Source organism: Dama dama, chromosome 11, assembly GCF_033118175.1.
Source record: "Dama dama isolate Ldn47 chromosome 11, ASM3311817v1, whole genome shotgun sequence".
NCBI classification, from domain to species: Eukaryota; Metazoa; Chordata; class Mammalia; order Artiodactyla; family Cervidae; genus Dama; species Dama dama.
The window spans coordinates 95,650,281-95,722,369 of NC_083691.1; the positions used below are offsets into that span (position 1 = coordinate 95,650,281).

General features: G+C 44.3%; 1 protein-coding gene across 1 annotated transcript; it reads right to left on the reverse strand.

Annotated features, from left to right (window-relative positions):
- Positions 1 to 22,661: 22,661 nt before the first annotated feature.
- On the reverse strand, positions 22,662 to 49,298 carry IL1RL2 (interleukin 1 receptor like 2). Its single transcript, XM_061155863.1, has 11 exons — positions 49,196 to 49,298; positions 48,903 to 48,971; positions 47,632 to 47,863; positions 43,878 to 44,073; positions 41,283 to 41,442; positions 38,696 to 38,770; positions 36,915 to 37,044; positions 35,858 to 35,994; positions 31,385 to 31,528; positions 27,164 to 27,325; positions 22,662 to 24,647 (listed from the first exon to the last, which is right to left on the reverse strand). Exons 1-11 carry the CDS (start codon positions 49,209 to 49,211, stop codon positions 24,193 to 24,195), a joined length of 1,776 nt encoding a protein of 591 aa, XP_061011846.1. The 5' UTR covers positions 49,212 to 49,298; the 3' UTR covers positions 22,662 to 24,192.
- Positions 49,299 to 72,089: the final 22,791 nt, after the last annotated feature.

A 72,089-nucleotide genomic window follows, 5' to 3' on the forward strand; every position in this document is an offset into this window, starting at 1 on the left:
GGAAGGAAGTGACAGTTATAGGTGAGAGGGCCTTTCACATTTGCCCTCTGGGGACAGGTGTGCTAGCTTTCTAGGGCTGGTGGTTTAGTCGCTAAATCATGTCTAACTCTTGCAATCCCATGGACTGTAGCCCGCTCGGCTTCTCTGTGCATGGGATTTCCCAGGCAAGAACACTGGAGTGGGTTGCCATTCCCTTCTCCAGGGGATCTTCCCGGCCCAGGAGTCGAACCCGGGTCTCCTGCAGAGAAGGCAGATTCTTCCCAACTGAGCTAGAGGGAAGACCCCTAGTGGTTCAGTGGGTAAAGAATCCACCTGCCGATCACGACACCTGGGTTTGATCCCTGGGTCCAGAAGGTCCCCTGGAGAAGAAAAAGGCAACCCTCTCCAGTATTCTTGCCTGGGAAATCCCAAGGACAGAGAAGCCTGGAGGGCTACAGTCCACAGCGTCACAAAAAGTCGGACACAACTTAGTGACTAAACATGCACGCACACAATTCACAACAGGTACGCTGACTGCACTTTGAACTGTGTCAAAGTTATGCTTGGCTGGACTCAGTCCTGTAGACTTAGCCATTTGTGAGTGAGATGATTTGAGAGTGTGCAAATTGAGCATTAAAGTAACAAATAGGAAATCTATCATCTTGCTTCTAATGCCAATGGGATTACAACAATGGGTGCCAAGATGTTATTTACCACTACATTATGTTATAAATGGTGAAGAATAAATTTTTTAACTATGATGAAATAAAATTAAAAATAATTATCTATGTTACATGTGAACAAACTGAACCACTAGGAAAAAAAGAAAGTCATCAAAATTGAACTAAAAATTGGAATCGAGATTTAAAAAATCCAAACATGTGGTACTCATTTCATGATTTATATAAGGAAACTTATACTTTAAAACATAAACTTATATTTATATATACAAATTTATACACCTTAAACTGATGATTGAAGTAAGTCAAATCATTATGCGGAACATCTTAAACTTATGTCAATTAAATCTCAGTAAAAGTGGAAAGAAACAATTTAAAAATCAAAGCTTGAATATTAGCCACAAGAATGTCACATATCAAACTTGGGGTATGGTGAAAGCTGTACTGAGCGGGCAATTCTTTGTTAATTAAGCGTTTATCTTGAGAAGTTAGAAAAGTCAGTAATCACAGATAAAATTGAAAAGAAAGGTACAGATACTTATGGATAAAAAGAAAAAGAAATTAATTGACTAGGAGAAAACGTTTGCATTGATAAATCCAAGCATTGAAAGGACTGATGCTGAAACTGAAGCTCCAATACTTGGGCTACCTGAGGCTAAGAGCCCACTCATTGGAAATGACTCTAATGCTGGTAAAGATTGAGGTCAGGAGAAGGGGGCGACAGAGGATAAGATGGTTGGATGGCATCACTGATTCAACGGACATGAGCTTGAGCAAACTCTAGGAGATGGTGAAGGACAAGGAAGCCTGGTGTGCTGCAGCCCATGGGGTGGCAAAGAGTCAGACAACAGCAAGACAATGGAAGGAGATGATGAGTTAGACGTCTCTGCTTGGTCAAAAGGTGGGAGGGAAAAGTGAAAGTGAAAGGAAACAAATTAGATGAAAAAAGAACCATAATGTATATATTTAGGACCTAAGGGCTTTTAGAAGGATTAATTTATTTATATCTCTCCACGGCAATAAATTTATGTCCACAATTTCTAGATAATTATAAATTAGCAAAATTGATTTAGAAAACTTTTGTAACCAAATTAATCAATAAATGTGATAGAAATAACAAATACAGTGTAAAATCACTATCAAAGTGATACTGTACTCAGACAGTTTCATGGGCAAAGTCTTCAGATCTATAGAAAAGAAAGAGTTCCATATCTATGTTAACACCTCCAGAGCCAACAAAAGATGGAAAGCGTCAAAATTCCTTCTATAAAGCCAGCAAAATATCTACAGGCAGAGTTTTAAAAAGTAAAGATCAATTTCATTTGTAAATATAAATGAAAATTCCAAATAAAATTTGATAAATGAAATGTATCAGCAAATAAGATTACAGTCATCATTCAGGAATGCAAAAATGGTTAATACAAGGTTACATATTAATACATTTAATCAAAAAGTCAAAGAAGAAAAAGCATATAATCACCTTAACATATGCTAAAGACATGATAAAATTCAAGCACATTCTGATACTTTTAGTAAAGTAGGACTAAAAGATGATTGTATTTAAAGCAATTTGAATCTAAAATAATTAAAAATCTTAACAGTCACCAGCATAGCTAAAGTTAAAACATAGAAACATATCTACTCTCACTTCTATGAATAAAATTCTAGACATTCTAACAATTAAAGAAAAAGAAATAGGTACCATAAATAATGGAAAGAAAAAACAAATCTATTATTATTCTCAGATTATTTTTTAATTTCATAAGCATCTATGTAGGAAAAGCATAGTTAAATCTGCTCCCAAATGTTAAAACTAATAGGAATCAGCCAGTTACAAAACAAAAATACAAAAATCAACAGTACCCCATTAGTCAAGAATTAACTGCTAGAAAATATGGGGTTAAAAAAAGATCCTAGTAACAATTCCAATAATAACAAAAACAAAATAATTTCTGGAGATGAACTCTTTAAGAAACTTTGGCAAAGATCTACATAGAAAAAAAAAATTATTAAAGCACAATGTTAAACATGAAACAAATATTGAGTTGAGAGATATTCCATGTTTTTAAAGAGGCATAATGTAAATTATGGAGAGGGAAATGGCAACCCACTCCAGTACTCTTGCCTGGAAAATCGCATGGACGGAGAAGCCTGGTAGGCTACAGTCCATGGGGTTACAAAGAGTCGGACACGACTGAGCGACTTCGCTTTAATGTAAATTAATGCATAAATCCAAGGCAGTTCTAATCAAAATACCTTTAGAAATTTGTTGAAACTTGAGAAACTAATGAAGAAACAAGGAAAGTTAGGAAAGTGTTGGGGAAAAAGTATAATAATAAGTATAATAGTAAGGGGTATGTCACATTTCCAGATGTTAAGACACGTAAATGCATGCTCAGTCGTGTCTGACTCTTAGTGACCCCGTGGACTGTAGCCCACCAGATTCCTCTGTCCCTGGGATTTTCCAGGCAAGAACACTGGAGTGCGTTGCCATTTCCTCCTTCAGGGAATCTTCCCAACCCAGGGATGGAACTGGAGTCTCTGTGGCTCTTGCATTGGTAGGCGGAGGGAGCCCCATTAAGACATAGAGTATAAAAATATAGACAGTGTTTATGCCCAGATTTATGAATGTTTTTTCCTATGCTTTTTTTTTTGTGTGTGTGGCATTTTCAAAATTTTACTCAAGTATTTATAAACAAGAGAAATCTTTGAAAATGTAAGCTATGTACAAAATCCCAAACCCCTCACTCTGCCCTGCTTGAGGCTCCCACTCACTCCCTTCCATTCACCCTCTGCTCACTCACCTCTCAGCCTCTCCCTCATTCCAGCTTTATGCTCTGGCTTCAGTTTGATAAAGGGTCACATTTCCCAGAAAGTTCTCCCCAACCTCCTGTCCCCCATCCTCACTGCTCTTCTCATGTCACATTAAAATCATGTATAAATAAGAGAACTGATAAAAGAAACTCTTAGATTGAAGCTTGTATTTCCCTAGATGAAGGAGGTATACTTTATCTTATGCAGAAAACTCTTCCACTTATTTCTTAATCAGATTATTTTCAAGATTAGTTGTCTCATTCATGTTTTAATCTTGAAAGGGAAGAAAAATAATGTCCCTTCTACCCCTCTGGGTTCTGTAACTGAGCGCCCCCCACCACCCCGACAAAAAAAAAAAAAGATTCACAACAGAAAAACAAACTAAAGTTGAATAACATGTACACCTACTGTCTGTATGGGTGGTACCCAGGAAATCTTAGTAAACTCCCTGAAATGACCGAAGTTGCCATGGTAAATACCATCTCCAGCTCAAGACACAAGAAAGCTGTTGGGGGTGGGGGGACAGTTATGGGAAGTCATCAGTAAGTGGACAATGAAAAAGGGTAAGGCTGTTAGGCAGATATGACTAGATGCCTTCACCATGGACCAGTTTCTTATGATTTACAGTCATCTTCTTTCTGGTACTGAGGGTAGATTTACAAATGGAGACTTCCTTTATGAATGTAAATTTCTCTTAGAAAAGGCTAATTTCTACTCTGTTCAGAGCCTCTCCTGTATCTGCCATGGCTTAAAAATAATCAGCTCAAAATATATTCTCCTTAAGCCAAACAGGCAGGTTTTGAGATGGTGTATTTTTTTCCTCTCCAACCCTGGGACTTAAAACTAGCTTATCGTTCTCAATCGAAGTATCTTTTTTAAACACAAAGTGGTAATGTTACAAGGGAATGTGTATAGCTCTGTTTTTAAGGCAGATTTGTTGTCTGTTTGGAAATAGGCAGGGAGAAACTTAAACTAGAGAGGTGTTTAAAGTCTTTATACATAACCCTTTGCTGAGATCTTGAAGGCAGAAATGGTTCCCATCGCAGCCTTCACTAAATGTTCATGTTTTATTGTTCAAAACTCTCTGGCCTCTGCCCATTCTGTTTATGTTTTACCCTTTCACATCAATGACCCAAATCTCTTTCTGATCTTTGGTGGTTTCCTTTTGAACTTCCTCCCATCAGTGGGGATCTTACAACCTCCCATCAGTGGGGATCTTACAATTCTTCTTTCTTCTCTACGATATTTGCTTGTTGATTTTTTGTTTGTTTTCCTCTTAAAAAAAAAAAAAAGGAAGCCATCATATTAGTAAGTCCAGCCTGGGAGCAAAACATAAATTAACTCTTTCGTTCAGGAACAACTAGGAGCAAACAGACTTGTCTTATCACCTGGGAATTCACACAAGGTATTGGGGACGAAGTGGTAAGTGAATCAGAGCTTCCTGGCCAGAGGAAACAACTGCATATTTTTCTGCAGAATTTGTTTTGTATTTCTGCAATTTATCCCGTACATGGTAGGTAGCAACATCAGAGAAAGAGAGACAGAGAAAAAAGAAGATGAAGAAGACGAATGATGAGTAGGAGGAGAAAGAAAGAAAAGGAGAAGGAAAGAAAGGAAGGAAAGGGGAGGTAGAGAGGGAGAAGGAAAGAAAGGAAGGAAGAAAAGAAACTGCATCGTGCCCTGCTAATTCTAGCTCATGGTTTCAGCTAAAATAAAAGGCACGATTATTAGAGCCACCCCAGACAGCAGCTCCCTTAAGCTCCCCGCCTTCAAACAACAAGAATAAAAGCCAGCACACCAAGCCATTACCATCATCAGCGCCTGATTCCTTCTGGCACGTCACCCCGTTGCATGATGCCCTATCTAAATCCCGTGACTTAGGTAGTCTTTACATCAGGCATTGGGGAAAATAAGAGAGAGGGAGAGAAAGAGACTTCTCCTCTGTATTTGGTTGGGTCAGGCATGAAAAGGAAAATCCTTCAGCATCCCTGTCGGCCCAGTTGGCACCAAGATGGAAAAGGCTCACCGTTGGGACATTCCTCTCCGGTACCTGTGAGCTGGACGGGCCTGTGATGACAGCCATCCCTCTCACAGTAAAGCCTCCCTGTGCTCAGCCCTCGTTTCCATGGCTGATTGGCCTGTTGCCATGCGGAAGCTGCGTCACTTGGTACATGCTTGTCCTCATGTCTTGTAGCATCATTTGGACCACCCAAATATAGCAGTGACAGTCCTACTTCTCTCCTGGGTGTGCTGTCTCTTACTAGCCTGCCAGCTGCCCAGGAGAGACCCAGTAGTAAAAGACCCATCTGCTCCAAGCTGCTGTGTTAGCAGCTAGGGCCAGTCTCACTCATGTACCCTGACCTGTGGCGGGAAGGCATACGGAAGGAGGGCCAGGGAAGCATGCCGCTGGAGGCTCAGCTTCATTTCATTTTACCAGCTATCGAAAGCATCTGTGAGGTTTTGTGTTGTTGTTGTTTAGCTGCTCAATCATGTCCCTATGGAGTATAGCCCGCCCAGCTCCTCTGTCCATGGGATTTCCCAGGCAAAAATACTGGAGTGGGTTGTCATTTCCTTCTCCAGGGGATTTTCCCAACTTGTGGATCAAACCTACATCTCCTGCATTGGCAAGTGGATTCTTCATCACTGAACCATCTGAAAAGCCTATTTATTTGGCCAAGTTATACCAAATAGATACATTAAAAATTGCTTCTGAGCCACTGAGTCATTTTATAATGGCTCAAATCCCTTTCATCAAAGGAGATTCAAACCTATTTCTCCTTTTTTAAAGAAAGATATTATTCTGTAGGAAAACTTGCATTGCTTATGGTTGATATCAATAAAAACATCTGAAGAATAAGTTGAAAATATTGAGGAGGCTTATATTTGTCAGAATTTTTTCAGTTGCAAGAGACGCACATCCACCTTAAGCAGAAGGGAGGAAGATCTAATTCCTGAACTTGAGCATTCTAGGGAATTCAGGTGCGGCAGGATCCAGCATCTCCAACAAGGTCATGAGTCAGGCTTTCTCTTTCCATCGCTCTTTTCTCCTTCTCTGATTCTGCCTATCTTTGTAGCTCTTCACTTTGGGCATGATTCTTTCTTAATTCTGACAGTTTCTATGTTTATGGGAAGAAAAATTGCTACTGGCAACCCACTTCCAAGACAGAAAGAAAGACGAAGAGAGACAGAGAGGAAAGCAGACAATTTTTCCCACTTATTCCAGCTGAAAAGAACCATGGAGGATTCTGGTTCATCCATCCTGGGTCTCAAGACTGTCTTCAAACTGTGAAGACAATGGTTTATTAGGATTGCCTGAGCCTGGGTCATAGACCACAGGGTCCATATACATACAAGTGGGAGTTTCTCAGTGGGATCAAAGGAAGGGTGAGACAATGTATAGGTCAGACCCAAAGTGTGGTCTACCACAAACCCAAGTCCTGTGTAGGAACAAGAAGTAAAATAGGAGGAAAATCATCATTCAGTGACGTCATGGCATATTGAATTTTTAAGTCAACTAACACTGCCTTCAAATATTGTATGTATTTAGAAAAATGTTTAAAATCTGAAGCTCAGTTTTAGCATCTGCAAAATGTACCTGACAAGGATAGTGTGAGCTAAGTGACTGGAAGATAGTAGATGCTCAACGAAACTTAACCCCCACAGTCACTGAGTTACCGGGTGTAATGCCCTGTGACACGTTTATGTGTTTTTGCAAACACCCACGTTCATTTAACTTTTCCCTTCCTCTTATGTGCAAAGAACATATACTGTCCCCAAAGTGGGGCCACGATGCCCTCTCCCCAGAGCAGCCCACACTGAATGTCAGTCCCTCATTCCTTTCCAGGAGCAAATCTCCCGTTTTACAGCTCTGCTCCTTCTAGCTACCTGTCACATTGTGACGCAATTGACCTACTTTCCCCTGCAAGTCCATGAATAAAGCCACTGGGGACATCTCCTCTTAAGGAACCATTCTTCTTTATACTGCATGAGTGTGTACATGTTAAGTCACTTCAGTGGTGTCCGACTCTCTGTGACCCTATGGACCATAGCCCACCAGGCTCCTCTGTCCATGAGATTATCCAGGCAAGAATCCTGGAGTGGGTTGCCACGCCCTTCTCCAGGGGATCTTCCTGACCCAGGGATCAAACCTGCGCCTCTTATGTCTCCTGCATTGTCAGACAGATTCTTAAACCACTGTGCCACCAGAGAAGCCCAGATTCATTCTTTTTAAACTGGGAATAAGAGTTGATCTGGGGAACATACTACAGCTTTGGTGTTCTCCTATATGTGTGTATATTTAGTTTGCTCCCAAATTTCCATTCTTACAAACAATGCAACAACAAGTATTCTTTTAATGTGGGGAGGGTTAATTATAAATCTACACTGGCTCTACTTCAGTGACTTAGCCCTTTTTTGTTTTTATAAGCACACATGATGGCCTGCCTTGGGGAGATAACCTGAGCCGCCCACCTGTGGAGGACTGTAAGGAAGTGAAACTAACACATCACCCTATCTGAGGCTTGCCTTTCTAGGGGACATGTGCAAGGACTGAATCGTCTTTTTACTTTGTTTCCTCCCCTCCTCAACCCCCCCACCCCCACCATTTCTGATCCATAAAAGAACCTGGCAACCAGGCCCTGACAAGTTGGCTATTTTGAGGTGCCATCTTCTCGGTCAGCTGGCTCCCCAGTTGAAGGCTCTTCCTCACCTCAACCCCTTGTCTCTCAGATTCATTGGCCTGTCCTACGTGGAGCAGAGCACCCTTGGACGTGGTGACATTCTTACACGTGGGTCTTTGTTCACACATGTGATTATGTCTTTAGGTTATACCTTAGACAGCTATGCTGGTTTTTACCAAACTCTCTGCACAGTGATCTTAACCAACATGTGGCGTCATCAGAAGAGGAGGAGCGCTCCGTTTGCCCCAGCATCTTGCCAGTGTTGTCAGACGGTTGGCACTTTGCTGATCTGCTGGCCATAGAGCAGCGTCTTGCCACTTCATGCGCTTCTCTCACTGCTGTTGAGACTGGGCTTCCCTGCGTGCCTGGGCCACTTGGTCTCCTGTCCTGTTTTGGTTTTCCCCGTTTACATCACCTTTCTATTTGTTGTTGTGGTGGTTGTTGTTTTCTCTCTTTAATATTTAGGAGTTCTTTTCATAGTTCAGATATTTATCTTCTGTTATTGTGTGCAAGTAGAACCCGCCTGCCAATGCAGGAGACACAAGAGATGCAGGTTCGATCCCTGGGTCGGGACGATCCCCTGGGGGAGGAAATGGCAACCCACTCCAGTATTCTTGCCTGGGAAATCCCCTGGACAGAGGCGCCGGGAGGGCTACAGTCCATGGGGTCGCAAAGAGTGCACACAACCAAGCCCGTGAGCACGGGTCTTCTTCGATAGTTAAATTTCTAAAATGTTTCATTTAGAAATCTTCCTTCTGATCAGTAATTTTTAACATACTTTGTAATATAATTTTATAGTGTAATGTAATTTTAATTTTAAGGACTTTGGGGAAATTTTCTATGAAAGTCAACTTTTCCTTTGGATGACGTTAACAAAGATCAGTAACATTTTCCATCAGGGGTCCTCTGTCCTTTTAATTATGGATGCTAAAGCTAGTCTTCCCAGAGCACTGCAGGGTGAATCATTTGTCCCACTGTTACAGATGGGGAAACCAGTGCTCAGTTCTGATAAATGATGTGTCCAAGGTCACAAAGCTAAGTGACCACCCAGAAGACAGATCTGAGACTGTGCTTCTGTAACTTGAAAGTTAGATGCTTGTCATTCACAAGGTCTTCACTCTGTCTTTTTAAGAGCTCTCTCCCATTTAAGCCTGTTCCAACCTGTGTCATGACGACCGCCGATCTGACTTTGCCTCTCACGCTCCTTCCCTCCACCCTTTCTGTCTCCTTTCTTCCGCCAACACTGATTCACAGAGCTGAATGAACAGAGGGATTGGGCTACCTCCGCTCCATGCCTCTGGGCAGTGATTCTGAAAAAGCGAGGGATCAAAGGACCTAGGTGCGGCCTAGTCACCTGAAACCTTTTATCTTCCTCGTCTGAAAATCTGTGCCAAAGGGAATCCAAGCAGGATCTTTTCTCTGTCTCCAATTTTCAGCTGAGCCTGAGACAGAGGAGAGAATGTCTTAGTTCCCCCTAACCTAAGTGCAGACAGTGACAGCTACAGGACCATGGGGAGGCAGGGTGCTGCAGCCGAAGTGGCCTCATTGCTGGCCCAAATCTTGGCCTTCTCTGCCCACTGAAGCCAAATGAAAAACACGGAGACAGAGTTTGGAGGAAATAGAAAGATGGCTTTCTCAGCCAGCGGAGATGGGAACACAGCAGGCTCGAGCGACAAGAACTGGGCCCCTCCCATGAGGAGTTCACGGGTGTGTGTGAGGGCTTGCCGTCTGGTGCTGGTGATGAGGAACAAAGGTGAAAGGATCTTGATTTTTCCTTGCATTGTTTCAAACACAGTCATAGGCTGGAGTCAGTAAGCCAGTAATTGAGTCTGGCAGTTCGGTGGCTCTGGGGCCTACTTTCTGACAAGGGGAAGGGTGTTGTAAAGATAAATACCAGATACAGGATGTATTAGGCATGGAGTCCAAGGATAATAGGTGTGAAGTGCAGCTCCTACAGAGTTGGGGGGCAGAAAAGCAAACATGGAGAGTTAGGCAATCCCACTTCTGGGCATACACACTGAGGAAACCAGATCTGAAAGAGACACGTGCACCCCAATGTTCATTGCAGCACTGTTTATAATAGCCAGGACATGGAAGCAACCTAGATGCCCATCAGCAGACGAGTGGATAAGGAAGCGATGGTACATATACACTATGGAATATTACTCAGCCATTAAAAAGAATTCATTTGAATCAGTTCTAATGAGATGGATGAAACTGGAGCCCATCATACAGAGTGAAGTAAGCCAGAAAGATAAAGACCAATACCGTATACTAACACATATATATGGAATTTAAAAAGATGGTAATGATAACCCTATATGCAAAACAGAAAAAGAGACACAGATGTACAGAACAGACTTTTGGACTCTGTGGGAGAAGGTGAGGGTGGGATGTTCAGAGAGAACAGCATTGAAACAAATATACTATCAAGAGTGAAACAGATCGCCAGCCCAGGTTGGATGCTTGAGACAAGTGCTCAGGGCTGGTGCACTGGGAAGACCCAGAGGGATGGGATGGGGAGGGAGGCGGGAGGGGGGATCAGGATGGGGAACACATGTAAATCCATGGCTGATTCATGTCAATGTATGGCAAAAACCACTACAATATTGTAAAGTAATTAGCCTCCAACTAATAAAAATAAATGAAAAAAAAAAAAAAAAGGAGCAGTTAAAGTAAAAAAAAAAAAACTCGGCATGGTCAGGCCTGTTCAGTGTTCTCTTTATCATCTTGCTCTTGGGAAAGGGAAAGAAAAAAAAAAACTCATTCTTTAAAAAAAAATTATTTTCCTTTTCGCTGCAACAGCCTGACCGCTTCCCTCCCCACTCCCCACCCCGAGGAACAACCACCCCAAGCCTGAAGAGACTCCATGGGCCACCTCTGTTAAGAGTGTTTGGTTCATGGAAAGAGCCTATTCCTTCTCCACTCTCCTGGGGGTGGCGGGGGAAGCCCGAGAGAGTTGTCCCTGAGTAAACAGACACAACTGAGCAACAGGAAGAGGAGATTCTCATTGCTTTGTGTCAAATCAACATTTCAACTCTTCACAGAAACCCTTTGAAATTGAATTTTTAAAAAATGCCAGGGCTCCCCCTGCAGGACACTTGGAGCAACCGCAGATGCCTCGAGGGCCGCCTGCATCAACGCCAGGTTTGGGGTGTGGGGGTATTCCCGCAGCTTGTGTGTCGGCTGTTCTGTGCTTAATCACTTCAGTAGTGTCTGACTCTTCAGTCGTGGGACCCCACGGACTGTAGCCCGCCAGGCTCCTCTGTCCATGGGATTCTCCAGGCAAGAACACTGGAGTGGGTTGCCATGTCCTCCTCCAGCGGATCTTCCCCACCCAGGATTCGAACTGGGGTCTCCAGCATGGCAGACAGATTCTTTATCAGCTGAGCTACCAGGAAAGCCCTTGTCTGTCTGCAGGGGTTTTTAAAGTCACTTCTGGTCCTTGGGGGCAGACAGGCAGCTACCTCCCAAGGGAGGTTCACGGAGAGGCTGTGCCCCAGTGGCCTGCCAACCGTGATTGGGGGCGGGGCAGGGGGCTGGAGGTTGCCCTGGGATGGGGCCAGCAGCCCTGAGGACAAGCCATTCTCTTCCAGATTCTCTGTCATCAGCAAAGCGGGAAACTTCCCCCATCCGGGGCCACCACCTCCCTCCACCCGAGTCAGAGTGTGCATGCTTTCTTTTCACCCTGAATGAGATGGACAGAGCCTACCTCTCCTTCATTCAGTCGTTTGTGGGGATTTTCCCAGCTGACTGATGTTATTCCAAATGAAAAAGATGGAAACCTCAGAAGGGAATGGTTTTCAAACACGGAGGCCTGGAGTACACGTCCTGCTATTTTCCACCCACCCCAGTAAAGGATTTTGCACTGTTGATTTATTCCAACAAGCAGATTTTTTAAAATTAATTTTTATTGGAGTAGAATTGCTTTACGATGTTGTATGAGTTTCTACCATGCAGCAAAATGAATCCGTCGCACATATACATCTATGGCCTCCCATCTGCACTTTCCCATTCAGGCCACCACAGGGCATCAGACAGAACTCCCTGCCTGGTACAGCATGTTCGTACTGGTCACTCTGTACGCGCCAAGTCACTTCAGTCGTGTCCGGCTCTGTGTGACCCTCTGGACTGTGGCTCGCCAGGCTTCTCTGTCCATGGGATTCTCCAGGCAAGAATACTGGAGTGGGTTGCCATGCCCTCTTCCAGGGGATCTTCCAGACCCAGGGATCGAACTCACATCTCCTGAGGCTTCTGCACTGGCAGGCAGATTTTTTTGTTTTTTCTTTTTCTTCACCACTGAGACACCTGGGAAGCCCTGTCTATTGTATACACAGTATCAATAGTGAATATGCATCAGTCCCAATCTCCCAGTTCCTTCTCTTTCCCACTTGGTGTTCATACATTTGCTCTCTACATCTGTGTGTCTATTTCTGCTTTGCAAATAGGATCATCTGCACCATTTGTCTAGATTCCACATCTGTGCGTTAACATACGATTTTTTCTTTCTCTTTCTGCCTTCCTTCATTCTGTATGACAGTCTCTAGGTCCAGCCACATTTCTACGAATGACCCAGTTCCCTGACAAGCTGATGTCAATACCTACTCACAAGACCTATAGCCTCCCCAAGTGTCTCTTCTCAGGAATATCCGTGCCTGTCACCTGTGCTATGCACAATTAACTCAGAACCAGTGACTCTGGAGCAGGACAGGGACATCCTCCAATTGCAAGCCTCCCCTTAATTTTAGGGGCTCACACTCCTCACAGGGGAGCAGCTCTCCACAGCGGCCCATCTGACTCATCTTTGTCCTCTCCTCTTAAAATCAAAGACCTCGGCCTCTTTCAGCTGGGGTGGGGAGGGAAAGGAGAAAACACAACAGAGTTGTGACATCGCTATTGTGTAAATAACTTACTCTACCGGAGTGGGCAGCAGGCAGACGCAATGCCTTGATGCCTCTCCGCTTCATTTGTTTGGAGCCCTGTACCTCTCCTCATCCCTATACTGTGGGTTATCAAGGTTTTAGGATGCAACTGGATGCGGCAGCAAGAGAGCCCAGACCTGAGGAGCGGCCCCGCCACCAAGTCAAGGTACTGCTGGAGACCGCGCCCCCCAGGGCCACCAGCATCATAGCGCACATGGTCTCACCCATGCACGTCCCAGGGAGACAGGCCTGGGAATTACACAGCTGCACCCCAGCCCCCAGAAGTGTGTAACCTGGTCCTTCAGGACTCTAAATATCCCACCCCATCTTGTCCATCATCTCTTTTGAAGCATACAAAAATGCATGAAACAAGAAATTTTCCATTGTGATGACCAAAACAACAATTCAAACATGAGCCTGAAATTCTTTATCTATGAATAAATATTTCACTCGCTGGTATCTTCAACCAGTATGGTATGAGTCACAACCACAAGTTTTCTTAAGGGGAATTTGGAAGGATGTTTCAGACGTCTTAACTTGGAAATTCTATTTCCAGTCACCTATCCAAGGCAAACCATCAAATGAATGCACCACATTTGCAAAAGCAACAAATTGGAAAAAACCTAAAGACCCTTTTTTTCCTAATATTTTTTAAAGATTTTTTTATGGACCATTTTTTTAAAGTCTTTCTTGAATGTGTTACAATATTGCTTTGGTTTTATGTTTTGGAATTTTAGCCATGAGGCATGTAGGATCTTAGCTCTCTGACCAGGGATCGAACCCCCATCCCCTGCACTAGGAGGTGAAATCTTAACCGCAGGACCACCAGGGAAGTCCCAAAAGATCCTAAAATCAAGGATTAGTTTAAAAACTATAATACTTCTATCCAATGGGATGCTAGTGTTAGTTGCTCAGTTGTGTCCAACTGTTTGCAACCCCATGAACTGTATCCCTCCAGGCTCCTCTGTCCATGGTATTCTCAGGCAAGAATACTGGAGTGGGTTGTCATTTCCTTCTCCAGGGGATCTTCCTGACCCAGGGATTGAACCCGGGTCTCCTGAATTGCCGGTAGATTCTTTACTCTTTGAGCAATGAGGGAATTTCCATAGGATGCTGCTGCTACTGCTAAGTCACTTCAGTCATGTCTGACTCTGTGAGACGCCATAGACTGCAGCCCACCAGGCTCCCCCGTCCCTGGGATTCTCCAGGCAAGAGTACTGCAGTGGGGTGCCATTGCCTTCTCCAATAGGATGCTAGGCAGCCATTAAAAATGGTGGGTGGGGAATACACTGGAGTGGGTTGCCATGTCCCTCTCCAATGCATGAAAGTGAAAAGTGAAGGTGAAGTCACCCAGTCATGTCTGACTCTCAGCAACCCCATGGACTGCAGCCTATCAGGCTCCTCCATCCATGGGATTTTCCAGGCAGTAGTACTGGAGTGGGGTGCCATTGCCTTCTCCGATAGGAAGCTAGGCAACCATTAAAAATGGTGGGTGGGGAATATAGTTAATAATCCTGTGTTGTATGTTTGAAAGGTGCCAAGAAAGGAGATCTTGAACATTCTCATTACAGGAAGAAAAATGATAACTATGTATGATGAGGGATGTTAACCAGACTTATTGTGGGGACCATTTCACAGGACATACAAATATCAAATCGTTATGTTGTACACCTGAAACTAGTTTAGTTATATGTCAATTATATCTCAACACAAAACATGTAGTTCTATCTTATTGGATTGTAATTATGTCCACGATATCCTGGAATGCTGATATATTAGACTGTTATTGGGGAACAATTAGGTACAGATTGTGAGATCAGGTCTACGTAGAGATTCATATATACACCAAAACATTAATAAATATTTTTAATAATTTCACATCTTTACAAATCTTTCCAATGGACAAATAATCAGGAAAAGGAAAAGCTCTTTATATATTTTTTTTGTTTATTTTTATTAGTTGGAGGCTAATTACTTTACAATATTGTAGTGGTTTTTGCCATACATTGACATGAATCAGCCATGGATTTACATGTGTTCCCCATCCCGATCCCCCCTCCCGCCTCCCTCTCCAGCCCATCCCTCTGGGTCTTCCCAGTGCACCAGCCCTGAGCACTTGTCTCATGCATCCATATATTCTTAAAAATAAAAGAAAACCACATGCCTTTCCCCTTAGCTAGAAAAACAAATCTTTTTCTATTTTTCATAGACAAATTTGCTCAAGTGTCTGAGAGTTAGTTGTTTTTTTGTTTTTTCTTTTTAATCTCCTTTTAACCTAGTGGAATATTCCAACTTATTTTGGAGAAAAGCTTATATATATATACAAAAATAGAGAAAATAATACCATAGGCCCCATGGGCATCATTCACAGTCATCTTTTTCACCCATTCTCTAGAGGGTTCCTCCTCTCTCTATGCCGAATTATTTTGAGGCTAATCTCTGACGTCCTAGTATTTCATCCATAAATGCTTCATTATATCCCATCCAAAATGCAAGGACTCTTTTGGAAATGTAACAGTGCTATTGTTATCACATCAAGACATTTAACAGCAAAGCTACAGCACCATTAAACACTTAGTGATGCATTTCCCTGGGGCCATTTCTTGCAACTGCTTACTCCTGGGTGACCTCTTATATCCTTAACATCTTCATTTTTAATGTGGAGAAAATATAAGGTCGCTGACAGTACTAAATGAGAGAATATATTAAAGAGGTTAGTATAGGAGTCCAGCACCTTGTACGTGTCCTAAACTGGCAGTGACAGGCGACTTGCCGTTGTTTTCCACTTCCTCTTCTACTAGGCATTTGTAGGAATTTGCCCTTATTTTATGAATTTCCTATTCATATCTTCTGGCCCCTTTTCTAGTGGGCATTAAGAATAGCAACGCTTATCTTTCTTATGCTTGCTCACATTTTTTTTTTCAGTTTATTCTATGCTTTTCTATTTTACTTACAATTATGTGGGAAAATACATCCTTCCTTCCCTTTGTTTGAACACAATATAATATACAGTCTATATTTTTTCAGTGTTTTGTGTTTTTATGTTTTTTATTTGGTTCATATAAACTTTGAGAATCACTCACTAAATGAGCCCCACAATCTATTTTCACTAAAAAAGCAAAAATATTGGGTTGGTCAAAAGTTCACTCATGTTTTTCTGTAAGATGTGATGGAAAACATCAAACAAACGTCTTGGCCAACCCAATATAATCACTCTCTGAGTTCATGAGCTTATTTTATATATGCAAAATCAGGTTTTTCCTAAGATGGAACCACTCTGTAAACTCAGTTATATACAGTAGTCTTGGGTAAACCATATTCACAGTAATACCGATTAGCAGCTGTGTGTAGGGCTTCCAGTCCTTTCCACATATCACACTTAATATTTACCACTCCCTATCAAGAAAGTATCACCGTCACCTGGATTCTAGAGACGGCTCACTGGGCTAATGGAACAGAGAGATTAGCCACCTGGAACCCAGGTTCTCCACTTCCCAAGCCCCTCTAACACCAGACCAAGCTTCCTTCCTCACTTGCAAAGTGGAAATCCTTAGGGTGCCACCTCACAGAGCTGATGATGAACCATTATGTACAAAGCATGTAGCAAAAGGTCTGAAATGTTGTGAGTACTCCTTGAACACTACTTATTGCTGTTATCATTAGTGTGGCAACAAAATTAATAAGTGCAAAATAATAACTATAGTAAAAATGACAGTAGAGTAAAAAATAATATGAATTATTATTATTGTTGTTTAGTCATGGAGTCATGTCCGGCTCTCTTGTGACCCCACGGACAGTAGTCCAATAGGCTTCTCTGTCCAGGGGATTTCCAGGCAAGAATACTGGAGTGGGTTGCCATTCCCTCTCCAGGGGATCTTTCTGACCCAGAGATGGAACCTGCGCCTTATGCATTGGCAGGCGGATTCTTTACCGGCTGAGCTACCAGGGAAGCCCATGAATTATTGTAACAATATAAGAATAATAAAGGCCAGTGTTCACTGAGGTCTCACTAGGCACCAAGAAGTATTTTACTGGCTGGTTGTCCTGCAATATTGGTACCTGTATTTTTTTTTTTTTTTTTTTCTTTTTTACAGAGGTAGAAACTAAAACAAAGAATATGTGACTTGCCTTGAAGGGCTAAGAAGTCACAGATTTAGCAAATGCACTCAATTAGTAGGTGGTGGATTTGCAGTTGGACCCCAGGCAGAATGGCGGCGGGGCAATCTTTTAGGAACCACCACCTCACACCCCTGCCTCGAGGGCATAAAAGCAGAGTCTCCTGGTCCCCGTCGCAACTCGTGGACAGGCGGCTCAGGCTTGGAAGCCCAAGGGTTAGAAACTCAGTGACAGGCTTAGAAAATGGCGCTCTCTCAACCTTTCCCACAGCCTAAGAAGGAGGAGGCTCTTGGCCTTAAGGTGGAGACCCGGACAGGCCGCGCGGGCCGCTGCGAGGGTAAGGATGCTGCGTTCTCAGTCCGGGATGCTCCAGGCTCCCACACAAGGGGCGCGTTCACTCGGATTCGCCAGCAGAGGGCGCAGTGGCGCCGCGGGGAGACCTTTGATGTCTCCAAGTTGGGGCGTTAGCCTCGGTTCCCCCTGTCTCAAGAGAGGAAATGCTTTTCTCTTTCACAAGATCCTTCACCCGCGGGGCTGCTTTCTTTCCTTCTTGATGTCATCCTGTTACACAGGCAGGAAGTTCTGTTGGCTCAAGACTTGGCGGTAGGGAAGACTTCTGCCGCCCTGCGGTCACAGAATAACAAACAAAGCCCTTTGACCCAGAAGTTATGCAACCTAAGAGGAGCCGGAATCACTTGATACAGCCTGTTGATGGGGGCGAAAGAGGAGAGTGAAAAAGCTGCCTTCAAACTCAACATTCAAAAAACGAAGATCATGGCATCCAGTCCCATCACTTTGTGGCAAATAGGGGGGAAAGGTGGAAACAGCGACACATTTTACTTTTTTAGTCCCCAGAATCACTGCGGACAGTGACTGAAAAGTGAATGTTAGTTGCTCGGTCCTGTCTGACTCTTTGTGGCCCCATGAACTGCAGCCTTGCCAGGCTCCTCTGTCCGTAGGATTCCCCAGGCAAGAATACTGGAGTGGGTTGCCATGCCCTGACCCAGGGGTCAAACCCGCACCTCCGGCATTGGCAGGCAAATTCTTTACTGTCTGAGCCAGCAGAAAAGCCCTGCGGATGGTGGCTGCAGCCATGAAATTAAAAGCCACTTGCTCCTTGGAAGAAAAGCTATGATAAACCTTGACAGCATATTAGAAAGCAGAGATGTGACTTTGCCAACAAAGGTCCGTAGAGTCAAAGCTATGGTGCTTCCGGTAGTCATGTATGGACGTGAGAGTTAGATCCTAAAGAAGGCTGAGCACCGAAGAATTGATGCTTTAGAACTGTGATGCTGGAGAAGACTCTTGAGAGTACCTTGGACAGCAAGATCAAACCAGTCCATCCTAAAGGAAATCAACCCTGAATATTCATTGAAAGGACTGATGGGGAAGCTGAAGCTCCAGTACTCTGGCCACCTGATGCAAAGAGGTAACTCACTGGAAAGGACCCTGATGTTGGGAAGGATTGAGGGCAGGTAGAGAAGGGGATAACAGAGGATGAGATGGCTGGATGGTATCACCGACTCAATGGACATGAGTTTGAGGAAACTCTGGGAGATAGTGAAGGACAGGGAAGCCTGGCATGCTGCCATCCATGGATTCACAAAGAGTCAGACACAACTGAGTGACCGAACAACGACAACACAGTATTTCATTCTGGACAGAGAGGGGGCAGCGGTACACAGTCTTCAGGCACAGGCTTTGAGTCCGCTGGGACCACTGGCTCTCACCCCATCCAGCTCTCCTCTGTGGCAGAGCTCAGGTGGGTCTAAGAATCCCACCCCTAGCCCTTCCTGCAGCAGGAAACTGGAGGCAGGCAGAGAAGAGGAGACAGAGCAGAACACAGCATGAGCCGTCCCATGAGACATTTTAGTGCCACCTGTTTCAGCTGATGTGAGTGCACCCCTGTCCCCCACGGCCCCTTTCTGGACCTGCATTCAGAAAAGATGTGCTTTCTCCCCTTCCCAGGGGCTGGGAGGTGGGGGCTGGGCAGCCTCCTGATAAAGACAAGAAAACGGGCTGAGGTCCAGTCCTCTGATGACATCTCCCTGTGGATTCCATTCTCCTGCTCTCTCTTCTCCTTCAGTAAAGTCGCTGAGGTCCTTGCAGATCGGCATCTGCTGCGCTCCTAGGAACAGCCAGATCAGGGCATCAGAGGTGGGGCATGGCAGTTGTTGTTAATAAGAGAGCCTCTGATCAAGACAGCTTAAACTGAAAACCCTCCCAAAGCAGTTGAGAAAGGCAGGAAAAATCAAACAACCACTTGCCATATTAAAGCAGCTTGTTTATATCCTGCCAAAGTAGCAAAAAAACTAATTTTTGTGTTTTGTCAGACTGTTACTGGAAGGCGTGGGGTGGGTCTGACTGCTCGATGCCCAAAAGCCAATAAACAGGCCAGTTGGTGGAAAGGAAAGTTTGCTTTATTTCAGATGCCAGCAACTTGGGGGTAAGGGCAGACATCTGTCCAAAAGCCAACTCCCCCCACAGAACTTTTATAGTCCGGGGTTGGGGGAGGGGGGCGGGCTGCATGCAGAACAGCACAGTCAGCGCGATAGTCATCATCAGATTGGTCACTGGTGGCCTGACCAGTGTCATCTTGATTCTTTTAGGTACAGTTAATCTTCATTTCCAGGGTCCTTTGTTCCCATTTCTTTGAGGCCACTTCTTGGATTTGTGGCAGCTTATGTCCTCTGTACAATCTTTTCATCATGTAGTTAACTTCTCCCATCTGGTGTTTTAGTATCTATAAGACAGCTCACAGGATACAGCTGAGAATACCATCTATAGCCCTTGACAAGAAACTAAAGGTCCTTGACTGTGCTTAACGACTGCATCATGATTATGTGGTCTCCTTTGACTGTTTTCCTTTGTTTCTGCATTTCTCATTTCTCTGATGAAACTTATTCTTTGACTAAAGTTTTCCACAGACAAAGGGGAGGCAGAGGACCTGCTGGGGGAGGGGCCACAGGGTCCTGCTCTGTTTCAGGAGTTTGAGTCAATGGTAGACCAGAACCAACAGATTATTTAAGGAAAAGCAGACACATTCCTGGAAAACCTACCTAAACAGGTTGGCAAATGTGCAGGTTTTGGAATCTACATTTCCCTTTGCAACTCACAGGCAGGAACTGTACTGGCTTTCTCGATTTTGTGGATTTGATTTAAAAAAGAAGAAGAAGAAAAGAGCCTCTGGGGAGAGGTGACTCTTGAGGGCAAGAGCCAGGGCTCAAGGTCTGATTGCCCCTTCCTCTAGGGGGAAGAAGAGGAGGGTGAAGTTTCAGTTTCGCTGCAACAAACATCAGCGTCCCTTAGGAGCTGCCTGGGTTTGGCAGGGGAAGAGGGATAGCTGCACACACTTTCCATCCTCCATCGCTCAAGGGCCCCAGAAGAATTCCGCTTGAGACGTGTGGCCTCCAGGGCTTCGTCCCAACGTCCTGCAACTCTGAGCGCTCCCCAACCCCCATCCTTTATTCCAGATGTTGTGGACTCATCATCTGTAGAGAAGTCTCTAAGAAGGAAACCAAGGAGGAATTTTCCACTTTCTGAACTTGGCACACACACACCCCTGGATACTGGATAAATGAACCACACACGCGAGCGTGGAAGGAAAGTTTATGACTGTGAAGTGGGATGGAGTGCTGGGAAAAGGTCAGCTGCCTGGGGCCAGCAGGAAGCCTCTGAGTCACTGTGGGGGCAGGGGGCCGGGAGGCACTGAGGGACCGGCCCCACCACCCACTCCCTGTTGGTCAGACAGCTCCTCATCCGACCTGGGAGTGTGCCAAGCACTCTCACGCGTGTATCTGCATCTCAGTCTTTTGGGGAAAGACCAGCCCTCTCTGGACCCTTTGTTTGACATGACTCAGCCTTGAGGCTGCCCTTTCTCAGGGACAGATGCATGGTGTTTGAGGGGAGGGACCAAAGGAAGTGGGTTTTGTGGGCAACTCAGTCATTATAGGAATGAAACAGAAGTTAGAGGGGCGTAGCACCTGCATGTCACCTTGACTCTGACCTCTTCACCTCTCACTGTAAGGGAGCAGGACCCCCTGGGGCCTTCCCGTGTCCTCTGCTTGACTTCCCCGCTGAAGCACCTGGATGACAGTATTGAGTGCACATTTCCTGAGGTTTTCTGGTAGATAAAATAAAAACCTCCCTCTTCAACAAATGGAAAATGTTAACTACTTGACAACCATGAGCACACAGCCCCAGGCCTCTTGGAGCCTAAGGACTGATAACGTTTTGTTTTTAAATATTTATTTTTCTGCTCCAGGTTTTAAGTTGCAGTGGCACATGGAATCCAGTTCCCTGACCACGGATTGAACCCTGGGCCCCCAGCCCTGGGACTGATGATGTTAGTCCCTATGACATCACCTGCTGCCTCAGCATCAGCCAACCAGAGTCATGCTCGAGCTTATCACACATCTGTGACCCTCCTTTCTCCTCAGGCTTTTAAAAGGGTTTTGTTGAAACCCTCAGGGAGTTCGGGGCTCCTTAGGGCACGAGGCACCCATTCTCCTTGCCTGGCCCTGAAATAAACCTTTCTCCGGCCCAACCTCCGAAGTTTCCCTTTGTTTGACCCCACTGTGCACCAGGGACCTGAACTTGTGTTAACATCACCCCTGCCTCCAGGCCAGCTTCTGTCCCCCAAGGTTCGCCCAGGCGACATGGGACCCACCCCCAAGGACGGGGCCACAGCCCGTTTCACCTCACCAAGCCCAGCTGCTGAAATGAGCAAACGAACCAGCGGTGGCCTTCAGCTCTCCTACACCCTGCCTTTTCGTCCACTTCCTTGACACTTAAGCCTTCTGCTCTATGCACACTGAGCGAGAGCCCCTGTCAGCTGAGTTGCTTCTCTGGTGGCTCAGTGTTAAAGAATCCATCTGCAATGCAGGGTTCAATCCCCGAGTCAGGGAGAACCCCTAGAGCAGGAAATGGAAACCCGCTCCAGTATCTTACCAGGGAAATCCCATGGACAGAGGTGCTTGGAGGCTACAGTCCATGGAGTTGCAAAGAGTCGACACGACTGAGCGACTATATACAGCCGCACACACGCCTTGTCAGCTGACAAATGAACGTTCTCAGCCCTTACCGGCCAGCCTACGTTTCAGTGACAAAGCCAGTCTAACTCAATTATTTGTCTTTTCACCTTATTGCTTTCCTACTATTTCATTTAAAAATGAGTGGAAATTAAAAATGAAGGTGCTGCAACTGCTAGTAATAAAATCACGAATGATCTGAGAATTCTTGGGTATTCACAATGGCAAATATGTCACTTGAGGCTTACAGTTTGTGATCTTTAGCAGCTTAGAGATGTGTTCAGTTGCTGAGATAAAATAGTAAAGGATGCCCCCAAACCAGTGAAAATGCACATGTTAAGGACCGCCCACAGGCCGACCCCCTCCAGCCTCTATGATGCTTCATTATGGCCACACTCTAGTCTGCTTGGCTGCCGTAAAAAATACTATAGACTGGGAGGCTTAGGAACAACAGACATTCATTTCTCAGTGTTCCAGAGGCTGGGAGTCTGAGACCCGGGGGCCAGCATGGCCGGGTGGGGGTCCCCTTTCCAGATGGCAGATTTCTCACATGGCAGAAGGGGCAAGGGAGCTGTCTGGGGTCTCTTTTATAAGAGCACTGATTCTACCCACTAAGGCTCCTTCCTCAGGACCCAGTCACCTCTCACAGGCCCTACCTCCTAAAAGTATGATGCCAGGAGTTGTTGCTGCTTATCAATCGCTCAGTCGTGTCCGAGTCTTTGCAAGCCCATGGACTGCAACATGCCAGGCTTCCCTGTCCTTCACTATCTCCTAGAGTTTGCTCAAACTCATGTCCATTGAGTCGGTGGTGCCATCCAACCATCTCACCCTCTGTCGTCCCCTTCTCCTCCTGCTGTCAGTCTTTCCCAGCATCAGGGTCTTTTCCAAAGAGTCGGCTCTTCACATCAGGTGGCCAAAGTGTCAGAGCTTCAGCTTCAGCATCAGTCCTCCCAATGAATATTCAGGGTTGGTTTCCTTGAGGACTGACTGCTTTGATCTCTTTGCAGTCCAAGGGACTCTCAAGAGTCTTCTCCAGCACCGCAGTTCAGGTGTTAGCATCCAAATATGTGACTTTGGGGGACAGGAACTCTCTGAGCACAGGAGCCACCTTTGCAGGCTGCTGTTGTCAACCACAGAATAAGGGCTGGACTGTATCTAGGCTCCTCCATGTCAGGGTTTGACTGATAAGACTTTATAGCTGATTTTAATGTCAATGATCCCTTCTGAGTTGTTCAGTCATGAATTGACCTGTGAAGAAGGCACGCTGGCTGGATGACTCTGTCTGCTCAGAATAGAACTGCGTCATCTTGGTGGGGTGACTGTGTCTACCACGGGTGGCTCAGAATTCTGGCTGCCAGAGGCCAGCTGGGAAAAATAAGGGCGTTATGACTTGTTTTGGTTGGACAGGCAAAGCAGGAGGCCCACCAGCAGGGGGGGCTCGTGGGCAACCAGAGTTGGTCCCCACAGGTCTAGGTGACTTCCAAGTTGCTTCCCGTGTCAAGGGGCCCAGACTGCAGCGTCACAAAACTGTTTATTTGCACGAGAGGAGTAAGAGGGGCTGAGAGACACAGTCAATGCTCCCTGAGGACAGGGCCCTTGGCATGCTGGTCAGGCGTGACCTCTGCCAGCCCTTCCCAAGCCCACGGGGCCCTCCCGTGGATCTGACCCCCCCACGCTCTTGTCTCCAGCCCCACGGGGGTCACACCATGTGCCAAATGTCCTGACAGCTGAACCATGACTCCCAAACCCTCCATGGCTCCTCCCCAGCGGCTCAAAGGCTAATACTCCACGTTCACAAGTCTTCATGAGTGTTCCGAGCCAGTCAGTTAATGAGGGCCTCTTGAGAGGTGCTGTCTTCCCCTAAAGAAGTAGCTCTGAGCAAAGGCAGCAGATAAACCCAGGTCTTTCCGTAAGGACACAACAAGAAACAGTAAGCTTTCAAGCAAGCAGCCCAGATGCAATGCTTCCTTGTCTAACTGTGCACAACGCTCGGGAAGATATTCTTTCCATCAGGGGAGATGAACCCCGTGCGGGCCTCCCACTTGCCAGCCGTGAGGTCAAAGGGTGTGTGCTTCAGCAGCTGGACAGGAGGAGAAGGTGGCCACCTCTTGGGAGGCATGCGATATCTCACTTTTTTCCAGAACTCGGTCTTTGCGCACTGGGACTGTTCTGTGAAGTCCCCACTCCACCGGACAGCCCCGTGCTTCTGTTTGATATACTGAATGGACTCCGGCAAGGCCGTGTAGTCGTTGACCTTGCCCAGTTCAATCAGGATGACCTTTATCCCATCCTGGATGAGGGCACTGTAGACTGCAATCTGTTCTTCTGACAGATTCTTTAATAGGTCAAAGCTCAGCTCGTCAGGATCGATAACGATGATCAATCTTCTGCACAGCCTAATATTTTCATCGATGACATTGACCACAGCTGGAAATTAAGAAAGAAGATGTAAAACAGCTCACAATAAAAACAGCCCCACAGGGACTTCCCTGGTGGTCCCGTGATTAAGAATCTGCTTTGCAATGCAGGGGACATGGGTTCAATCCCTGGTCGGGGAACTAAGATCCCAAATGCCTGGAGCAACTAGGCCCATAAGCCACAACTAGGGAATCCATGCGCTTTAACAGAAGATCCCATGTGATCAAATGCAGCAAAATAAATAAATTTTTAAAATAATAATATAATAATAAATGAAAAATAAAACAGCCACTGGTTATGAACTACTCAGAACAAGAATCTTATTATGTCTAACCTTTATTTTTTTTTTTTAAGGTTTCTGTCTTTTTATTTCCCCAAAACAGCATTCCTATGGGAAGTACAGGGCTTACTAGAATTTTCTCCACCTGAATAAATAAATTTTTAGTAAAGAGTTTTCTTTATTGACTAAGATCCATAATATCTAGAGTCCACTGTCTGAATTAACTATTCTGGTGAAAAAGTCTATTATTGTCTGTTTTATAGTAAACAACTGGGATCTTTAAAATTTTCTGGATTAATGCAAAACTTGTTAAGCTCACAGTATATAATTTACTTGCATATGTATAAATATTCAGTATTTGTTATAATTCCCATTTTTATCATGTGTAACTTTGTATATCAAAACTTAGCTAAAGGTCTGGTATTTATTAGGGGATAAATGCTTTTCATTTTTTAAATAACAGACTTTTATAGGATAGGACACATGTACTCAGTTCAAATGTACTAATCTTATTTGTGTTTTCCTCTTGTGCTTCATGGGTATTTAAATGACCAGGACTTACAGGACTAACTTGAAACCAAATAATATATTCTGCTGACTTGGGGAAGGGAGATAAACTTGGTGTCTTTTAGAAACAAAGACCAAGTTTTATATCATCCTCATCCTTAGGATATAAGAACAGGCTGTAACCTCCCCAAGAGCATGTCCTTCTTCTCTTTGGTTTATTTTAATATTTCTAGTGCCTACAACATTGCCTCGCACATGGCAGGGGCTCAATAATTATTTGTTGAAGAAGTGAATGAATGAACTGTTACTGAAACAAGAGCTCTTCTGCATGTTTGTAACAAGCCCTGGATCACACTTTCATTTCTTCATGAAGAAGGATTTCATAACGTGAAAAGATGTGATAAGCTATGGATAGGAGCAGCCTATAAAACCAAGGTACTTAGAAACCTTTTATTTACTTACTTAAGTTTTATTTGTATATTTTTGGCTGTGCTGGGTCTTTGCTGCTGCACGGGTTTTTCTCTAGCTGCAGCAAGTGGGGGCTACTGTCTGGTTGCAGGGCATGGGCTTCTCATTTCGGGGGCTTCTCTTATTGCAGAGCACGGGCACCAGGACACAGGCTCAGTGGCTGTGGCACATGGGCATAGTTGCTCGGTGGCACACGGGATCTTCCCAGACCAGGGATCCAACTGTGTCTCCTACATTGGCAGGCGGGTTCTTTTGCCACTCAGCCAACAGGGCAGCCCTATTAATTTTTTATCAAGTTACTTATTTATTTGGCTCTGCCAGGTCTAAGTTGTGGCACATCGGATATTTGATATTTGTTCTCACATGCAGGACTTTCAGTTGAGACAAACTATTTGATCCTAGAGGAAATCAACCCTGAATATTCATTGAAACGACTGTTGCTGAAGCTGAAGCTCCAATACTCTGGCCACCTGATGCGAAGAGCCATCTCACTAGAAAAGACCCTGATGCTGGGAAAGATAGAAGGCAAAAGGAGAAGGGGACAGCAGAGGATGAGATGGTTAGACAGCATCACCAATTCGATGGACATGAATTTGAGCAAACTCCAAAAGATGGTGGGGACAGAGGAGCCTGGCGTGATGCAGCCCATGGGGTCACAGAGTTGAACACAACCTATTGACTGAATGACAACAACAAGGGGAAGATTGGAGGTGATTGAAGCTCATAAAAACCAGCTTTAAACATGAATTAATTTACATACTCAAACCAACAGAAAACACTCAGTGATTGGTCTCAAGGATTCCACAGCCAATGACCAGTTGTCTGTTTTGGGTCTCTTGGTCAAGGCTAGGTTTCTGTTCGACCGGCTGGTCATACAAATGGGTCAACCATATCCATACCCAGCCAGGAATCACAGTTATCCTGTGATAGGAATGAACCTAAAGAGAGAAAAGAGATTAATCCTAACCTCCTCAGCCTGGGGGCTGTGGGCAGAGGAGGTGAAGGGCTACTTGTGGTTCCATGCAGAAGGCAAGCATACTTCCCACCATTTGTGAAGTGAAGGGAAGAAAGAGATCCCTTTCCATTTTCTTATTATTTTTTTTTTTTTTTGATTGAGTCTCAGCATGAGGGATCTTAGTTCCTGGACCAGGGATCGAACCCATGCCCCCTTGCAGTGGAAGTGAGGGATGCTAACCACTGGATCACCAGGGAATTCTGGTTCCTTTTCATGTTCTTCATTTCTTATTTTTATACCTCACTGAAAACATACCTTGTCCAGGAAACTCATCCCTGCCAAATATAAATAACTTGTATCCACACTGCTTCTCCAGCACCTCAGGAAGAATTTTCAACACCAGTGTGTCCACATCATGACTCTGGCTTTCTCTCTGAGGCTTGGGATATAAAACATAAGCATCATACAGCTTCCCATCTGAAAAGGAAATGGGGCAAGCTTGTGAAATTATTCCTACCAAATTGTGTGTGTGTGAGTCACTTGGTTCTGTCCAACTCTTTGCGATCCCATGGACTATAGCCCACAAGCCTCCTCTGTCCATGGAATTCTCCAGGCAAGAATGCTGGAGTGGGTTGCCATTTCCTCCTCCAGGGGATCTTCCTGACCCAGGGATAAAACCCCTGTCTCCTGCGTTGGCAGGCAGGTTCTTTACCACTGAGCCAGCTGGGACGCCCCCCTAATGCAAGCAGCTCCTCGAAGACATAAAATATTGACAGATAACTAATGAGAGCCTATTGTATGACACAGAGAACTCAACTCATTGCTCTGCGGTGACTTCAACAGGAAGGAAATCCAAAAATCTCCTTGCAGGAGGCCCTTTTGTCCTGTCACTCAGCAAAGCTATATTTCAATTTAACCTTTACATCAGGTGCCTCCAGCCTTAACTCATCTCTGTCTGAAGCACACCTTTCAAATCTTTTGATCACATAATACCTTGCCTAACCTGTTGACTCCTTTCTTAGATTAAAGAAGCTAAAATGAAGAATAAGTAATTCAAGATGACCAGATCTCTTCCCCAGCTTCCCCTTCAGTCAGCTCACAAGCTGACTGTGTGAACAAGAGAGCTTCTAAAGAAAGACTCCAAGGAATCAAGGAGCTTGCCTGCAGTGGGAGATGGTAACCAGCCTGGCCCCCATCTCATAATTAACTAAAATTACTTCTCCTTTTCCCTTTAAAAATGTTCATGGCCAAGCAGAATCTTAGGAGGTAGTTCTGGGACCCTGGTCCACCCTCTCCCAGGTTGCCAGCCTCCTGAATAAAGTAGCCTTTTGTTTTCCAACCAATCCCGGTCTCTCAAGTGGTGGCTTTTGAGAGGTGAGCAGTTGGACCTGAGTTTGGTAACATGCATGTTACTAGGGCTTCTCTGGTGGCTGAGACAGTAAAGAATCTGCCTGCAATGCGGGAGACCCGGGTTCAATCCCTGGATTGGGAAGATCCCCTGGAGAAGGGAATGGCTACCCACTCCAGTATTCTTGCTTGGAGAATTCCATGGATAGAAGAGGCTGGCAGGCTATAGTTCATGGGGTCACAAAGAGTCGGACATGACTGAGCAATTAATACAACACAATAACACGCTACCAATCACAAGTCCAGGGTGTCACCTTTGCTCCTGACCACCAAGCTACAAACTGGAGGTTCCCCTGACCCCTGCCTTGGGTTCAGTTATTTGCTAGAATAACTCACAGACTCAGAGAAACATGTTACCATTAATAACTAGATCACTGACTTATTATAAAAGGATTTTTAAAGGATATGAATCAAAAGGCAGATGAGAAGATGCACGGGGCAAAGGATGGGGAAGGATGCAGAGGCTCAATGCCTTCTCCAGGGCCCTGTTCTCCCCAGGAACTACCTGGTCACCAGCCCAGAAGCTCTCCAAGCCCCATCCTGTAGGGTTTGTATGGAGGCTTTGTTACATAGTCTTGTTTGATGAAATTAAGAAAAGGAAGCTTCACAAAGTTCATCCCTGAGTCTCTATGGGCAACGGGGTCAGATCATATTTTCCAAAAATAGCCCCAGAAATATTTCCAGTCCCACAGGCTCTTTTCAAACTTTGCCACACCCATAAAGAGGAGGATTCTATTTCCCCTCCCTTAGCATTGGGTAAGACTCTGCAGCCGCCTTGATGCATGAACGTGGTAGAACCGACACTAGCAATCCAAGGTCTGAGTCATTTTAAAAAACTATGGGGTGAGAGGGGAGGACTTCCCTGGTGGTCCAGTGGTTGAGAATCCACCTGCCAATGCAGGAGACACGGGTTCAATCCCTGGTCCGGGAATGTTCCACATGCTGCAGGGCATCTCCACCTTTGTGCCTGTGCCCCACAACTGCTGAGCCCGTGCTCCACAACAAGAGAAGCCGCTGCAGTGAGAAGCCTGTGCACTTCAGTGCCCACTCCAGTATCTTGCTGGGAAAATCCCATGGACAGAGGAGCCTGGTGGGCTAGAGTCCACGGGGTTGCAAAGAATTGGACACAACTGAAGCGATGGAGCAGGCATGCGTAAAATATTGATCAGTAACTAACAAGAACCTACTGTATAGTATGGGGACCTCTACTCAGTGCTCTGTGGTGACCTAATGGGAATGAAATCCAAAAAAGCGGGGATCTGTGTATACATACAGCTGATTCACTTTGCTGTGCAGTAGAAATTAACACAACATTGTTGAGCAACTATACGCCAAAAACATATGTTTTTTAAACAGACAATACATAGGACGTACGGACTTTAGCCAAGACCAGCCAGGACTCCTAATAACTGTGAATTAGACACACCTCCCTATGAATCACTTCTGCAGCTTGACTAGCCTGGTTGGACTAAACTTATCAGGAGAAGGACACACTTTCTCTTCTTCACTGGTATTTGCTGCCGCTGACTCCGCATGTTCCCAAATAACCAGAGAACGTCCTCAAAGGGCCCAAAGCTGGGTTCACCTCAAGAGTCTCATCACGCACTGACTGTTGAAAGTCACGCTCAGAGGGGGATCATAGACTGGGCTGGAGGGAATGTAGTCACAAAGGACGCATGCACGCTGCTGACTTAAAGAAGAAGGAGAGAAGCCCTGGCTGACTGTCAGTTCCCGTCTCAAGTCCTCAGCCCACTGGTTCCGATCGTGGTCAGCAGCCTGGTCTGAGCAGAGGGCAGGCTCCCCGAGTCGCTCGTCTGTCCAGCTTCCACCGTGCGGGATGAGACACCACACAATGCCTTTTCCTCTTCCTGCTACGTCTGACTTCACCCGCGGCAGCCTCAGCACACACTCTGCACTCACGGTCCCTGGAATCCCAGTGAGTCAGAGAGACGGAGCTCCGGGGACACCCCAACAGGCCCCTGTCCGTCAACGCATGAAGCATCTCTGTGTCAGAAAAGACAAACGGCTTTGCTGCCCTGAAGCCTCTTCTCAAACGGCTGCAGGAAGATCACGGGCAGAGATGGGCTGACACGGAACAGGATCTACAGGGACCACATCCCAGCTCAGCCCAGCCCACTGCCCACAGCGCTAAACGAGTTTCAGGGCAGACACAGAGAACAGACTTGTGGACAGAGCCGGGGAAGGAGAGTGTGGGATGAACATGGAAACATACACGTTACCATGTATAAAGCAGATGGCCAGTAGGAAACTGCATGTGACACAGGAGGTTCAACCCGTGCTCTGTGACAACCTCGAGGGGTGGGATGGAGTAAGAGGTGGGAGGGAGGTTCGAGAGGGCAGGGATACATGTCTCCCTATGGCTGAGTCATGCTAACTTAGTATGGGAGAAAACAACACAATACTGTAAAGCAATTAACCTCAATGAAAAATAAATTTTTTAAAAAAATCTTAAGAAAAAAGAGCTTCAGGTTGCACTGGTCACACACAGCCGATTTCCACAAGTGAATTTTGCTATCAAAAAAGAATTCGTTGTTTCCCAGGTTGCTCAATGGCTGCTGATTTTGAATTCTGAAATTTCATTTAAACCCCAAGTTAGGACACCTATGCTTTATCAAACCTGTGCACAAGCATGTGTTTTTTTTCTATGCAAAGTAGGCACTTGGTGTGAATATCGCCCTTCTGTGCAACAAGGATTCTTAACAGGTGCCTGGACCCCCGACTCCCCTGAGTTCCCATCAGCATGCAAGTCTGTGGGCCTGACAGTGTGCCTCCGTGGATCTCCGTGCAGAAAGTTGCAGACAGACCTCTCTCAGCCATGTATGCCTTTTTCTATCCAATTAAGAGAGATTAAAGCAGATTTAATGATGATGAAGCTGGAGCTCCAATACTTTGGCCACCTTATGGCCCTGATGCTGGGAAAGATTGAAGGCAAAAGGAGAAGCAGGCGGTAGAGGATGAGACGGTTGGATGGCATCACCAACTCAATGGACATGAGTTTGAGCAAACTCTGGGAGATAGTGAAGGACAGGAAGCCTGGCGTGCTGCAGTCCATGGGGTTGCAAAGAATCAGACTTGACTTGGCGACTGAACAACGGCAAGTACACTCACCTTCTATGGGCCCTGCAGAATGGAAGGAACTTCGATACCAAAGTACAATGTCGATCTTAAACATGTTGTAGATAAACATGGCAGACACCACTGCACCAGTCAAGATGAGAAGCCCTCCTATCAAGTAAGCTCGAAAATCTGGAACTACAAATGACAGCAAAAATAAATAAATAATAATGCTACAAAGAGTCAATTATACACTTTACTTATACGGATCCCATTACATATGCCAAATAGAAATGTATTAAATGTTAATGAGAATAACACAAAGATTTCTTTACAGTTAAATAATAGGTTTTTGTTGTTGCTGTTTAGTCACTCAGTCATGTCTGACTCTCTGCAACCCATGGGCTTGACTGTAACCCACCAGGCTCCTCTGTCCATGGCATTTCCCAGGCAAGAACACTGGAGTGAGTTGCCATTTCCTCCTCCAGGGGATCTTCCCAAGCGAGGGATCAAGCCCACTTCTCCTGCATTGGCAGAAGGATTCTTTACCACTGAGCCTCCTGGGAAGCCCCAAAATCTCTTCACAGTTAAATAATAGGTGTGGGGAGTAGATTAACTTGGTCTTGGCCATGAATCTGAGGAAGAAGTGTGCTCTTGGGAACTTGGAGAGGGAGACTCTGTAGACCCCTAGCTCCAGATGATAGATGCGATACGGCTCTGACTACAGAAGACTGCTCACCTGTCAAAGCACACCTGGCCAGGTAACTCCTTACTCATCACTAGACTCTCCAGAGGCAGAGCCTGAGCACATTTATTGGCAACGTTCTCTGGGTGATTCTGTTGCACGAATTTTTTTAAAAAAGAAAATGATTTTTTTTTTTAATGTGAACTATCTTTAAAGTTGTTATTGAATTTGTTACAGTATTGCTTCTGCTTTATGTGTTGGTTCTTTGGCTGCAAAGCAAGTGAGATTTTAGCTCCCCGACTGGGGTAGAACCCCCACCTCCTGTGTTGGAAGGTGAAGTCTTAATCACTGGACCACTCCGGACATTCCCTGTTGCACATTCTTGATTATTATTATTTTATTATTTTTTTTCTTTCAGTTGCTATTGACAATCTTTACTTATTGTTTTTTAATTTAACTTTTTATTTTATATTGGAGCATAGTTGATGATTGGGCTTCCCAGGTGAAGAACAGGGAAACCAGGCATGCTGCCATTCATGGGGTCAGAAAGAGTCAGACACCGCTTAGCGGCTGAATCACAACAGGTGGCACTAGTGGGAAAGGATCTGCCTGCCAATGCAGGAGACAAGGGGACACGGGTTCGATCCTGGGTGGGAAAAATGCCCTGGAGCAGGAAATGGCAGCCCACTCTAGTAACCTTGCCTGGAAAATTCCATGGACAGAAAAGCCTGGTCATCTACAGTCCGTAAGGCAGCAGAGAGTCAGACAGCACTGAGACGATCTACAGCTGATGAACAATGTTGTATTAGCTTCAGGCACACAGCAAAAGGATTCAGTTACACATACACATGTATCTATTCTTCAAATTCTTTTCCCATTTAGGTTGCTACCTAATACTGAGCACAATCTTGATACTGTTATATTACTGTTAAATCACCTTCCCAGTGACTCAGAATTGAGAGCAGGACCCCCATCATGGGGCTTCCCAGGTGGCATTAGTGGTAAAGAACTCGCCTGCAATGCAGGAGGCATAAGAGATGCGGGTTCGATCCCTGGATCGGGAAGATCCCCTGTAGAAGGAAGTGGCAACCCACTCCAGTATTCTTGCCTGGAGAATCCCACAGACAGAGGAGCCTGGTCGGCTACGGTCCACAGAGTAGCACAGAGTCGGACATGACTGAAGTGACTTAGCATGCATGCACATGCCCCCATCACAGATAAAGAACCACCAGTTGCCACCCTTGGCAACCATCCCCATGGCTGCACAAGACTAGCCGAGGACCAAACTCCAGCCTCATCCCCTGTTGGCCAGCAGCAGCTGGGGTGGCACCTGTCTGCAAGACACCAGCTCAGGAAGGGCGTTTACACTTGTGAGCACCTTGCTGAGCAATTAAGGCAAAAAGCAATGGGCAGATATCCAAGGAGCAGAACCAGTTTCTCTGGAACTCCAAGTCCCTGAAAACATGCTTCTACATATCTGAGAAGAGGAACAGCCCACAGCTTTCGGCCTTACCGTGGCCCAAAGTTGTGCTGCCAAAGAAGGAGGCTCCAGGAGGGAGAGAGTCAGAAAAGAGGAACCAGGAGAGGGGAAGAGAAATTCTCTCCATTCTTAGAATTCACCGCACATCTACCACTTCCTTCATCCTCCCTGGTCCTCTGGTCCCCACTGGAAAGTGTGCGTGTGTAGGGAGTTGGGGAGGGGGCGCGGGGGAGGGGAGCTTATTAAAGAGCCAATCACAAGCTGCCCCAGGCCACACCATGTTGCAAACATTTTGCAAAGAAATCCTTATGCACACTTGTATGTCTTCAAATACACAGCACAATAAAGCATGATAAATAAAAACACCTTCTGTACCCCTGAAATCAATCCACTGATGAAGTCCCAGCCCTGCCAAGTGGAGCTGCTCTGCACGCTGGTGCCCTTGGTCCTGACCTCTTGTCTGAGCCTCTAGCTCCTAACTATTCGATGGATTCTCCCCCTCCTCCCTCCCACCACCCCCGATTTCTTCACCCTTTACCAGCTCTTGGACCAACTGTACCACCTGTCTTTTTGGGAACACTGTGTCTGGGGACCTTCACTGTACATGTCAGGGATATTGGCATTATAAACGATCATGATAAAGAGATCATGCCCACAATATTTATAAGATTCAAAAAGCCCCCAGTAAAGTAGACAGGAGTGATGGCCTGAAATTCTTGGGTTGATCATTCGCTGCATTCAGGAGTGTCGATTCTCTCTGCTCTATAAATGAGCTAAAAGACAATGACATTCAAAAACAGGAAACTAATGAATAAGTTCAAAGGGAGTATTGGCTTTGAAACTGAAATAAGTGGGAAACTCTCTGTTGAGACATCAGGTATCTGAGTGAAAACTCTATTCAAAGTGGGATTTATCATTTGGGTCCACATGGCCACCACCAGCCTCAAGCTGAGATGGTAAGCTGAGAACAAGCAATTAAAAGAAATTTATAGAAGGGCATACCCAATCCAAACAACTCTCTAGAGATCCTACTTCTGATAAACGAAATCAGATTCACACCTATAGGTGTCTTCAAGAAAAATCAGGAAGTCTAATGGAGAAGCTATGATCTTACCCCTGGTTTCAAGTAAACCAAGATGAGGCTTGAATTTAAGTTCCTAAGAATTTAGGGGAAACAAAAAACAGGGTGCACCTGTCCAGAAATACATTGCCTGTGAGATAAGAAATCAGTGTTAACAGGAACAGTGATGAATTCACTAAGTATAGGTCTCTTAACTAACCTAAAACAAAGCAGCCAAAGGACCCTTTCCTTCTCCTGTATGATCAAGCAGGGGTTCACCGCTAGCACCACTCGTTTTGAGCCTCAGAATCCTTCTGAACACAGTGCTTCCATGCAGTCAGGATCTATCAGTCAGCATTGACACAGAAATCTCACTGCTCATCCTCAGGCTAGTTGAGGCAGGTTTCAGTCATAGCCATTTCAGGTCTTGTGCGAGCTTCAAGGTTTCCCACAGTCAGATTCCCCTCTTTCCTCTGGGCTGGACTCTGCGGTACTCTGCCAGCAATTCTACTCCTGATGATGAACCACAGAGAAATGCTTCTACAGGAGCACTGCTGGCAAATCAAAGCCTTCTCTCTTGGGTGAAGCGATCCAAAAACTAAAGAGTTGATATGAATAGAATTATTTTTTTAAAAAGCTGTTTGGTAAACCACAGGCCAGTCTGCTACAGGGTACTTTAAACACTTCCTCTGATTTTTCTCCTGACGATTTCACCCTTCACTATCTACTCTCTGATCCCATTGCCTCCATTAGATAATGAGCACACTCTGCACAGAGCTAACTGCACCATCTGCACACACACGTGGAGGCAAAGTCCAGGCTCCAGCAACTAATGATGTTAGCGATTCACTCCTGCTGATGACACAAGAGAAGAGAAGGGTCCTTCCTGCTCGAATACCTGAATTGAGCCACTATCGATAATATTCCAAAGCTACATGATAACGACATACATTGGCATTTTATATCACATGACTTCTAATAAACAACCCAAAAGCTGAAAATCACAAGCACGTGATTACAGAAGTTGAGCAAATCAGGCGTAATAAAGGGATACCTCTGCTTCCTGGAGTGTCGATGCATAAAATCTCAATGTATGTTCAGAAGGAGCTTTCTAAGGATACTGCAGCCTGACCCCGAGAGCATATTCAGACAGGGTACCAGTTCTTAATTAGATTTCATGTTGAGTTTCCTTACTCAAAACCACCCTGCTGTCTCACAGCAAGCATTTAGTGCTCCTTGCTGCATGCTTCCTTGCCATCATCTGGAACTCTCTGAGCAGTGCACACCCCAGTAGGACCTTACCTGGGAGCCTCAGGATAAAGTAAGCAGCGGACACTCCAGCATGACACACGAAAGGGCGACCATAATCTTCCATTTTCACTTCTAAGAAGGTTATGTTCACTGTGTAAAAAATATGCTCTGGAAAAATAGTGTAGTTTCTATAAAAGAAAAGAGTCCATCATTAATACATACATGAGCTGTCTTTACCCAGCAGATTTTTATGAACTTTTGTCTGGAGAATAAAGTTCTTTCTTGGAGTACACTTGGAACCACTATTTTACCCTGAGAATACCCCGCTGGCTCAATGAAGCAATGGATTATGTAGCTCCAGATGTAATGTGCATTTTCTTTGAGACAGTGACGCAAAAGTGTGCTCCTTCTCGTTAGAGACACCGTCCACAGCCCTAAGGGGTCCTCCCCTGTTCCTCTCCACCCATTCTAACTTATTTACACTGCAACATCCGACACACAATCATCTGTCCTCTGACCTCATTCGCCTTGTTTTCTACCACTCAACTTGAACCATCATCAGTTGGGTTTGTACCACTCCATTAGCTAATGATCACGCACCATCTCCCCCAAGAATCCCCGTGTCACTGTCCACTTCACTGTTTAAGCCTTGAAGGCCCATGGCTCGTGATATAACTAAGTAGGAATGAGATTGATTCCTAGGCCTAGCTGAGAAGAACTGACTGTGATGCTTGAAGCCATACCTGATTATTTTGCCTCCTTTCTCTAAGATGGAAGCAGCACTGGTAGCATGAGCATCTTTTTAAAAAACTATTTTTACTACTGATTGAGTGATTGGCAGCACTGCGGGACATGAGGGATCTTAGTTCCCTGAGCAGGGATGGAACCCGTGCCCCCTTCAGTGGAAGCTTGGAGTCTTAACCACTGGACCACCAGCAAAGTCTCTGAGCATCTTCTCTGACCCAGATGCTTGGCTCTCTGAAACATACCACCAAAAAGAGTGAGGGAGAGGCTGTGAGTCACCTAATAAGCAGTACCAGCACCAATGCCATTTAGATGGAGAAACTCTTGCTAGGTTTTAGAGAAGCCAGGAAAGCAAGACACCCACTCAATTCCTTCCTGGATGCGCTTGGAGTCACCGTAGTAGTCATCCACCAGGGTATTGTTGACCCTCCAGCAGCGTGGGTTTGTGTTGTCCCGCGTGTCTGTTATGTTGCAGTTGACAATGAGCATGGAGCCTGTGCAAACAAGTTCAGAAACACTCAGTGAGATCCCAACCAAGGAGACCTGCTTCAAAAAGGCACCTTGCTTCTGAACCTTGAATAGCTGTCAATTGCCAAAAGTATCCTCCCTGAGGTCAACATCCGTCTACTTTATTCTCTCCCTGGACAGAGATGAGGAGGACATGAGACCGTGCAGGATGTGCATTGCAGAGACAAGAATAAGCGGCCAAACATCACCAAGTTGGGGCCAGTGTTTGTCACAACATCAGGGGCACAGACACTACCTCTGCTCTTAGCAAAGTGAGCAAAGAACATTACAATTTAAAAAGTATTTCACATGTTTTGGTCTTCATATCTAAAACACTCCTACAGAGCAGAAAAGGAGTAGTGCTATTATCCCCGTCTTACAGATGAGAACATCGAGGTCCAGATAGATCAAGTGACTTGCTCAAGGTCACACATCAGAGGAAGGAGCGAGACATGAACTCTGGTTTTCTAATTCCAAATCCAGTCAGATTAAGCACCTTCCATTTCATTTCTAATTTTAAAAGATTTTTATTTTTAAATAATGAATTCCTAGTTCAAGTTTTCTAAATGACTTTTCGGTATCTATGCAGTAAGTGTATCATATTTTTTTCTTCTTAAGCTTGTTTATGCAAAAGATGAATTATCTAACATTAAACAAGCTTGCATTGCTCCATGTAACCCCAGTTTTGCCCTTTACGTACATTGTTAAAGTAAATTTACTAGCAATTTGCTTTACATTTTTCATCTGTGTTTATGAATGATTTGGTCTGAAATTTTCCTTTGTAATAATGTCCTTGTTGGGTTTGGGTGTCAAGGTTTTCCTGACCTTATGAAATGACATAAGGATTATTTCCTCTTTTTCTTCTCTCTTAAACAATTTGTTGAAAATTGGTGTTAATTCTTTATTAAATGTTTTTTAGAATTCACCAGGAAAGCCAAATAAACCCAGATTTCTGTTTGTGGGAAGATTTTAAATTAATTTATATGACTATCTTGCTCTTCCAAGGGCTTATCTTCTCTCTCTTAATTATCTAAGCACAATGACTAAAATTTTCAGACAGGAGAGGAGAACAAAGTTAATTGAGAGTTAATAACAGGTATACTTACCTTGTGTAGGTGTTTATGAAATCCACAAGAGTATTCACATGGTGAGTGATTTGTAAACAAATATCCTAATTGTTATTATTATTATTGAACTTTCCTTGAAAAGTCAAAAGAACTAAAGAACTCTCCTTAAAACGTGTGGGTCCAGAGACTTTTAAGCAGATGGGCTTCCCTGGTGACTCAGATGGTAAAGAATGTGCCTGCCGTGCCAGAGACCTCAGTTTGACTCCTGGGTCGGGAAGATCCCCTGGAGAAGGGAATGGCAGTATTATTGCCTGGAGAATCCCATGGACAGAGGAACCTGGTGGGCTATAGTCCATGGGGTCACAAGGAGTCGGATATGACTGAGAGCACACACGCATCTGATTTCCTGTTTTGCTTTATAGGCTTTCTCATCTCTATCTTTAATGTTTGAGTTTCTCTGAATTTGAGTGACTCAGTTTGCTGGAGCTTCCTCTCCCTTTTTTATTCTGCCCCATTCCTGCCGAACCCTTCGGCCCTTAGCAACTTCAGAGGCTCCGATAAGTTTACTCACCAGGTTTTACTTCAATTGAATTGTTTTTTGGATAAATGATCTTAGGGATTCTTCCTCCATTTCCCACTTTTTCTGCTAAAAAATCATAACCACATGAGATTGTGTTAGAAACATACTCAACTACTTGAATGCAATCATACCATAAAACATGGTACCGAGCAGACCTTCAATGAACATTGGTCAAGAAAAAACAAAACTCATGGTGTGACAAAATATCACTCCATAAATGAATATTTTTCAACCAGGTTGTAATTGAATTGCTAAGGGGAAAATCTGAAGGCTGGGATACCAAGAGAAGTCATGTCACTGTTTTACACATATGACATAAATATAAATGGATGAGATTGTGTGAGAAATTCTCACTGCCTGGTCATCCAACATGCCACTTCCTAAGCAGTGGCAATAAGTGAAGCTCTGACCTGAGTCCTAGACAGAGAGAAATAGTAACCCTAACGGTCTATCACCAATTCCATTCTTCCATTCTCCAAGTCTGCCCTTCTGTATTCTTCACGCCCTTCGTCTCTTGCTGTCCTTCACCTTTTTCATCCCTCTCCCTCACGTTATAACTGTCTTCCTTGTGTTGACTCCCCAACCCTTTGACTTTCTCCATGTCTTTCCTTCTCCGTTTGTCTACCAATATTTAGCAGTTGGGCATCCCAGGTGGCTCAGTGGTAAAGAATTCACCTGCTGAGGCAGGGGATATGGGTTCGGTTCCAGGTCCAGGAAAACCCCACACGCCATGGAGCAACTAAGGTGGTGCGCCACGACTGCTGAGCCTGTGCCCTAGCGGCCGTAACTACCAAAGCCTGCATGTCCTAGAGCCCGCGCTCCACAACAAGAGAAGCCACTGCAATGAGAAGCCTGCACACCACAACTAGAGAGTGGTCCCTCTCCCCATAGCTGGAGAAAAGCCCATGCAGCAGTGAAGCCCCAGTACAGCCAAAATTAAATAAGCGAAAAAATTACCCATCTCATTCGTGAATCGTCTGATTCATCTCTGCCTCTTTTCTGTTCAGACTTCAGGGCTCCATCAGAGCAGCGGTCACGGCTCTTCTCATCATCATGATCTCCCTGCCCAGCACAGGACCTGACCTTGATGACCTTACGGACCCCAGTAAAGGGTCCATACATGACTGTCTGAAGAACCGTCTCCTCCCACTTGCAGACAAGTGCAGATGATCACACCCAGATGATGCTATGGCAGCTTCCCAAGTGGTCTCTAGATCTCAAGACCCTCTTCAACTCCTCCTCAAACCATCTCAGAATTGATCTCGTCCATCACGAGTGCAGCCTTGGGGTTCTGCCCTTGCATGCATTCAAGGGCTCCTCAGTGGCAACTTGGTAAAGCCAGTGTATAATCAGCCCCCTTGACCTTGCCCCTCTTTAACTCCACAACCTCAACTCCCATCACTCCTCAGCTCACAATTCTATATGCCTTAACAAGATTACTCTTAAAGCCAACATGAACTATGATGGTACACATTTCTATGCATTGTCTGAGGCTCTTATTTCTGCCTTTCCTCCCTCTTCTTTACTTCTGTAAATCCTGCTCATCCTTCAAACTTCAGTTGAGAAGATATGTCCTCTTAGAAGCCTTCCAAGACCATTTATATTTGCCACCCTTGCATCTACTTTTGGTTTTTTCCTGTTCCCCCAGACCCTGTCTGTAACTCTCTCTTTGCCACATAACGTTAAGACAATACATTGATATCTCTAGCTCCACTACAACTGGGCTGATAGCTCCTCAGTAGAAGAAAGAATTTTTAAATTTTTCTTATTATCACATTTTAACAAGTTTTGGCACCATAACAGATTACAAGTAAGCGTTTATTGCAAAGATGTGACATATAGATGATTGGACTCAATGATTCCTTAAGGTATTCTTCATTTTGCCTTTGAAATTTCACCTTATAAAGAATTCCCAATGTAAGACTAAAGCATAAGAGTAGTCAGTCATTCAGTTCATCAACTATCTTTCTGAGTTTACCCAAACTCATGTCCATTGAGTTGGTGATGCCATCCAACCATCTGATCCTCTGCTGCCCCCTTCTCCTCTTGCCTTCAATCTTTCCTAGCAAGAGGGTCTTTTCTAATGAGTTGGTTCTTCGCATCAGGTGGCCAAAGTATTGGAGCTTCAGCATCAGTCCTTACAATGAATATTTAGGGTTAATTTCCTTAAGGATTGATTGGTTTGATGTTGTTGTCCAAGAGACTCTCATGAGCCTTCTCTAGCACCACAGCTCGAAAGCATCAAATCTTTGGCACTCTGCCTTCTTTACAGTCCAGCTCTCATCTTTACTGAATATCTGTACTTTTTCAGGCACCCCCATGAGCTTCTCTATAGACACAATCTCATTTAATTTTCACGCATAAACCAGGAGTTTTGAGTCTTCTATTTTTTCAGATGAGAAAATTAAACTGCTCATGCCCTTTTACCCCACTATTCCTAACCTCTGATCCTAATAAAGACATATTTGAGAGCCTGTTAATCCTCAGGAAAAGCAGGATGGGGAAACCCTTCTGCCCAAAACCACTCATCTCGAGCAAACCCAAGAGCAGTCAAGGTGAAGGGTAAGTGCATACTTACTGACAGTCACAGAGATGCTATTGAAAACAGTGTGCTGTTTCTTTGCATGTGTGAGGCTGGCTTGACATTCATAGTTCCCTCTGTCCTCCAACGAGACATTCTTCACTAAAAGCTTTTTTCCCCGAGAAATAAACCGTTCTCCTTCTATCTCTATACAGTCCTAAGGAAAAAAAAAACACTTTTTTTCTATTCAAAGAGTATCTTAGGGTATCAGTTACACTCCTAGTTAGCACCAGTCCATGAACCACAGAGAGACAAGAAATCTATGTGATCTCTAGACCTTAGGTAATTCATAATCTAATTGAAGACATATATATTTATATAGTGAAGCAGCTCAGTCATGTCTGACTCATTGTGACCCCACGGACTATAGCTCACCAGGATCCTCCATCCATGGGATTTTCCAGGCAAGAGTGCTGGAGTGGGTTGCCATTTCCTTCTCCAGGGGATCTTCCCAACCCAAGGATCGAACCTGGGTCTCCTGCCTTGCAGGCAGACAGACATTTTATTGTCTGAGCCACCAGAGAAGCATATATTTATATAAGATACATATATATTATCTCCTGAAGAAGGAAATGGCAACCCACTCCAGTATCCTTGCCTGAAAACTTCCATGGACAGAGGAGCCTGGTGGGTTACAGTCCATGAGGTCGCAAAGAGTCAGCCATGACTGAGCACATCAGTATATATATAAATATATAATATATATCCCCAGAAAATTTGACAAAGAGTATTCTACAGGCTAGAGTGGGTGCTATAAATATGAGTTGAGAGAAGAGAAGCCTGTGTAGACAGGAAGGAAGACTTCATGGGGAAGGATTACACCTGCTCCATAAAGGAGTTTGGTAGGAGGATGTGGTCAAGCAAGAATGTCCTCCACCCACAAGAGCCCAAGTCCCCCAATGCACTGCCATCCAATGGCACCAGGTAAGGCTACAAGCCCAGGTGAATAAGGAATGCCCATTCCATCCATTCTACCTCACAGGCTGTCTTGATGATCCCTACCTCCTAACTCAATTTCTCAAATAGCCTAAAGATCAATGTGGCACTGTACTAAAGTCCTTCTGATTGATTCACCAAGTGAGGACTTGACTGAAAAAATGGGTATCAACAAATGAATGGATAAAGGAGATCTGAGGTATGTATCTGCAACTATCTATCTATATTTCAATATTATTCAGTCATAAAAAAGAATGGAATAATGCCATCTGAAGCAACATGGATGGACTTAGAGATTATCATACTGAATTAAGTAAGTCAGGCAGAGAAAGACAAATATCATATGATATGACTTATATATGGAATCTAAAACATGATACAACTACTTATTTACAAAAACAGACTCAAGATATATGGTTGTCAAAGGAAGGGATGCAGGAATAAATTAGTAGTTTGGGAGTAGCAGATATAAACTACCATATATAAAATAAACAACAAAGACCTACTATACAGCATTGGAAACTATAGCCAACATTTTGTAAGAAACAATAATGGAAAAGAAAAAATATAAAAGGAAGGGGAAAGGACATTCATTGCCACATTCCTGTGAGAGAAGAAAACAGAAACAAACTAAATGAATGTGAAATATATAACAGAGATGATCAACAAAGGCGAAGATTGGTTCTTTGAAAGGATTAACAAAACTGAGAAATCTCTTATGAGACTAATTGAGTGAGAGAGAGAGTGTGTGTGTGAGACAGACACAGATACAGAGAAACACACTGTAGTTGGGATTAAAGGTAAACCTTACTATAGAAGGAGACATTAAAAGCAGATCATTGAAACTGTTTAGCAATTTCATGCCAGATCATCTGTAACATTTAATGAGAAGAACAACTTCCTAGAAAACAAAATCTTACCAAAACCCATTCAAGAATAAGCAAGAAATTTGTATAATTCTATGACTGTTAAATAAATTGAGTCAGTAGATGAAAACATTCCCACAAAGAGAACTTATGACCCAGATGGTTGTACTGGCAAGTGCTAACAGGCAAAGCTGGGGGAAAACTAGTTCAAATATTAAATACTATACTAGCTTGTGCTCCTGCTTGCCAAGGATTATGCCTTATACATTATTATCTACTGATACAGTCAAGAAAGCAGAAGGTTTGAAGGTAAAAACACAAGGTGTAGAAGGGTGAGTATATGATGCCCCATTTCCATAAAAAAGGAAAGACTAGGACATAGGGCGACCTTCTCCAAAAGGACTTATGCCAGCATGCTGAGCCTCTCAGGACGGCTGCTACCAGTATGCTTGTATGGAATTACACAAGGATGATGCAAAGCCTGCAAGGAATTAATGATAGCAGCCAATGGACCCAGGAAATATGGATCAGAACTACTGAGCCCACACACCCCAGAGTCCATGCTCTGCAACAAGAGAAGCCACCGCAGTGAGAAGCCTGAGGACCACACTGAGAATGTATCCCCCTGTAGCCACAACTAGAGAAAAGCCCATGCAGCAGCAAAGACACAGTACAGCCAACAAATAGTTTTTTTTTAAAAAGTAACTTTAACTAAAAAAAGCAAAAAGAAAAAACGAGGTTTTAAAGAACAAGAAGGAAAATATCATTAGGAATTTTTTTTTTTTTTTACCTTATACCACTTTACTGAGTCCAAATAAAAATTGTTTGGGAAGTTGAGATGACATATAAGGATGTCATCTCTTCCGACCTGCAGGATCTGCTTGTACTCGTAAGGCATGTTCAGCTCACTGTTTCCGGAAGCACCACACCAATGTTTTTCAAACACAGTAAGATTGACTTGCATTCTGGGACAGATGTCCGTATCACTGTAAGAAAACAACAGATTGTAACTTCAGGAACTCAAACAGTCACAGAACCAAATGATTCCGTCCATCTCCAAAAATTTCCCAATCCTCTTCCAGGCTCTGTGCCCAACCCTTTACCTCAACAAGACAACATCCATCTCACAAGTCATTCATTACAAAAGGATAAAAAAAGTATTTGGATTGTGGAAACATGGGAGGACATCTTATCCAAATAACCAAAACGAACATCCCCAAGAACAAGCATGTGAACAAGAGGTACTGTCTGTCTGAAAAGAATGCAAACCACTTCCATAGCGTTCCAGCCAAGGAGGCTCAGCCTGAACCGACTGAGGAAGAAATATCTGGCAAACCCAAATTAACAGATACAATACAAAATAATTGCCTATACGCCTTAAGAATGTCAATGTCACACACACACACACACACACACACACACACACAACAGGCTGAAGATCTGTTCTCAATGAAAAGAGACTAAAAATAAACAAGTCCATTCTATTCATCTGAGTCTCTATTGCTGCTAAGTTGCTGCTAAGTCGCTTCAGTCGAGTCCGACTCTGTGCGACCCCATAGATGGCAGCCCACCAGGCTTCCCCGTCCCTGTGATTCTCCAGGCAAGAACACTGGAATGGGTTGCCATTTCCTTCTCCAATCCATGAAAGTGAAAAGTGAAAGTGAAGTCTCTCAGTCATGTCTGACTCTTAGCGACCCTATGGACAGCAGCCTACCAGGCTCCTCCATCCATGGGATTTTCCAGGCAAGAGTACGGGAGTGGGGTGCCATTGCCTTCTCTATGAGTCTCTATTCCTGCCCCACAAATAGTCTCCTGCCCCACAAATAGTTTGATCTGTACCATTTTTCTAGATTCCGTATGCATGCATTAATATACAATATTCATTTTTCTTTTTCTGCCTTCACTTCTGGACATAGGGGAGAAGGAGAGGGTGGGATGAATTGAAAGAGTAACAGTGACATATTCACACTACCATGTGTGAAATAGCTAGCACGAAGCAGCTCTGTAGCACCAGGAGCTCAGCTCGGGGCTCCGTGATGACCAAGAGGGGTGGGATGTGGGGTTGTGGGAGCGAGGCTCAGCGGGGAGGGGACACGTGCATACTTATTGCTGATTCACACTGTTGGCAGCAGAAACCAACACAGAGTGTGCGCGCGCTCAGTTGCTTCAGTCATATCTGACTCCTTGCGACCCCGTGGACTGTAGCCTGCCAGGCTCCTCTGTCCATGGGATTCTACAGGCAAAAATACTGGGGTGGGTTGCCATGCTCTCCTCTTGGGGATTTTCCCTACCCGGGGATCGAACCCGTATCTGCCTGGGTCGTCTCCTGCATTGTGGGTGCATTCTTTACCCACTGAGCCAGCAGGGAAGACCACCAACACAACACTGTAAACCAGTTATCCTCCAATTAAAAAAAAAAAAAAAAAGAGAGCTAAATGCAATGCAATGATCCTGAATTGGATCCTCTACAGGAAAAGGAAGAAAAACATTTATAAAAGTCATCCTTAGAAGATATATAAAAGTAGAATATGAATCAGGGAGTAGATAAAAGTATTGTGTTGGTTAAACTTTCTGAATGTGATAACTATTTGGTGATGATGCAAGAGAATATTCTTGTTGAGAGAAAATAGATATTGAAATGAGAGAAATACATCAGGGTCCCTGATGTCTCAGAAGGTAAAGAATCTGCCTGCAATGCAGGAGACCAGGATTTGATCCCCGGGTCAGGAAGATCCCCTCAAAAAGGGAATGGGAGCCCACTCCAGTATTCTTGCCAGAGGAACCTGACGGGTTCCAGTCCATGGGGTCGCAAAGAGTCAGACACGACTGAGCAAGTAAAACTTTCACTTCTCATATGTATACCTGAATCACTTTGCTCTACACCTGAAACTAACACAACACTGTGAATCAATTATCCTCCAACAAAAATAAAGAAAAATAAAGCCCCAGTTAGAGTAGAAAATGAATAAATCCAGACTGGACAGCCAGACAAATTCATGTGACATAAGATCTCCAACTCCAGTTAATTAATAACCTAAGGAAACGGGAAATCAGACCCCATAAGACATGGGCAGCTGGTCTGCAGAGAGTGAAATTGTGGGGCTGGGCCCACGGGCACTTGGAGGTGTGCCACGGAGTGACAGCGTACCCCGAGTCAGGCACACGGAAATGAGGAGTCTGGCAGGGACCAGAGAGGCATGCGGTCATCTGGAAACACAGACAGGGACCTAGAGACTCTAGGGGCCATGACAGAGGAAGGATGCAGCTGCATTTCTGGGGTACTTCACATGGGACCTGGGGTAATTTTTACTTCAATCCTATCTGACTGGCCTGATTTCCACTTTACAGATAAGAAAGCCAAGGCTCGTGGAGGTCAAATAGTTCATGCAGGTCATACCTGTTGGCAAAGGAGGATAACAAAATGGGACCCTCAGCCAAAATTAGGTCCACAGATGTGTTTTAATTAGGACACACACACAAAGCTTATTGGAAAGTTAACCGCATACACATTCATTCTAATTTCCAGGTTACCTTGACAACTTGGAAGATGTCCTTGAACTGAATGAGTGTGTGTGTTAGTTGCTCAGTTGTGTCTGACTCTTTGCAACCCCAAGGACTATAGCCTGCCAGGCTCCTCTGTCATGGGATTCTCCAGGCAAGAATACTGGAGTGGGTTGCCATTCCCTTCTCCAAGGGATCTTCCCAATGCAGGGATCAGACCCAGGTCTCCTGCATTGCAAGTGGATTCTTTACTGCCTGTGACACCACTGAACTGAATAGATTACTGATTTTGGTGAGGCATATGTTTTCCTGTTCACCGCAGTCCCCGCCAGACTCAATTACCTCCCACCAGACCTGTGTCACTCACTCACATTACTTTCTAGCACAAGCCTTACCTTGAGGTCTGGAACACACCTGATGCTTGGACACTGTTAAATTCCTACAACTGACTCCTTACAAAAAAGGGCTTGAAGGAGGCATATACCTATCTGAATGAGCTGCTGGTCACAAAAACTTTTATTTCAAGAAAGAAGGCAGCAATCATATTGGGATAAATAGGCTTTGTAAGCTGGGCTGACCTTGGGCAGCATTTCAATGAGAAAAGATGCATTTCCTGTTTCAACAGCTGATTTACAAATCTCTTCTGTTTGAAAGCCTGTTCATTGAAACCATCTCCTAACAATCACAAAAACTATATTCTTCTCATTGAGTTTTCTACATTGATTAACAGTTTATTAAGAATTTTTCTAAAAGAATTATACCCATATGTATATACACATATATACACATGGGGTTCCCCGATGGCTCAGTGGTAAGGAATCTGTCTGCCAATGCAGGAGATATGGGTTCAATCCCTGGGTCAGGAAGATCTCCTAGAGAAGGAGATGGCTACCCACTGCAGTATTCTTGCCTAGGAAGAATGGGCTACAGTCCATGGAGTTGCAAAAGAGTTGTACAAAACTTAGCGACTATACACCAACAACAGCATATATACACATACATATATGAGTAAGAGAGAGTTCTATTTTGAATGAGGAACTTACTTTGTAAGACATTGGTAGATCCCAGAGTCCTCCCCTTTCACGGGGAGAAACAAAATCCAGTTTTGGTCCTGGTGAATTCTAGACTGTGTGTTTTTGGATATTGGGATTTTGCTAGGATATTTATACCACATTGCATCTATTTTCCCTGATGTTGGCAGAGAGTAGATGCAATTAAAAGCTGTAGGCTGGTCTACTGATGCCGTCTCTTGCAGAGTCAAGTCCTCACAAGCATCTAGGGAAGGAAAGGGAAAAAATAATCACCCCTGAGAGTGCTGGTGTTGGTTATTATTTGTTTGAACAAACACCTCAATTTTCTCGCTGATTTGAAATTTTATTTAAAAGTTATCTCAGCATGAGAGTTTCCTGAAAACAGTCTGCTGATGTGGAAGTATAACCCAAACTCCTTCCATCTGTCCCTAAGAGGGAATTTACTGAGTCCAATGCTCCCCCCATCCCCAAATCATCTTTCCCATTTGGAATGATTTTCTCGTTCCCTTCTATTCCCTTGAGGCTCAGCTGGTAAAGAATCTGCCTGCAATGTGGGCGATCTGGGTTCAGTCCCTGGGTTGGGAGGATCCCCTGGAGAAGGGAAAGGCTACCCACCCCAGTATTCTGGCCTGGAGAAGTCCATGGACTATATAGTTCATGGGGTTGCAAAGAGTAGGACACGACTGAGCAAATTTCACTTTCTTCACACTTTCTTCTGTTCTAAGACCCTAATTTCTTCATCCTCCTCCTTCAGAGAAAACATTCCTATTCTGAGCCCCATTTGACCTGTTTTTCTTCAGCACTGCTTTCCAGTTAATTCAATCTGTCCCAAATAAAACCTGTAAATATTTTGTCCCACAAAGGATTGTTAAACAACTCCCTCACATTAAAGTTCATTTCTAACACATTGCTTAGTTTTTCTTAAAAGTAATTTGTTTCATTGCTAGTTTCTTTGCTTTTTACCTTGGTCTAAAACGTCCCTTTGACATATAAAACAGAGACATCATCATGTCTTTGTGCGTTTTAACTCGAGTCTTGACTTGCAACTTTGCTCAACTCCTCCCCACTTCAAGTCACTTCAAAGCTCAAAAGTGACATTCGCGCAGGGCATCAGACACTTGGAGCTGAAACCTGCAGTTTCCCCATCCCGCGGGATTCTGCCCGGACCACTGGGGCAAGAGTCACCGCACGCGATGCTCCAGGGCTCGGGCGGGGGCTCTCACAGAGCGGCGGGGAGGCCGGGAGGGAGGACAGCCGCTGAGACCCGAACTAAGCGAACCTACCTGCTCTGATAAAGCGCGGAAGAGCGATGGACCCGACGCAGAGGAGCAAGAACAGCATTCCCCTATCAGCTGCGAGAAATAAAGAGGATGGCGTGGGAAGGGGCGCAGCGGACACGGCGCGCGCTCCTCTGACACAGAGCGTGGGTAGTGAGACCTCTGAATCTCAGAGATTCCAGCCGGGCCACCCACCTTCCCTTCCTCACCAGGAGTCCTCCAACTTTGGCCCCACGTGTACCCGGACGTGTCCCCAAGACTGCTCCCTCCCCTGCCCCGGTCTCGCTCTGAGCGCCCACCTCCAGAATCCGGCATCAGTGGGAGCCTCCACGCCCCGGGAGGCGCCGTGGGGGCCTCGGGGCGGGTCCTTTCTTCCAGGCTGCCCAGTCCTCCCTTGGGGGCTCAGCGACATCCCCTCTGTCACCCAGCCCTCGGCCCCTGGTCCCCATGGTGGCGCCCGGGTCCCCACCCGCGTGTAGCGCGAAGACTCCCCTGCCGGCGCTTGACCTCGGGATCCTTCTGGGCCCGGCAGTCACACGGAAACTCCATACACCCACTCACTCCGGAGAAGCCGGCTCAGGCCTGCTTGGCAAAGGCCGGCAGGAACGAAGGTAGGTAGACGCACGGGCAGTGGACCGGTGCTCCACACCTTCGTCCAGAGACGGAGTTGTCTCCCCCAGGGTCGCCCAGCCGGACAGGGGCCGCCCGGGAGTGCAGATCGCCGCCCCCCGCCCCAGTCGAGCGCATTTTCGCCACCGCCTTCCCTGAGCACCTTTCCAGTGCCTGGCGCCCCGCCCGCGCGCTGCTCACCGCCGACCTCAGCTGGGTGTGTACCTGCCGGACTGGATGGGCGCGCAGGATCGCATAGATCGCAGACCGACAGCCCGGGATTGAGCCCCGTGGTGGCATTTCCATACCAGGCTCGTTCCTCACCACCGTGGGCGGGGCAGCCCTGCCTTCCCAGTGGGAGTTTAAGGAGGAAACTGCCATCGCACTAGGAAGTGGCTTTGAAGGGTTTTGGCCAGATTGTCTGGCAGCGAAGAAGTCCTTCATACCCAGTAGTGTTAGTCGCTCAGCCGTGTCTGACTCTCTGTGACCCCATGGACTGTAGCCCACCAGGTTCCTCTGTCCCTGGGATTCTCCAGGCAAGAACACTGAAGTGGGTAGCCATTCTCTTCTCCAGGGGATCTTCCTGACCCAGGGACCAAACCCAGGTCTCTAGCATTACAGGTGGATTCTTCACCGTCTGAGACATCAGGTAGCAATCCCCATCCCCAGTAATGTCTGCTGAAATCTATTCTAAATTATCCCAGCAAATGAACTATTCCTTCCTTTCCGAGCTCCATTTGAGCAATTGTTACATGCATTGGCCTGTATAGGATGCTCCCAAAGTGGAAGCCAACTCAGATGGCTTTTAAGGAGTATCATTTATTAATATCTGCCTGAGTCATGTTGGTCAACCTCTGTAAAGCAGACATCCCACTGTTGCCTAGTTCAACCTGATCTGATAGGTCCAGGACAGGTGAATGAATCTGAGACACAAGGTGTTGAGACAAGGAATATGACTTTATTTGGAAAGCTGACTGGCTGAGAAAATGGCAGACTAATGTCTTGAAATAATCATCTTGTTCGGGGTCTGGATGCCAGGTTCTTTTATGACTCAGAAATGGGCAGAGGAGGTCAGGAAACAAAGTAAAGAGGACATTGATTTTGCATATACCTCCTAGAATGACCTGCCTCAGGCAGGCGGGTATGTTTATTTCTTCCTTCCTGCCATCAATAGGTGGACAGAATCCTGAACAAAGGCACTTTTACACTCAGAGAGATGGGCAGGGGAAGAGCCAACTCATTGGAAAAGATCTTGATGCTAGGAAAAATTGAGGGCAGGAGGAAAACTGGGCAACAGAGGACAAAATGGTTGGATGGCATCATCGACTCAATGGACATGAGTTTGAGCAAACTCTGGGAGGCAGTGAAGGATGGGGAAACCTGGTGTGCTGCAGTCCATGGGATCACAAAGAGTCGGAAGCGACTTATACATGGAACAACAAAGAGAGGTAGAAATCTCTGAGGCAGTCCATTATGTGTAATTATAATAATAAAAGCAATGGAAAGCAAGTCAAAGAAACAGTTCCAAGGTGGAGTCAGAATTGGCTTTTCCCTGCAACACCTCCGAAATTTTAGATACCCCAAGCAAGTAGACTGCTCCGGTCTGAAATTTCTAACTATGATAATATGAGGATGATATGAGGATGAGCATCATCGACTCAATGGACATGAGTCTGAGCAAACTCCAGGAGATAGTGAAGGAGAGAAGTGCCTGGTGTGCTGCAGTCCATGGGGTTGCAAAGAGTCGGATAGAACTTAGCGACTGAACAACAAATAATGATATCCACAGGCACTTGTTGCCCTGATCATCAGGAGATACTCAGACGCATCCATGAGGGCTCTGAGACTTAGAAAAAATATATAAAATGTAATCTCCTTTCAGAACTGGCCAAGCCAGTTCTGGTGGTCCTTTTGGCATTCCAGTGAAACAGATGCCATAGTAGCAAGGGGAGATGCCAGCAAAGCTTTCTGTGATAAACTGGGAGCCAGCAGTTTACAAATGTCTACATTCTTTAAAAACGATTGAGGATTCCAAAGTGCTTTTGTTTATGTCTGTTAAGTCTGTTGATATTTACTATGTTAGAAATTAAGATGGCGAGTGTTTTAAATATTTATTTTCTTGTTTATTTTATTGCTAAAGATTTCGTGGACCATTTTTTAAAAGTCTATTGAACCTGTTACAATATTGTTTCCGTTTTATTTTTTGTTATTTTGACTGCAAGGCACCTGAGATACCAGCCCCTCCCCACCCCACCCCTGCCGCAACCAGGATCTAACTCGTGCCTCCCTGACTTGGAAGGGGAAGTGTCCCTTTTTATTTTAAATAATAACAATAAACTCTCTATGTATTAATACAAATACCATATATTTTATGGAAAATAACTGTACTTTCCAAAACAGACTTGAGAACAGTGGTATTCTACATAACACTACATACTCATACTTAGAGTTTGGAAATGTCTAACTTAAGAGAGTTGAATTCTCATAGCCAGTCTCTTATGATGTAACATGTCATATAGCCTCTGAGAAAGTCCACTGTCCACAAGTCAGAGAAAAAGTATAAAAAGACAAAGAAACTGTTAATATTACAATGCAAATGACTTTGACTTCTGAGATCTTTTTTAAGGCTCTCGGGGATGCCCTAGGGCTCTCTACTCTGAGATCCCCTAGGTAAGCCAGAAGTGGAGATCTTTATTACTTTTCCCCTGGCATCAGCATTGAGTTTCCTCTGTATTAAGAGCAAAGAGTCAGACACAACTTAGCAACTAAACAACAAACAACAACACGTTATCATTTTAAGCAGCTGACACCAAAATTATATACCCTCCTCTCCCCTCACTCTCCCAAACCTCAGAATTTGAAAAAGATTCATTCTTGATTAAATAAATTTGTTCTTTCATTTGTACAGATCAAGACATATAATTAAGAACATATATTTTGAGATTCCATCTCAGATAGACAAAAACTTTCTGTAGTAGGGAAAACCTTTGAATTCTGTTACAAGTTAATCACTAAAGGGATGTTGCCTGTAAGCTTTAATTCGACATAATGGCCCATCTCTGAGAACCCTGCCTCCCAGATAATGATCATTAAGCCAAAAAGACTGATGATTAGCTCCTAGGAGAGAGCCAGATGAGGTTCACCTGTGACTGGCTGTAGAGAGGAAGAAATTCACAGGTCCCCTCCAGAGGCTGAGGTGAACCAGGAAGTGTTTGACTTATTTCCGCCCTCCCCACCCCACCCCACCCCCGCCCCGCCCCCGCTTAGTATAAAAGAAGCCAGAATTCAAACTCAGGCAAGATGGCTCCCTGAGCGGTGGCAGTCTGTCATATTTTTGGTCTGCTGGCTTTCTCAATAAAGTCCTTATTCCTTGCCCCAGCAACTCACCTCTGGACTTTCTGGTCTATTATGTGGCGAGGAGTATAAAATCAGACTTGGTAACAAGTTTTGATGCAACCTGCCAGGAGCCTTATGGCTCATGCCAGCCGACCCTGGTTGGGGAATATTCGGGAAAGGCACTGACGGTTGTCAGGACCACTTGGCCAAGGAGCTTCCCTGCAGAGTTCTGGCTGCCGCAGCACCAGACAACTAAAGCAAGGAATCAACATTTAGGAGCTGAGGTGCTGCCCCATAGATAAGGTAGTCCCTCTGGTGTGTGCAGTCAGAAACTTTATTTCCTCTTGTTCGGGGCTTTCTTGTTTTTTCTTCTGTGGAATAAGCCAGTTTGTTTTGTGTTTGTTTTGTGAGTGGGGCACCCTGTTAGAGGAAAGAAGTGCTAGGTTTTTTTTTTTAACCCAATTTCTATGTCTATCCAGCCCCAATTCCTGATGTGCTTAGGACTACCCCTCCTTTTTAAAAATTTATTTATTTGGCTCTGCTGGGTCTTTGTTGCATCAAGGGCTTTCTCTAGCGGTGAGCAGGGGCTACCCTCTTGTTGTGGTATGCAGGCTTCTCTTTGCAGCTTCTCCTGTTGCCGAGCACGGGCACTAGGGTACACAGGCTTCAGTAATTATGAAGAAGGAAAGGAGAAGTTTGCCCTGACTGGAGTGACTCCATCTTACGCTCTCGGTGAACTTTGGACTATATATCTGGGAGGCCACGGAGATAAAACAGCAACAACCAGTAAGCCTCCTGGGCACCTGGAAACCAGACCAGGCTGACCCCATCCTGAGACTTCCCAGAGCCAAAAGGAATGCAATGACCAGTATGTAATCAATTACTATCTATCTGTAATCTTAATAATACCCATTGATGTAAGTTAGACTGCATGACCAAGAATGTAAATTTATGTCTGTTACCTAATTGTATCTCTTACTAACATTGACCAGACTGGGCTTTAGAGAATTTGGGGGTTGTGGGCTTGGGCATGTATGCTTTAGGTATAAAAGGTTGTCACAAAAATCAGTTGGGGTCCCTGACTAAATAGGAAACTCTGCCTTGGACCCACCGGTGTAATAAACTGCACTCCACTATCCACACTGTCCTTCTGAGTGAGTTTGCTTCCTGAGGCATTTGACTATAAAAGTTGTGGCTCTCAGGCTCTAGAGAACAGGCTCAGTCATTGTCCTGCATGGGCTTTGTTGTGCCACATCATGTGGAATCTTCCAGGACCGGAGATCGAACCTGTGTCTCCTGCATTGGTAGGTGGATTCTGAACCCACTGAGCAAGCAGGGAAGCCCAGGACTATCCCTCCTCATAGGAATCAATTAGAAAATCCAGTATTAGTTTCTTCGGCACAGGAACTTGGCCTGGTATTGCCATCTAAGATCCAACAGGGCCCCCAGGTTGAGTCAGAAGCCACTCCCAAGGCAGACAATTCCTCTTATATAATCAGCTTGTGCTCCTTATGTACTGAGTTGCTTCAGTCATGTCTGATTTTCTGTGACCCTGTGGACTGTAGCCCATGAGGCTCCTCTGTCCGTGGGATTCTCCAGGTGAGAGTACTTGCATGGGTTGCCATGCCCTCCTCCAGGGGATCTTCTTAACCCAGGGATCGAACCTGCATCTCTTATGTTTCCTTCATTGGCAGGTACGTTCTTTACCACTAGCCCAACAGTCAGCTTTTAGGGGACCTAAATGCAAACAACCAGCCGGGTGGGTTTCTCAGACACCTTTAATTGGAAAGATTGCAACCCTCCTTGTAGAGAGGATCTGTTCCACCAGAAGCCCTCTTAGCAGCACCCATAGCTGAACCACACTGTGACCCTGGTGAGGGAGGGATGCCCTTATCAGAGCATTCCCAAAAGTGCATGATGACGGGGATCTTTGAAAAAGGGAATGAAAGCAAAGCAACTTGAACAAAATTCAAGAAATTCAGCATAATAAATACTCCTTTGAATTCTTGGAAAAGCTTTATTGGGCCTACAGACATACTAATGCAGGTCCCAAGGCCTCTGAAAATATTAGAATGGTAAATTTGGCCTTTTTTGAAGAGACGGGGTGCAAAATGCCTCATATTAGGAGAAAAATTGCCAAAATAAGTACATTTGGAATGAACCTAATGCACTTTCTGAATTGATAGATGCTGCTGTTAAAGTGTCCAGTTTTGGAGAACAAAACAGAAGATAAATATGCAAAACAAAATGCCTTTTTTTTTTTTTTTTTTTTTTTTTGGCAATGGCATTGGATTCCTGGAAGGCAAGTAACCCGAAGGTATCAGCCTGCAGATGGTGCTCATGAAAGCCCCAGCCAAGGAGACACAGCTCCATCCCCTCTGGAGGGCCATGAAAAGACCAGAAGTGTGTATAGGCTTGTGTGCAGTCTTCTCCATGTCTGGTGATCTTTTTTCTCTAGATACTATCTTGTTAACACAGTTTGTTCATGAGATTACTGAATGGGGATCTAGAAGTAATACAGCTATTAATAGCAGTATTAGTAAGGTCATATGTGTGTTCACTTAGTTGCTCAGTCATGTCCGATGAGACCCCATGGATAGTAGCCTGCCAGGCTCCTCTATTGGTGGGATTTTCCAGGAAAGAAAACTGGAATGAGTTGTCTTTTCCTTCTCTGGGGGATCTTCCCAGCCCAGGAATTGAACTTGTACCTCCTGCATTGACAGGCGGGTTCTTTTCCACTGAGCCACTTGGGAAGCCCCAGTAAGGTCATAAGAAACAAGTTATGAAGTTCCACTAGGTACAGCCCAGTATACCCCAGGTCATCTGACTTAGTCAATACCAATTCTTATCTTCAAGAGAAATTATCTATTGGCATTGTCCTTAAGGCCCCCAGCCCAATTTCCTAGTGTTACTAGGCTTAGTATTTAATTGTTCCCAACAAAAGGGAGTTTTTAAGCTTAAATGATGTTAATCACAAGAATCCATCCCATAAAATTTTGGCTAAATTTTTTCTTGTTGCCTTGATTGAGCTTGAGTAACTTTAGAGGAAAATTCATATTTATGGTCAAGGTCAGAACACGTATTACTAATTGGCCAGATGAGGGAAACCCACCTAGTAATGTCAGTAGTCTCTGAAACAGACAATAATTTCTTTCCTCTAGAATAAATGTCCTAAGAGCCAACCAATAAGAGCCATGGAGTGGAGAAATCCACTGAAGTAACCCAAGAATATCGGGTATGGGTGTGTGTATTAGTGGCTCAGTTGTGTCCAACTCTTTGCGATTCCATGGACTGTAGCCCGCCAGTCTCTTCTATCCATGGAATTCTACAGGCAAGAATCCTGGAGTGGGTAGCCATTCCCTTCTCCAGGGGATCTTCCCAACCCAGGGATTGAACCCAGGTCTCTCACATTGCAGGCAGATTCTTTACCATCTGAGCCACCAGGGAAGCCCACTGTGTAGGTAATTGACCATGAACCAAGCAATTGAGTTAACTTAACTCTGCATAAGAGCATGAAATGCAGTTGGTTCCTAAGCAAATGTGTAAGCAATTATCAAAGCGATTGGTATGCAGGTCAGGTCCAGCATCTTGGGTCAGCTCTCCACTTCAGATGTCATCTTCTCCTTAACCTGATCTGGTAGTGTTTTCTCTGAGCAGTGTTTTAAGATGATTTTGAGCTCAATAGTCCTCTATATAGACAAGTGCAGTGTCCTTTCTAAGTGGAAATATTAATCCAAGGGTCAATTCCAGTTGCTTTTGCTGTAGAGGAGATAGTTCAGGCTATCTAATAAAGGTCCTTCCATCTTAATTGGAGATAGGCCTTTTAATTACGCATGATCTTCTGGTTATAGGTCATGGGGCATCTGATCTCGATCCAATGATTACTGAAATAAGCATCAGAAACAAACTCAGAGTATCCTTTTAATAAATTAATTAAACATTGAAACAATATAACATAACAGCAAGGAACTATCTGGGAACTGAGCCTTAGTCCATACACCTCAATTAACAAAACTAGAATTTAATATCTTCTGAAACATTCTTTTTGTCTCTAAAATTACACTCATTTCTACCAAATACAGCCAAATAAAGATTAAGGTTTTGTTTGTTTGTTTGTTTGTTTTTTCCAAAATGAGCTCTGGTTCTTTATCACATAGGCTCTTTTTTTGTTTGTTTTATTTTTCTAAACGTACTCTTTCTTAGTTACTGTATTTTAAACAACAAAGCACTATTTGGGGAAATCACATGAGCCCTCCTTGATTCAGCCAATGCTAGTTTCAGACGTTTAAAGGGGTTATCTACCAGAAATGGGAAAAAAAGGCAAAGAAGTTTGACAGGGATTTAGTAATTATTCTGGGGGTTATGACCTCATCGTTATCATGTAGGCTCCTTTAATCTGGTCCTGCCAGAAATTTCCATAAAGAACCTTGATATTAAACCATTTATTTTTTATTGCAGTATAGTTTATTTACAATGCTGTGTTAGTTTCAGATGTACAGCAAAGTGACTCAGTTACACACTTCTATATCAACTCTTTTTCAGGTTCTTTTCCCTTACAGGTTATTACAGAGTAGTACAGTTCCCTGCGCTATATGTGAGATCCTTGTAATCTATTTTATATATAGTAGTGTGTACTTGTTAAGCCCAAATTCTTAATTTACCCCTCCTCACTTTCCCCTTTGTTAACTGAAAGTTTGTTTTCTATGTCTGTGAGTATATTTCTGCTTTGTACATAGGTTCATTTGCATCATTTCTTTTAGAGTCCACATATAAATGATATCATATGATATTTTTCTTTATCTGGCCTCGCTTCTCTAGGTCCATCCACGTTGCTGCAAATGGCATTGTTTCATTCTTTTCTATGGCTGAGTGGTATTCTGTTGTATCTATGTACCACATCTTTATCCATTTGTCTGTCGATGGACATTTAGGTTGCTCCCATGCCTTGGCTATTGTAAACAGTGGTGCTGTGAACACTGAGGTGCATGTATCTTTTCAAGTTAGAATTTTTGTCTTTCCTGGCTGGATATATGCCCAGGAGTAGGATTGTAGGATCGAATGGTAGCTCTAATTTTTTAAAGGAATTTTCATACTGTTCTCCATAGGGGTGTACCATTTCTCCAGGCCTTTCTCTCTTCTTCCAGAACCCCATTATTGCACCAATAATGCAAACATTGGTGTATTTGATATTATTCCATAGGTCTCTTAAACTGTCCTCATTTTCTTTCATTCTTTTTTTTTTCATTTCATGGCAGTGATTTCCACCACTCTGTCTTCTCACTTAACCATTTTTCTGCCTAGTTTTTCTGCTATTGATTTCTTCTCATGTATTTTCATTTCAGCAATTGTAGCCTTCAGTTCTGCTGGATGGTTCTTTATATCTTCTAACTCTTTTTTTAAAAGCTCCTATAATTTCTCTTGCTGTGTCTCCATCCTATTCCTGAGTTCTTGGATCATCTTTACAATCATTACTCTGAACCTTTTCTCAGGTAAATTGCCTTCTCCACTTATTCTTCTGGGGTTTTATTTTGTTCCATCTTGTAAAACATTGGGTTTCCCTGGTGGCTCAATCAATAAAGAATTCCCCTGTAATGCAGGAGACTTGGGTTTGATGCCTGGGTCAGAAAGATCCCCTCAAGAAGGGAATAATAACCCACTCTGGTATTCTTGCCTGGAGAATCCCATGGACAGAGGAGCCTGGGGGGCTACAGTCCATGGGGTCACAAGAGTTGGACATGACTTAGTGACTAAACCACCACTGAAATGTATTCTTTTGCTGTCTCATTTTGTATAAATTTCTATGTGTATTTTTATGCATGTGGAAGATTAGTTATGTTTCTTGACCTTGGAGAAGTGGCCTCTGTAGGGAATGTCCTATTGTCCCATCAGTAACACCTCCCTCTCATCACCCAGGTGCCGGCTCGTCCCAGGGTAGGCTCTGATCTGTGTTAGAAGACTCACCTCTGCAGGCTGTGGGGTGGTAATTTCCTTGCTTCTGGTATCTGCACCCTAGTGCATGAGACTGTCTAGAGGCTTCTTTGGGTGTCCTGGCGGGAGGGTGCTGGTACTGGCCCACCCGTGGGTAGAGCTGGGTCTTGGCACTCTGGTGGGTAGGGTCCTGTCAAGTGGTGCGTCTAGAGCCTTCAGGCCTGTCTGCTGATGGGTAGAACTGGGTTCCCTCCCTGCTGGTTGCTTGGCCTGAGGCATTGCGTCATTGGCACCTACAGGATGTTGGTGGGATCAGGTCTTGGTGCCAAAACGCAGGTGTCCAGGAGAGCTCGTGCTGATGAGTATTCCCTGATACTTCTGCCCCCAGTATCCTTTCCCCAGAATGAGCCACAGTCACACCCCACCCCCCACATCCTCAGGAGACCCTGCAAACCAGCAGGTAGGCATGGCCCAGCCCTCTAGGAAATCACTACTTCTGCCTTGGGTCGTGGGCACCCTCCATGGGTGTAGTGTCTGTTTTCCCCAGTTCCATGGAGCACCTGCTGTCAAGCCCTGCTGGCCTTCAAATCAAATGCTCTAGGGGCTTCTCGTCCCTATGCCAGACCCCCAGGCTGATGTGGGATGCAGAACTCTCACTTGTGTGGGAGAACCTCTGCAAAATAATTGTTCTCCAGTTTGTGAGTCACTGACCCATGTGGTATGACATTTGATTACCTAGTCAGTGTACCACCTCCTACCATCTCATTGTGGTTTCTTCTTTGTCTTTGGGAGTAGAATATCTTGTTTGCAGCAGAGGATGACAGAGGATGAGATGGTTAGATAGCATCACTGACTCAATGGACATGAACTTGAGCAAACTCCGGAAGATAGTGAAGGACAGGGGAGCTTAGCATGCTGCCATCCATGGTGTCGCAGAGTGTGACTCGACTTAAGTGGTTGAATAACAACAACGTGTTCACTAGGTTCCAATTTATTGATGGTTGAGCAGTTGTGGTTTTGCTGTACTTGTGAGAGGAGGTGAGCTCAAGGTCTTCTACTACATTATCATCTTTCCAGAATTCTCATGTGAACCCACTGGAGAGCTTGTCTAGTGAGGGGAAAACACTGGATCACGGGGTAGACATATCTTCAACTGTATTAGGTGATCCCTAGCTTTCTCCACGTTAGTATCCTTTAGAGCAGGGGTTCCCAACCTCCAGAGTCTAATGCCTGATGATCTGAGGTGGGGCTGATGTGATAATTAGAGAGGTAAAGTGCACAATAAATGTAATGTGCTTGAAACATCCTGAAACCATCTCTCCCACCCCAGTCCATGGAAAATTTGTCTTCCGTGAAACCGGTCTCTGCTGCCAAAAAAAGGTTAGGGACGACTGCTTTACAGGGTAAGAATTTCCTGCTTCATGTTCCTACCAACATTTGGTAATTTTGGTAGGAATATCTGGCACATTTTACATTGTGCCAGTTTTTGCTAGTCCAGTGACATAAAGGCTATCATGTTTTATTTTACATTCTCTAATTACTAGGAAGGTGGGATATCCTTGCCCGTGTTCATCCTGTGTCCTCTGTGTGAAATTCCTTCTTTCTCATTTTTTTTTGTTGTTGTTGCTCCATTTTACCCACCTGGTTGTTTGTCTTCCTCTCATTGATTTGTAGTGAGTGAGTGAGTGAAGTTGCTCAGTCGTGTCTGACTCTTTTGCGATACCATGGACCAATACCATGGACTATAGCCCACCAGGCTCCTCTGTCCATGAGATTCTCCAGGCAAGAATACTGGTGTGGGTTGCCACTTCCTTCTCCAGGGGATCTTCTGACCCAGGGATTGAACACACATCTCCTGCACTGGCAGGCAGATTATTTATCACTGAGCCACCTGAGAAGTCCTCCTTGACTTTTACTCTGAGTAAATGAACCTCAGGCTTCCCTTGTGGCTCAGTTGGTAAAGAATCTGCCCACAATGCGGGAGACCTGGGTTCGATCCCTGGGTTGGGAAGATCCCCTGGAGAAGGGACAGGCTACCCACTCCAATATTCCATCCTGGAGAATTCCATGGACTGTATAGTACATAGGGTCACAAAGAGTTGGATGCAACCGAGAAGCTCCAGCAAGATGATAGGTGCTGGAGCGATGGTGAGGAGATACCCCACATCCAAGGGCAAAGGAGAAGCCCCAGCAAGATGGTAAGAGGGGCGAATTCACATTTAGAATCAAACCCCACTCCTGCCAGAGATCCTCAGAGGGCTCAAACAAAACTTGTGCACACCAGGTCCCAGGATCCCACAGAGACTGAGCCAGAACTGTGTTAGAGTGTCTCCTGGGGAGGTACAGGTCAGCAGTGGCCTGCTGCAGGGACAGGGGCTCTGGGTGCAGCAGACTTGGGTGTGGCATAAGCCCTCTTGGAGGAGGTCGCCATTAACCCTACCATAGAGATGCGGAACTTACACAGGACTGGGAAACAGACTCTTGGAGGGCACAAACAGGACCTGTGCACACCAGGACCTGTGCACACCAGGACCCAGGAGAAAGGAGCAGTGACCCCACAGAGACTGACCCAGACTTGCCCGGGAGTGTCTAGGAGTCTCCGGTGGAGGCGTGGGTCAGCGGTGGCCTGCTGCAGGGTGGGGGGCACTGAGTGCAGCAGTGCATGATGGGACCTTCTGAAGGAGGGCGCTATTAGCTTCATTGCCTCCACCCTGGTTTGGTCCCAGGTCAAATAACATGGAGGGAAGGTCCCGCCCTTCAACAGAAAATTGGATTAAAGTTTTACTGAGCATGGCCCCACCCAGCAGAACAAGACCCAGTTTCCCCCTCAGTCAGTCTCTCCCACAAGGAAGCCTCCATAAGCCTCTGAGCCTTCTCCATCAGAGGGCAGACAGACTGAAAGCCACAGTCACAGAAAACTATCCAATCTGATCACATGGACCACAGACTTGTCTAACTCAGTGAAACTACGAACCATGCCATGTAGCACCACCCAAGATGGATGGGTCATGGTGGAGAGTTCTGACAAAATGTGGTCCACTGGAGAAGGGAATGGCAAACCACTTCAGTATTCTTGCCTTGAGAACTCCATGAACAGTATGAAAAGGCAAAAAGATAAGACACTGAAAGATGAACTCCCCAGGTCGGTAGGTGCCCAATATGCTACTGGAGATCAGTGGAGATATAAGTCCAGAAAGAATAAAGAGACAGAGCCAAAGGAAAAACAACACCAGTTGTAGAGGTGACTGGTGATGGAAGTAAAGTCTGACGTTGTAAAGAGCAATATTGCATAGGAACCTGGAATGTTAGGTCCATGAATCAGGGCAAATTGGAAGTGGTCAAACAGGAGATGGCAACAGTGAACATAGACATTTTAGGAATCAGCAAAATAAAGTGGACTGGAATGGGTGGATTTAACTTGGATAACCATTACATCTACTACTGTGGGCAAGAATCCCATAGAAGAAATGGAGTAGCCATGAGTCAACAAGAGTCTGAAATGCAGTAATTGGATGCAATCTCAAAAATGACAGAATAATTTCTGTTCATTTCCAAGGCAAACCATTCAATAACACAGTAATCCAAATCTATGCCCCAATCAGTAATGCTGAAGCAGCTGGATTTGAACGGTTCTATGAAAACCTATAAGACTTTCCAGAACTAACACCCAAAAAGATGTCCTTTTCATTATAGGGGACTGGAATGCAAAAGTAGGAAGTGAAGAAACACCTGGAGTAAAAGGAAAATTTGGTCTTGGAGTACAGAATGAAGCAGGGCAAAGGCTCATAGAGTTTTGCCAAGAGAACGCACTGGTCATAGCAAACACCCTCTTCTAACACAAGAGAACACTCTACACATGGACGTCACCAGATGGTCAATACCAAAATCAGATTGACTATATTCTTTGCAGCCGAAGATGGAGAAGCTCTATACCGTCAGCAAAAACAACACTGGGAGCTGACTGTGGCTCAGATCATGAGCTCCTTATTGCCAAATTCAGACTTATATTGAAGAAAGTAGGGAAAACCACCAGACCATCAGGCATGACCTCAGTCAAATCCCTTATAATTATACAGTGTAAGTGACAAATAGATTTAGGGGATTAGATCTGATAGAGTGCCTGAACAAGTATGAACAGAGGTTCGTGACATTGTACAGGAGACAGGGATCAAGACCATCCCCAAGAAAAAGAAGTGCAAAAAATCCAAATGGCTGTCTGAGGAGGCCTTACAGACAGCTGTGAAATGAAGACAAGTGAAAAGCAAAGGAGAAAAGGGAAGATATACCCATCTGAATGCAGGGTTCCATAGAATAGTAGGGAGAGATAAGAAAGCCTTCCCCAGCAATCAATGCAAAGAAATAGAGGAAAGCAAGAGAATGGGAAAGACTAAAGATCTCTACAAGAAAATTAGAGATACCAAGGGAACATTTCATGCAAAGATGGGCACAATAAAGGACAGAAATGGCATGGACCTCACAGAAGCAGAAGATATTAAGAAGAGGTGGCAGGAATACACAGAAGAACTATACAAAAAAGATCGTCTTGACCCAGATAATCACGATGGTGTGGTCACTCACCTAGAGCCAGACATCCTGGAATGTGAAGTCAAGTGGGCCTTAGGAAGCATCACTATGAGCAAAGCTAGCAGAGATGATGGAATTCCAGTTGAGTTATTTCAAATCCTAAAAGATGATGCTGTGAAAGTGCTGCCCTCAATATGTCAGCAAATTTGGAAAACTCAGCAGTGGCCACGGGACAGGAAAAGGTCAGTTTTCATTGCAATCCCAAAGAAAGGCAATGCCAAAGAATGCTCAAACTACCACACATTTGCACGCATCTCACACGCTATTAAAGTAATGCTCAAAATTCACCAGGCCAGTCTTCAGCAATAGGTGAACTGTGAGCTTCCAGATGCTCAAGCTGGATTTAGAAAAGGCAGAGGAACCAGAGATCAAATTGCCAACATCTGTTGGATCACCGAAAAAGCAAGAGAGTTCCAGAAAAATATCTACTTCTGCTTTATTGGCTATGCCAAAGCTTTTCACTGTGTGAATCACAACAAACTGCGGAAAATTCTGAAAGAGATGGGAATACCAGACTACCTGACCTGCCTCTTGAGAAATCTGTATGCAGATCAAGAAGCAACAGAACTGGACATGGAACAACAGACTGGTTCCATATCAGGAAAGGAGTATTTCAAGGCTGTCTATCGCCACCCTGCTTACTTAACTTATATGCAGAATACATCTGGAGAAGGCAATGGCACCCCACTCCAGTACTCTTGCCTGGAAAATCTCATGGGTGGAGGAGCCTCGTGGGCTGCAGTCTATAGGGTCGCTGGGAGTTGGACACGACTGAGCGACTTCACTTTCACTTTTCATTTTCATGCATTGGAGAAGGAAATGGCAACTCACTCCAGTGTTCTTGCCTAGAGAATCTCAGGGACGGCGGAGCCTGGTGGGCGGCCTTCTACGGGATCGCACAGAGTCGGACACGACTGAGGCGACTTAGCAGCAGCAGCAGCAGCAGAAGAATACATCATACAAAACACTGGGCTGAATGAAGCACAAGCTGGAATCAAGATTGCTGGGAGAAATATCAATAACCTCAGATATGCAGATGACACCACTCTTATGGCAGAAAGTGAAGAAGAACTAAAGAACTTCTTGATGAAACTGAAAGACGAGAGTGCAAAAGTTGGCTTAAAGCTCAACATTCAGAAAACTAAGATCATGGCATCTGGTCCCATCACTTCATAGGAAATAGATGGGGAAACAGTGGAAACAGTGGCAGACTTTATTTTGGGGGGCTCCAAAATCACTGCAGTTAATGATTGCAGCCATGAAATTACAAGACGCTTACTCCTTGGAAGGAAAGTTATGACCAACCTAGATAGCATATTAAAAAGCAGAGACATTACTTTGCCAACAAAGATCCATCTAGTTTAGGCTATCGGTCTTCCAGTGGTCATGTATGGATGTTAGAGTTGGACTGTGAAGAAAGCTGAGCACTGAAAAATTGATGCTTTTGAACTGTGGTATTGGAGAAGACTCTTGAGAGTCCCTTGGACTGCAAGGAGATCCAAACAGTCCATCCCAAAGGAGATCAGTCCTGGGTGTTCATTGGAAGGACTGAAGCTGAAGCTGAAACTCCAATACTTTGGCCACCTGATGCGAAGAGTTGACTCATTGGAAAAGACCCTGATGCTGGGAGGGATTGGAGGCAGGAGGAGAAAGGGACGACAGAGGATGAGATGGCTGGATGGCATCACCGACTCGATGGACATGAGTTTGAGTAAAGTCTGGGAGTTGGTGATGGACAGGGAGGCCTGGTGTGCTGCGATTCATGGGGTCGCAAAGAGTCGGACACAATTGAGTGACTGAACTGAACTGATCCTGTTTTCAGAGTCTTTTCCCATATAGGCTATACAGTATATTTAGTGGAGTTCAACAAGTACCGTAGGTACTTGTTGAATATATATTGTGTATATAGTAGTGTGTGTATGTTAATCCCAAACCCCTAATTCATCCCTGCCCACCACCAGTCCCCCTTCCTAGGAATAAGTTTGTTTTCTCAGGCTCTGAGATTGTCTCTTTCTGTTTTGTAAGTAAGATCATTTAATTTTTTCAGGAATCTCCTTACTGTTCTCAATTGTAGCTGTACCACTTTACATCCCACCAACAGTGTAGAAGGGTTCCTTTTCACCACACCCTTTCCAGCATTTTTTGTTGGCAGACATTTTAATTCTGGAAATTCTGATCCTTGTTGTGATACTTCTTTGTGGCTTAGATTTGCATTTTGTTAAAACTTTATTAATGTTGAGCATCTATTCCTGTGCTTTTTTGGCCATTCATAGGTCTACTCTGGAGAACTGTGTAGATTTTCTGCCTGTTTTTTTTATTGAGTTGCTAGTGTTTTGATAGTGAGGTGAATGAGCTGTTTGTATCTTTTTGATGTCAGTGTCTTGTGGGTCACATAATTTGCAACTATTTTCTCCTGTTCAGTGGGTTGACTTTTCATTTGGTTTATGGTTTCCTTTTGTGTGCAAATGTCAAAAGCTGGATTAGGTCCCATTTGTATACCTTTGGTTTATTTTCTATTGCCTTGGGAGACTGGCTTAAGAAGATTCTGGTTTTTGTGAGAGAATGTTTTGCCTACATTTTTCTCTGGGAGTTCATGGTGTGATGTCTCTTATTTCAGTCCCTAAAACATTTTTTGTTCCTTTTTGTTGGATGGTGGGCACATGGATCCTAATTTCAGTGATTCGCCTCTATCTGTATGAGTTCCCCAAACACCGCTTGCTGAGGACAATGTCTTCTTCCCTTTGGGTTGGCTAAAATGTTCCTTCATGTTTTCCCATAATATCTTACAGAAAAATACTAAGGAAATTTTGGCCAACTGATATATTCTTGCTTCCATGGTGGAAGATTAATTGACTGTAGATGTGTGGGTTTGTGCCTGGGGTCTCTCTGCTTTTCCATTGTCTCCTAGGTCTGTTTCTGTGTCAGGACCCCCTTGTTTTGAATACTGTGGCTCTGTAGTGTTGTGTGAAGTCTGGGAGGGTTATGCCCCCAGCTTTGTTCTTGGTCCTCAGGATTTCTTTGGAAATTCTTGTCATGTATGGTTCCATGCAAGTTTTAGGATCATTGGTTCTAATTCTGTGAACATGTCACAGGGAATTTGATAGGGATTGCATTAAATCTGTAGATTGCTTTGGGTAGTATGGTCATTTCAACAGTATTATGCCTATCAATACAAAAGCATGGGATACCTTTTTATTTCTTTGAGTCACCTTCAATTTTATTTTTAGTGTTTTATTCTCAGCATCTAATATTTCACCTCCTTAGGTTAACACCTCAGTACTGTATTCATTTTGATGGGACTTTTTTCTCTATTACCATACCATGCATTTTCAGCTATACACATGGACATCACCAGATGGTGAACACTGAAATCAGACTGATTATATTTTTTGCAGCCAAAGATGGAGAAGCTCTATACAGTCAGCAAAAACAAGACCTGGAGCTGACTGTGACTCAGGTCATGAACTCCTTATTGCCAAATTAAGACTTAAATTGAAGAAAATAGGGAAAACCAGTAGACCATCAGGTATGACCTAAATCAAATCCCTTATGACTATACAGTGGAAGTGACAAATAGATTTAAGGGACTAGATCCAATAGACAGAGTACCTGAAAAACTATGGACAGAGGTTTGTGACATTGTACAGGAGACAGGGATCAAGATCATCCCCAAGAAAAAGAAATGCAAAAAATCCAAATGGCTGTCTGAGGAGGCCTTACAGACAGCTGTGAAATGAAGAGAAGTGAAAAGCAAAGGAGAAAAGGGAAGATATTCCCATCTGAATGCAGAGTTCCAAAGAAGAGCAAGGAGAGATGAGAAAGCCTTCCTCAGTGACCAGTGCAAAGAAATAGAGGAAAGCAAGAGAATGGGAAAGACTAGAGATCTCTACAAGAAAATTAGAGATACCAAGGGAACATTTCATGCAAAGATGGGCACAATAAAGGATAGAAATGGCATGGACCTCACAGAAGCAGAAGATATTAAGAAGAGGTGGCAGGAATACACAGAAGAACTATACAAAAAAGATCATCATGACCCAGATAATCACGATGGTGTGATCACTCACCTAGAGCCAGACATCCTGGAATGTGAAGTCAAGTGGGCCTTAGGAAGCATCACTATGAGCAAAGCTAGTGGAGATGATGGAATTCCAGTTAAGCTATTTCAAATCCTGAAAGATGATGTTGTGTAAGTGCTGCACTCAATATGTCAGCAAATTTGGAAAACTCAGCAGTGGCCACAGGACAGGAAAGTCAGTTTTCATTGCAATCCCAAAGAAAGGCAATGCCAAAGAATGCTCAAACTACCGCACAATTGCACTCATCTCACACACTAGTAAAGTAATGCTCAAAATTCCCTAAGCCAGGCTTCAACACTACATGAACCATGAACTTCCAGATGTTCAAGGTGAATTTGGAAAAGGCAGAGGAACCAGAGATCAAATTGCCAACATCCATTGGATCATCGAAAACGCAAGAGAGTTCCAGGAAAATGTCAACTTCTGCTTTATTAACTATACCAAAGCCTTTGACTGTGTGGATCACAGTGAACTGTGGAAAATTCTGAAAGAGATGGGAATACCAGACCACCTGACCTGCCTCTTGAGAAATATGTATGCAGGTCAGGAAGCAACAGTTAGAACTGGACATGGAACAACAGACTGGTTCTGGATAGGAAAAGAAGTACATCAAGGCTATAAATCATCACCCTGCTTATTTAACTTATATACATGGTACATCATGAGAAACACTGGGCTGGATGAAGCACAAGGTGAAATCAAGATTGCCATGAGAAATATCAATAACCTCAGATATGCAGATGACACCACCCTTATGGCAGAAAGTGAAGAAGAACTAAAGAGCCTCTTGACGAAAGTGAAAGAGGAGAGTGAAGAAGTTGGCTTAAAACTCAATATTCACCTTGCTTATAGTTTCCTTTGTTGTGCAAAAGCTATTAAGTTTCATTAGGTCCCATTTGTTTATTTTTGCTTTTATTTCCAATATCCTGGGAGGTGGGTCATAGAGGATCCTGCTGTGATTTATGTCGGAGAGTGTTTTGCCTATGTTCTCCTCTAGGAGTTTTATAGTTTCTGGTCTTACATTTAGATCTTTAATCCATTTTGAGTTTATTTTTGTGTGCGGTGTTAGAAAGTGTTCTAGTTTCGTTCTTTTACAAGTGGTTGACCAGTTTTCCCAGCACCACTTGTTAAAGAGGTTGTCTTTTTTCCATTGTATATTCTTGCCTCCTTTGTCAAAGATAAGGTGTCCATAGGTTCGTGGATTTATCTCTGGGCTTTCTATTCTGTTCCATTGATCTATATTTCTGTCTTTGTGCCAGTACCATACTGTTCTTGATGACTGTGGCTTTGTAGTAGAGCCTGAAGTCAGGCAGGTTGATTCCTCCAGTTCCATTCTTCTTTCTCAAGATTACTTTGGCTATTCAAGATTTTTTGTATAATTAGAATTAGAACTGCCATATGACCCAGCAATCCCACTTCTGGGCATACACACTGAGGAAACCAGAGCTGAAAGAGACAGGTGCACCCCAATGTTCATCACAGCACTATTTATAATAGCCAGGACATGGAAGCAACCTAGATGCCCATCAGCAGACAAATGGATAAGGAAGCTGTGGTACATATACACCATGGAATATTACTCAGCCATTAAAAAGAATTCATTTGAATCAGTTCTAATGAGATGGATGAAACTGGAGCCCATTATACAGAGTGAAGTAAGCCAGAAAGATAAAGACCAATACAGTATACTAATGCATATATATGGAATTTAGAAAGATGGTAACGATAACCCTATATGCAAAACAGAAAAAGAGACACAGATGTACAGAACAGAATTTTGGACTCTGTGGGAGAAGGTGAGGGTGGGATGTTTCGAGAGAACAGCATCGAAACATGTATATTATCTAGGGTGAAACAGATCACCAGCCCAGGCCGGATGCATGAGACAAGTGCTCGAGCCTGGTGCACTGGGAAGACCCAGAGGAATTGGGTGGAGAGGAAGGTGGAAGGGGGGATTGGGATGGGGAATAATGTAAATCCATGGCTGATTCATGTCAATGTATGACAAAAACCACTACAATATTGTAAAGTAATTAGCCTCCAACTAAAAAAAAAAACAAAAACTCAACATTCAGAAAACTAAGGTCATGGCATCTGGTCCCATCACTTCATGGAAAATAGATGGGGAAACAGTGGAAACAGTGGCAAACTTTATTTTGGGGGGGCTCCAAAATCACTGCAGATGGTGACTGCAGCCATGAAATTAAAAGGCACTTACTACCAACCTAGATAGCATATTAAAAAGCAGAGACATTAGTTTGCCAACAAAAGTCCATCTCGTCAAGGCTTTGGTTTTTCCAGTGGTCATGTATGGATGTAAGAGTTGGACTGTAAAGAAAGCTCAGTGCCAAAGAATTGATGCTTTTGAACTGTGGTGTTGGAGAAGACTCTTGAGAGTCCCTTGGATTGCAAGGAGATCCAACCAGTCCATCCTAAAGGAGATCAGTCCTGGGTATTCATTGGAAGGACTGATGCTGAAGCTGAAACTCCAATACTTCGGCCACCTGATGCAAAGAACTGACTCATTGGAAAAGACCCTGATGCTGGGAGAGATTGAAGGCAGGAGGAGAAGGGGACGACAGAAGATGAGATGGTTGGATGGCATCACCGACTCAATGGACATGAGTCTGAGTAAACTCTGGGAGTTGGTGATGGACAGGGAGGCCTGGCATGCTGTGTTCCATGGGGTCGCAAAGAGTCGGACACGACTGAGTGACTGAACTGAACTGACCTCAACTGTTCCTTTTCAAATTTCTGAGTTGTGGTGTAATACGTATTATGTTATGATCTTAATTTTAGAAACTTCAACTTTATATTGGAATCAAGTTGATTGACAATGCTATGTTAGATTTAGTTGTAACAGCACAGTAATTTATTTACATCTGTCTTCTTTTCAGATATTCTCCCCTATATGCTATACAGTACATTTAGTCGAGTCCCCTCTTTGTACATTAATACACAAATATGTATTTTGTGCATACTGTGCATATGTTAACCTCAAACTCCTAAGTTATCCCTGCCCCCACAAGTCCCTCTTCCCAAGCACAAGTTTTTCCTCAGTCTCTGAGTTTGTAAGTCTCTTTCAGTGTTATAAAGAAGATCATTTAATTGTTAAGGAACCTCCTTACTATTCTCCATGGGGCTGCCCAGGTGGCTTGATGGTAAAGAATCCACCTGCAATTCAGGAGATACAGGAGGTTCAGATTTGATCCCTGGGTCAGGAAGATCCCCTGGAGACATAAATGGCAACATACTCCAGTATTCCTGCTGGAGAATCCCTTGGACAGAAGAGCCTGGTGGGCTACAGTCCATAGGGTTGCAAAGTGTCAGACACAACTGAAATGACTTTGCATGCGCTGTTCTCCATAGTAGCTGTACCAGTTTAAATTCCCACCAACAGTATAGGAGAGTTCCTTTTTTCTTTCACACCCTATCCAGCATTTTCATTTGTACATATTTTAATTCTGGAAATTCTGATCATAGAGGTGATACCTCATTGTGGTTTTCATGTGCATTTCATTAAAGAATTATTCGTGTTGAACATCTATTCCTTTGCTTTTAGCTGTCAGTAGGTCTACTCTGGAGAAATGCCATTGTAAATCTCTTAGTTTTTTTGAGTTGTTCGTGTTTTGATATTGACGTGAACAAGCTGTTTTTATCTTTTCCAGATCAGTGTCTTGTGGATCACATCGTTTGCAACTACTTTGTCTCATTCAGTGCCTTGTCTTTTTATTTTGTTACTGGTTTCCTTGCTGTGCAAAAGGTCATAAGTTTGATTAGGTCTCATTTTTATATCATTGAATCCTTTTTCTATTGCCTTGGGAGAGTAACCTAAGGCAAGAACTGTACGGTTTCTGTCTGCTAATATTTGCCTACTTTTTTCTTTAGGGGTTTATGATGTGATGTCTCTTATTTAAGGCTTCAAGTCATTTTGAGTCACTTTCTGTTGAATGGTGTACTGGTGGGTTTTAATTTCAATGATTGGGATGTGGCCCTATAACTTTCCCAACACTGCTTGCTGAGGAAATTGTCTTCTTCCCCTTTCATTGGGTTGTCTAAAATGTTCCTTGAAGTTTTTCCATAACATCTCATAGAAAAATCAGAGTGAAATTTGTGGCTAGCTTCCACTGTGGAAGATTAATTGACTGCAGGTGTGTGGGTCTGTTCCCGGGGTGCCTGTGCTTTCTCGTTGTCCCAGAGGTCTGTTTTGGGGCCAGCACCCCCTTGTTTGGAATACTGTTTCTCTGCAGTCTTGTGTGCAGTCTGGGAGGGTTATGTCTCCTGCTTTGTCCTTGGTTCTCAGGATTGGTTAGGGAATTCTGAGTCATGTATGCCTCCACATAATATAAGGATCAGTGGTTATAATTCTGTGAATAATGTCATAGGGAATCTGATATTTATTGTCTTTTTTACGCTCAGTCATATCCAACTCTTTGAGACCCTGTGGACTGTAGCTTGCCAGGCTCCTCTGTCCATGTGATTTCCCAGGCAAGCATACTGGAGTGGGTTGCCATTTCCTACTCCGGGGGATCTTCCCAACCCAGGAGTTGAAACTGTCTCTTGTGTCTCCTGCATTGCAGGCAAGTTCTTTACCACTAGCACCACTTGGGACGCCATGAATCTGTAGATTGCTTTGGGTCCTTTGGCCATTTTAAAA

Excerpts from the sequence above, each read along its gene's own strand:
- IL1RL2 (XM_061155863.1), bottom strand. Across the intron at positions 38,771-41,282 it reads TAGCATCTCTGTGACTGTCA|CAGAAAAAGTGGGAAATGGA; the intron begins GTAAGTATGCAC and ends ATGATTTTTTAG. Across the intron at positions 24,648-27,163 it reads GGATGAGTTTCCTGGACAAG|CTGTGGTCAATGTCATCGAT; the intron begins GTATGTTTTCAG and ends CTTAATTTCCAG.